At 40.0% G+C, this 72,089-nt stretch overlaps 1 protein-coding gene across 1 annotated transcript; it reads left to right on the top strand.

Annotated features, from left to right (window-relative positions):
* The first annotated feature begins 13,638 nt into the window (after positions 1 to 13,638).
* UBE2QL1 (ubiquitin conjugating enzyme E2 QL1) lies at positions 13,639 to 61,139 on the top strand. The gene is made up of 2 exons (XM_072152799.1): positions 13,639 to 14,774; positions 55,984 to 61,139. The coding sequence occupies exons 1-2, from the start codon at positions 14,013 to 14,015 to the stop codon at positions 56,113 to 56,115; spliced, it is 894 nt and encodes a 297-aa protein (XP_072008900.1). The 5' UTR covers positions 13,639 to 14,012; the 3' UTR covers positions 56,116 to 61,139.
* The last annotated feature ends 10,950 nt before the right edge of the window (positions 61,140 to 72,089 follow it).

Genomic DNA, 72,089 nt, shown 5'->3' with positions numbered 1-72,089 from the left:
GGCAAGGGGTTAAACCAAAAATAATTGCGAATTAGAATAAAATTGTTATTGTTTTGTTTTCACATTATAAATACTGTGTATCTTGCAATACTGTGTAATATTTAATAAAATATACAACTCAAGTGAGAATAGTTTCACTGGAATAGACTTCTTGGGATATAAACTTATGGTGTATACTGCAATATTCAAATTTTCTATTTTCCTAAGCTTGCCTTAAATGTACCCAGGCTAGCTGTATTGCACATTTGGAAAATACCCCTTCACCTATAGATGATGCCCCATTAGATATTATTACAGATTCAGTTATACAAGGTGCTTACAGACCAAAAGCGTTTTTGAATAATTATTACTCATTTCTTTATTCATGAGTGGCCGTTACTACCTAAATATCTTTCTATGAGTACCAAGTAAACTGTCCACACAATAATTATTAGATATGGATCATCAACATCAGAGATAACACTTAAGTTTAAAACTGTCTAAATCTGCCCCATGTTCCAAGGTCCATGTTCAATGTAGTTACATGGTATAAGCTGTAAGCTTCAATGATTAGCCACTTAATAACAATAAGAGCTAAACAAGTGCTTCTCAAATGATCACCAGTGCAAAAGGCTGCATACAAAATGGGATATTTAGCAATTCCATGAAGCTCTTAGAAATTGACCTAATCTATAACTGAGAAGTGTACATACGTCACTTCTTCATGGTGACATTGTTTCAGTTGCTACGGCAATCGCTTGATGACCTGTTCAGTGCGACCTTGAAAAAGTCATTATTTCATATCTATTTGTAGTGTAGAACTGTAAATGAAAGTCATCCCCTTTCTCCATACTATGCTTGTTAATGTGATGCCGCAGTTCTACAAAGATTAGAAGACCTATTTTCTAGGCATTCCCGATCGGATTACTTCCAGGGACACCAGGGCCAAGGCAAGCTACTTTTGAAAGAAAGATAGGAATTTGTATCTATGTTTCTATCTTTTAAATCCAAAAAATAACTGTAGAACTCCAATATAGCGAAAAAATGTTGTGGTGCTTTATTCCCCCACCCTCAACATTTCGTCTGTTTACCAGCCTGTGTTGAGCAATGAAATGATGCAGCAAACATGTATATATAGTAGTTACATAGTGATATCACTACCTCAATTATTACAGTAGGTATGAAATTATAATATGATACAGAAGATATGGACATAATACCATAAGTATAATATCCCAAATATAGTGTTAAATGCATATAATTAAATTCATGGATCTGGGGTAGATAAAGACATGATATGAATACAAGCAAAAATTGATTATTATATTCGGTCACCTTAGTGAGTACCGCCTACGAGCAAGAATAATTATGAGCAGGCTAAATGCCAGAGCAAACACACTTCCAATGGGGTCGCGCTTGCCCAAAGAGTGGAGGTGAGAGCAGAAACTGAACTGAGGATATTGCACATGCAATCCAATTAATCAGGCACTAGACCACTAGACTGCACTATATTGAAAGAGGTAAATCTGAGCACAGTAATGTGTGTGCACTATGGGCTATCAATATACGATATATGAACTCATATACAGGCGGTCCAAAGCTATAACAGTTATCACAGGTGTCTGTAATGAAGCTTTAGTGTTTATCCTGGTTCTGATAACAATCCAACATTTTTCAAATCCAATTGTCACAGAAACCAAAAAAAATTTGGCTGCGGCACACTGAAACAAAGCTAAGACAGTGAAGACAGGAGATGGGAAAAATGGAGGACAAGTGCTCCTCTCTCCAGCGATACCAAACCAAAATGGTGCCGCTGGAGGAAGAGGAAGGAGCTAAAACCATGCTTTTTAACCCAAAAACGCTGCAATTGGCCAGCCAGGATTGACTGGCCAATCACAGCGATCGCCTGGTGGGACCGATCTGATTGGTCAGGTGACGTAGGCAGAAAGGTCTCCTGCCTCAGTCACCAGCGTCCCATCGCGATGTCACCACATCACTTGACATGGTGACATGGAATGGCCCTGGTGCGCTCGTGCCCTACTCATACAGGGCTGAGCGCTTATCGCGGGAGCAAATATTAGAATAATTAAGATTTAATAATTAATAATTAATATTAGAATAATAAAGTATACAGTTCCGATTTACATACAAATTCAACTTAAGAACAAACCTGTATATATATGGACAGAAAAAACAAAGTCACAGAAATTGGGCCATAATAACCACAGGACTAAGGCCCCTTCCACACATGCGTTTCTCACGCGCGTTTTCTGCGCATGCTTTTGACACGCATAACTTGCATTGCACTCTGACCCATTGTAATCAATGGGCTTTTTCACACTTGCATTATTTTTCACGCACACACGCACGTTTTTTTTAACGCACGTTTAAATCTCGGCATGCTCTACTTTTGCAAGTCGCGCGCGTGAAAAACGCACCATACAAGTCTATGGAGTCGCATAAAAAATGCATTGCACTCTGAGACACATGCAAGTCCAACGCAAGTGCAATGTGTTTTTCATGCATCAATTGCCATAGAAAAGATAGACCTCAGTCCTGGGTCCTTTCACGCCCACGAAAAAATGCATTGAAATTGCATTGAAAACGCGCATGAAAAACTGAGACACTGAACAAACTCTGACTGAAAACTGATTGCACTCTGATGCAAAACGTCAGTTTTTCACTGACCAAACCCTGATCGCACCCAAAAACTCTGACGTGATTTGCAACGCAAGTGTGTAAGGGGCCTAAGATCAATAACCTCATGGTACAGTGCCTGCGTCCTCTCAATAACCCTCTAAAAATTCTTTATTATAGGGAAAAACCAAAGATATATAATATATAAAAAGAGTGGAGCAACAGGAGGGGCCCAATGTGGATGGCATCTGTATCTTTACTTCAACATGTGATTATAGTGATCAAAAAAAGACAAATTAATTTTAATATCATATAGTATTTAGGCTGGATATACAACAAAAAGAATAAAGGAGTGGGCTTTTAAACAGAGAAAGGCATTTGCCATATTATATGACAATTTTTAGAGATAATTTTACTACATAATTCTGTGTGTGTAGAAATAAAATGAATACGTTTGGGGACTATTTCCCTGATAATGGGCCTCAGGAGCTCAGGTCTGTACATACTCATGTCCTTCTCTCTATGCTCTTCATTGAGGAACATTGGGAAGCCTCTTTCTCTGAATTTAGAGAGATTATCAAAATTACTTGGAAGGAGGGAATCCTCAGAAACAGTACAAAACAATGTATTATATTACATTTTTACACCTAATGTATTAATTACTGAGGTAGTGAGGTCAATTTGTAGCTACCATATATCCAGTTTGATACAACATTTCTTTACTTAAAAAAGGCAAATAAACAGCTGAAATGCTGCGGGATGTGGAATAAAGTGCCACAACATTTTTTTTTATCTATTTTGGATTGCTACTATGTTTTCTGGATTTACATTTGGTTTCTCTCATATCTCTTCTCTTTGTATTCTATCATAGTATATAAGGCTGGAAAAAGACAAAAGTCCATCAAGTCTGGACTTGTCAAGTCTACCTTTAAGAAGTAAAAAAAGTTTTATTTTTGCTCTCCAGAAAGGCATCCAGGCCCCTCTTGAACATGTACAAGTATAGTCTACATAGGTAGAGGGCTGATAATAGGAGTAATAACAGGGCAGTTGCACCACGAAAATGGGCTAGGAAAAGTACTTAAACTAATATTACATAAAAATAAACAAACAAATAAATCAATAATAAAAAAGAAAGCACTGATTGTGGAAGAGCAGAGAGCTAGAATTACAGTGACTCGAAACTTTAAATTATTGGCCTTTTCAAACCAGTGTGGAGTACTGGAATTCCGTGGGCCATCCACTTGTACCTTCACCAGTTGCGGGCATAGAGTTCCCAGATGTCCAACAACTTGTGTTGGAGGATGAGGATGTGGACAGTGTACCATCGCAGAACACAACTTCTGCAGCGTTCTGTAATGTGGAGACTGACAAGTAGGAAAGGCAAAATATGTATCATGTGCACTTCGTGCTGCCAGTCCCTAAACCAAGCAACAATCTGAGCACCGCATGTATGTCCTAGTCCCCACCAAACAAAACATGAGCAGCAGTGGATGACACACCAAAACAACATGGAAACAGCTGAGGCTCCCTCTGCTGCTTCAGTTGTCTAAGCCTCTACAACTGCTTCAAAAACCGCTACAACAACGAGTGACAAGGCCACTTGTCTCCATGCAAAGGGAGGATTTGACACCAAGACAACTATCACATACCCTACTACATCATCCCATCGTACCTGGTCCTGACAGTGAATGTTGCAAAATTGCTGGCCTTTGAAAAGCTACCATTCCAGACAGCTTTAAAAATCTTACGGCAGTGGCTGTCTGGCCGCATGTCATAACCAGCCGCCACTACTGTTAAAGATCTTTATCTAGGGCTCAAACAGTCCTTCTCAGTTGTAAGGTGACTTCCAGATTAACTGTTATAGCCAAAATGGTACCAGGATGAGAGCAGATACCAAGACACAAACTCCAGTCTCTTGGAAAATGCAGAGTCACAATGTTTATTAGCGTGTGTTATAAAACACAGAAAATGATATGCATAGGAGGGATGACAAGGTGATAAAATACTGCAATGCTATAGGCCAGCTTGAATGTCTCCCCATAATTTCACTTCCCCAAAACACGCAGATGAACTTTACATATTATTTCTCACACAGAGCACTGTCTCCCAGGAGACAGAATGTTTTTACTAAAAGTCATGAGAAGAAGAATCCGATGGCTCCTCGGTGCGGCCAAAACATAAGATAAATAGGTCCTGAAGCAAAAATATAGGACAAGAGTCAAGGACAGAACTGTCTCTCAACAGCATAAACAAAATTTTATTTGAATCATGAGATGAATAGACATTTAACAATATAGCTTCTGAGTGGACAACATGACCCCCCGGACAAGATCGCGTCCGGTTGGACAAAATGGTGTCTGTAGAGAAATATATCTCTCACAACTACTTTTGTAGTAGGCCCTCCCTACCCAGCACCAACATAGTGTGTAAAAAAAAGGTGTGCTCTGTACAATGCCATTAGTTGCAAGGTGCACTTTACAAATGATGTAGAAAGTAAGCATAGGCAGGGACATTACATCGCTTTAACTGCCCACTGGGTTAATGTAGTAGAGGTTGGATCCTAGGCAGGAACCACTGTGGCACAAATATTTTCACCATTGAGGATTGTCAGGCATTTTCACCATTGAGGATTGCCAGTTGCCTCCTCCTCTGGTCAGAATCTGCCTAACATCACTAGCTTCAGAACAGGGAAACGGCAGTAGGTTGTTCTGAAACTCCTTTGTCTATGCAGTTTCTTGCTAGTTAAAACACTAGGCTTTGATTGAGGATGTAATGGTGGCAGAGGAGGAAGAGGCATCAGGCCAGTCCACACCTGGCTCGCAGGGTGGGTTGCGGGTCCAACAGCAGACAGGTACTCCACTGTCCAGCCAGTGGACAGTTTTTGAGGAGGATGAAACACAGAAGGATGAAAACCCAGCACAGCTCATGGGCATAACTAGACCGTGGCTAGGAAGATGTGAAGTGGCACCTCTCAATGAGAACAGCTTGTCCCTGCAGCTGTAGTATGGCAGTATATGGTAGGATCAATCAGACAACCTAGAGTTAAAGTACCCTAGGGGCTCTTAAAAAATAGTAAAAAATAAAAAATAAATGACAGTTATTCCCAGCGTTTACCCCGTAACGGAAAATAGTGCCCAAATGTGTGAAATGCAACATATAAAATTTTATTAAAAAATTATCAAAAGACCCTGCAGTTCTCAAAATGGTAGCAAAGAAAACATCATCTCATCTCACAAAAACTGAAAAGTCGCACAGCTCTGTACTACAGCTTCATACTGAAGTACAAAAAAGTTATTAGCAGCAGAAAATGGAAAAATGAAACCTATATAAATTTAGTATCCCTATGTTCATACAAACCCAAAGAATAAAGTAGACATTTTGTTACACAGAAAACAAGCTGACACATAAATGCATAAATAAAAAACCCTAAAAATTCATATCACCCCCCCCCCCTTTCCCTAGAACTTATATAAAAATAAATAGCAGTAAAAATCATAAACATATTAGGTAGCAGCACGTCCCAAAATGTCAGACTTATCAAAATACAATAACAGTTATTCCCAGCGCTTACCCCGTAACGGAAAATAGTGCCCAAATGTGTGAAATGCAACATATAAAATTTTATTTAAAAAATAATAAAAAGACCCTTTAGTTCTAAAAATGGTAGCAAAGAAAACATCATCTCATCTCACAAAAAATGAAAAGTCGCACAGCTCTGTACTACAGCTTCATACTGAAGTACAAAAAAGTTATTAGCAGCAGAAGATGGAAAAATGAAACCTATATGAATCTAGTATACACATGTTCATACAAACCCAAAGAATAAAGTAGACATTTTGTTACACAGAAAACAAGCTGACACACATCTCTTTACATGGAAAAATTAAAAAGTTATAGATTTTTGAATGAGGGGAGTGAAAAATGGAAATGCTAAATCGAAAAAGGGCATTGGTAGGAAGGGGATTAATCAGTTTTCTCTTTCCTACTCCACTGACAGATAAGGAAACCTGATAAACAACTCTTTTAAGTCTCCCGTGGTTGGTTCATCAACTATAAATATTGTAAAACTATAAATATTAAGATCAGTGGCTTAACTACTGTCCTATGGGCCCAGGGGAAAATTCCTAAGGGGGTCCCACTCTCATTATACCCAAAAAGCATTAACCCCTTATCACCGACACTAGTTTTCATCTCAATGACCAGACTGAATCTTTCAAATCTGCCCTGTGTCACAATAATTGGTTAGAACTTCAGAACACTTTAACATATCCCGGTGATTTGGAGAATTTTTTCTTGTGACGCATTGTACTTCATGTTAGTTGTAAAATTTAAGTGATAAGTTTTGCGTTTCGGTCTGAAAAAAAGTGAACATTTGGCAAAAGTTTGTAAAAATTCTTCATTTTCCAAGTTTGAAATATTCTGCTTTCCAGACAGGAAGTAAAACTACCCAAAAAGTTTGATAATTAACATTTATGGAATGTCTTTATGTTGAGAAGGATATCTTATGCATCCTCAGCTTCCAAGTGACTTTGAAAGGCCTAAATAATAGTTAAACCCCATAAATTACCCCACTGTAAAACAACTTGAGTTTATTCATTGAATTCATTAATTCATTTAGGCCAAAACTGACAGTTTCAGAATAAATTAAATGATGAAACGCTCTGCAACATTTGATGCCCAATTTCTCCCGAGTGTACTGATACCCCACATGTGGTGGTAAACTGCTTTATGGGCGCACAGCTGGGCATAGAATGAAAGCTGCGCCATTCACAGCAGATTTGTATTGTCCCATTGTACAAGCTATAAAATTTTATTTTTTGGGTAATGCAAACATATGAGGGCTTATTATTTGCGGGATGAGATACAATGTATATATTATTTTGGGGGGTCTTAAGCTTATTTGTGAGATTTTATTAACTATTTCAAGGAGGACACAAACTATTCAAATTATCCAAATTATTTGGGATTTTTAGCACTTTTTTTTTTCCCCTACTCATTGTAAAGTAAAAATAATATTTTATCTTTATTCTGTGGTTCACTACGATTACGGTGATACCTCATTTATATAGTTTTTCTTATCTTTGCTTTTTTGTGTTTGATGAAAAATTGTATATTAGGAGAATTTTTTGTGTTTTTTTTTTACGTCGTTCACCAAGCGGGTTCAATATTGATTTAGTTTTATTGTACAGATTAATACAGACGTGGTGATACAAAATATGTACTTTTGTTGTGTTTTACATTATATTGTGTTATACTTTATTTGCATTTTATGTGTAACTGGGGAGATTATAGGACTTTTATTTCAATTATTTATTTAAATACAATTATAAAATGACTTAATCTTTTTTTTTTTTTTTACTTTTCTACATTTTCCACCTTTTGGCTTGAACACGCCATCATCCGATCGCTTGTTCAAGCCTTTACACTGCAATACACTTGTATTGCAGTGTACAGTGTAAGTAACTGAGCATGCTCAATTACATACAGCCAGGTCCTGCCAGGAGGCGGAACCTGGCGGGGAGAGAAGCTGGCAGACTCGGGTCACCCGGGGCTGCTGCAGGAGGGATCGGGTCCTACGGTAAGCACACCGGGGGGGGGGGGGTCCGATCCACGGTGGGGACACTTACGCGCCACGGTCATGATTGACCGCGGCGTGTAAGGGTTTAAACACCCGGGATCAGAGTTTTTCCGATTCCGGGTGTTAGTGCCGGGACTGGGCTGTGATATCACAGCCCGTCACCGGCACTATACTGACCCTATGTACCTAAATCTTCTTCTGACGCGCCGTCGTAGAAAGGCGTCGCGTCAGAAGAAGTACCCTTAATGACCGAAGTAGATTCCCGATAGGGAGGTCATTGAGGAGTTAAACTCTTCTTCTGCCTCCCATATCAGTGTTTTGCAGTGCAATACATTATGGAACCAATCTTTTTACATAGATACAAGAACCAACCAAGACTAGATTAGATTAGAACCAAAATTACTACATGATTACAGTATCATGAGTGAAACAGACAGCATTATTCTGCCGCAGATTTCTCCCAATAGGCCACATTTACTAAGGAATGTGCACCAGTTTTATGTCGGACTTTGCAAGTTCTTTTTTGTGCAAACTGCTTGCACATGTTTTTAAGAAGTGTCTGCGCCACATTTGTGTCCGTGCGTCACATTTAACATGCAAAGTTCAACAGTAAGTACGTTGCACGTTACAGTGCAGGCGACGCCAGATTTATGAAGAACATGCACCAGAATTCATGAATCTAGCACACTGCACACTACACAGGCAAACTGCTGAGCACTAATCTGCTATCCATAAATATTTTATTGAAAAAAACTCTTCAAAAGATATTAAAAATGTGTAGGTCTGATGTTATAAATTGCTCACATGAATACTGAATACTTTCACATCTTAACTTTCCATATCTTAAAAGATAAAGCTAGATAAAGCTAAAAGAAACAAACAAAAATAGTTTAAAACAATGGATTGTGTCCAAATAGATAAAATGTAGTTTAATTACATATCACAGGGTGGGCTTATGGTATCCTGACATTGTAGGGCCCTGATGTCAATTATACCAAATCAAAAATAGATGTAGGGATAGCACAATGTCATCAATAATGCATATTTAGTAATAGTTCTTAATTATAATTTGCTTTATATTACAATATGTCCCAAATATTTTTGTAATATTATATTATTATATTATATTTTTGTAATATAAAACAAACTATAAACAGTGTAGTTTTTTTTTACTATTCTTAGTAAATGTGCTCCAATGTGTGATGCAGGATGATAAATCTGGCGTAGTATAAAACTGTCTCTGTTTAGTTATCCCTCAAAAGAGAGGATTACAGAGAGTTCAGTAGAGAGGAGATTCTGCCAAATTGTGAGCTCATGGGTAGCACCAACACTTACTATAAATCTGGTGAGAGATGATGTCTGATTAGAGGATTTCTCCTTCTCTTCTTCTACTCGCTGGTGCCATCTCAGCTTCTTCAAGCCACAACTCGTCTCTCTGCAGATTTAGCAACAGCAGTTGCCTAATAGGAGGGACTAGAAAGGAGCAGTTTCCCCCCACCCTTGGGAAACATGTGATCTTTTCAACTATATGAATAACTCCCCTCACTTGGGATTGGCTGTAGAGGAGTAGGGGGCGTCGCTAAGCCCAGTGATGGGTGTTTTCATATAGTTGAAAAGGTCACATGGAAAAGCTGTTCCCCAAGGGTGGGCGGGAACTGCTCCTTTCCAGCCCCTCCCATTTGGCAACTGCCTAGTCACACAGTAGATGCTAATGAAAGGTACAATATAACATATCTTTTTTTTTTGTAAAACCAATTTTTAATACAAAAACACTTTGGCAGTGTATGTACTATGCTCTGTGGGGACTGGGGGAGTGCTAAAAATGGGTCTCCTGGTGACAGGTTCCCTTTAACCATATATATGCCGCTTGCAAAGCTGTCAGAGGCATTTAAATCCCAGCGGTGCATATTGGAGCGGTGAGCGGTTGCTATGACTGCCTCAGGTCATATTAAGACCCAAGGCTGCCTGATTTTAACCCATTCATTACAAAGTGCGATTTGCACATTGTAATAAATGATGTGGTAAATCCCCATATACAGTCATACTGTTGTATTGCAGCATACGGTAGGACAACCTAGGGTTAAAGTACCCTAGGGGGGTCTGAAAAAAGTTTAAAAAACCATTGAATTAAAAAAACCTAAAGACTCAAATCACCCCCCTTTACCTACAACTGATATAAATATAAATAAACATATGGTCTACAACCAATTTCCATATTTTTTATAAATACGTGCAAAGAATTCAACTAAAATGTAGCATTAATGTGAAATACACAATGGGGCACATTTACTAAGGGTCCACACACTGCATTTCCGTCGGGTTTCCCGACTATTATTTGTGCCGCATTTAACTGGGGTTTTTGGCGCACGTGATCGGATTTTGGCGCCGACTTTCATGCGACACAAATCGGGGGCGTGGCTGTTTGACAACCCAACTGATTCGGACTAAGCATGGGATTTAAAATTCAAATTGTGTCACAAGACATGCGCTCACATACACCAGGAAGAAGAAGGTGCACTCCGGCGGAACTCAGCGGGGAAGCGACACATGCAGGATATCAGGCGCACGATCTTAGTGAATCACGCCGGACTTCATCCTCGTCGGACAACGCACCTCGGGGATCACAACAGGACTGGGTAAGTAAATGTGCCCCAATGTCTTGAAAAGCAATCTTAAAATAAACTTGCTTCTCAATAAATTAGAATATCAGCATAAAGGTTTTTTTTTCAGTACCGTAATTTCATTCAATGAGTGAAACTCATATATTATATAGAGTCATTACAAACAGAGTGAACTTTTTCAAGTGTTTACTTATCTTAAAGTGTATGATTATGGCTTACAGCCAAGGAAAATACAAAAACGTGAACCGCTCCCAAATAAAAACTCAAAAGGTGACACAATGATGTGGAAGACTGCTGACTTGACAAATCTCCAGAAGGCAGTCATTGACAAACTCCAGCGGAGGGTTAGCCATAAGAGGTAATTGCTATAGAAGGCTATATATGGCGGTTCACTTAATGAGTGAAAGTCGAGTGGAGTGGAAGGAAAGTGTAATAGAAAAAGGTGCACAAACAACAGGGATAATCGCAGCCTGGATAGGATTGTCAAGAAAAGGTCATTAAAAAATTTGGTGGAGATTCACAAATTCTGGACTGTTGATGGAGTCTTTGCTTCAAGAGCCACATACAGATGTATCCAGGACATGGGCTATATATGTCATATTCCATGAGTCAAGCTACTTCTGAACAATAGACAACGCCAAAAAAGTCTTATCTGGGCCGAGGAGAAAGAGAACTGAACTGTTGCTCACTGATTCAAGTAAATTTTGCATTTCATTTGGAAATCAAGGTCCCAGTGGGTGGAGGAAAAGTGGAGAGGCATAATCCAAGCTTCTTGAAGTCTAGCATGAAGTTTCCACAACCAGTGATAGTTAGAGGAACCATGTCATCTGCTGGTGTAAGCCCACTGTGTTTTATCAAGAACAAGTCAGTGCAAACGTCTACCAGGAAGTTTTAGAGTGCTTCATGCTTCTCTCTGCCAACAAGCTTTATGGAGATTAGTTTTTCATTTTTCGGGCAGGACTTTGAATCTGTCCACCCTGCCAAACGTACCAATAGATAGTTTGATAACCACAGTATCACTGTGCTTGATGGCCAGTAAACTCACCTGACCATAACCCCACAGAGAATCTATGCAGATATTGTCAAGAGGAAGATGAGAGTCACCAGCCCAACAATGCAGACGGTTGTTGTCAAAGCAATCTGGGTTTCCATAACACCTCTGCAGTGTCATCAGCAGATCACTTCCATACCACACCACAGTGATGCAGTCATTCATGCAAAAGGAGCCCCAATCAAGTATTTAGTGCATTTACTGTACATACTTTTCAGTTGGTCAACATTTCTTTGTTAAAAAAATGTTCAGAGATAATGGGGCACATTTACTAATGCCAGTTTTCTGGGAGACATTCTTTTCAGTACAAACTTCTGGCAGAGGTATTTAAGAAGTGTCTGAACCACAAGTGTCTGCTCTCTGTAATACGCCACTGTTTTGTGGTGCGGCTGCACTATTCCCAAAGTGACACCAATTTCTGCACTGCAGGGGGTGTTCTGCTACTCAGTCGGACCATGCTCCAAATTTATCATGCACAGAATTGTGTCGGACAGCCCATGTAAAAGGTGCACCAAAAAAAGAGGTGCACTCTGTCAGGGCAGTGAAAGGAGCGCTAGATTCATGATGAACGTGCGACAGAAATCCTGAATCTGGCGCGCGCTGCACACTACACAGGCAAGCTGCATTTAATAAATGTGGGCCAATGACTTTTGGGTTTCTGGGCTGTAAGCCATAATCATCAACATTAACATAAATAAAGACTTGAAAAAGATCATTTTGTTTGTAATGACTCTATATTATACACAAGTTTTATTTTTGAATAGAAAAAAATAACTTTTTGCTGATATTCTAATGTATTGAGGAGCACTTGTATGTACAGTATAAGCATGCTGCGAGCATTGCATTCATCAGCCTGCTGTGTATACAGCGATTGCATTTCCACACTGTGATGTGTGTGCCTGTGCTAGAGAGATAATATCATTGCATTTGCATCTATCAGTTTTGTAAGACATTAAGCAGTGTATCTATATGACTCACTGCATCCCACCACCTCTTGTATTTGTACAGGATTAATTGTCTTATATCATAGGTATAATGTTATGTGAAGAGCTGTGTACTGCTGGGGGAGGTTAATAAATACTTCATTTTCCATATAACATTGTGTGTAATTCATGGTGGTTCATAGACATACAGTAAGGAGACCTAGACGACCTGCCAGTCACTAACTTTTACCATGATGAGTGAATGGGCAGACTGCAGCTGTCTGTGTCTGAACCATAGCTTTGTGGTACCAGGAATAAGTGGGTCAGCAGGAGCAGCCATGGAGTCGTGGTAATCTCTGCAGGGCAGGGAGAGAAGCTCCCCCTCACATGATGCAGAATAGCTGCAGACCCGGCATTTAGGATGCAGCGCAGGTAACTGAGCCCAGGGGCGGGGCCTGGTGACGTGCACATAGGGGGCGGAGGATATAGAATGTATGGGAGCTATGGCCAATGGTGCACATATAGTTCCTATTGTTAGAATGTAAGATTGTTATTTTCTGGATAGTAATGGCCACATCCCCTCTGTATATGTCACAATGTCCACATTTTATTTGTTGTGTATTTTTATTAATGAGAAGATCATAAGGTGTATTTGTCATTTCCTATAGTGTCTTAGTATCAGTGGGGTGATATTTCATGCTGTAGTATCTCGTGGAGGGGGAATAGTGTATGATCTCTGTGTTGGTGCTGATGTGTATTCCTGTGAGGTTTATGTATTGGTGTGTACGGGCTGCCTGCTGCTTCCATGTGAGCTGCAGTGCTCCTTCCCCCTCCTCCTCCCACCTCCAGAGCTGCCCTCCCCCCTCCATTGTGAGGGCTGCAGATAAGAGACAGAAGAGCTAGGACTGGCAGGGATCAGGACTATCTCACTGCAGCACACAGCATGCAGGACGGCTGCTAGGATGAAGGATGCGCAGCGGATGGCAATGACTGCACGTCCACATCTGTAGGGGATTGGACAGACGGCATCTGGACGATCGTGGCACCGGAGCGATGCACAGCGTCCATGCGTCGAGCGCTTGTTGGTGAAGTGTCATTGTAGGTCGCAGGATTATGTGTCACCTGTGATGGTGATCTGATTGTATAGAGAGTGCTATCTGCGGCACCGACTCCTCGCTCCATCACTAGCAGCCTCGCATTGTACATACAAGAGACCTTGGAAAATGGCCACACTGCTGCGGAAAATAGGACTGATACGTCTTCATGACAGGGATACGGAGGACCCCAAGCATCACCACCACCACCGCAACCAGCAGGGCTCCCTGAAGAAGGGCAAGAACAGCAGCAACAAGCAGCAAGGAGGCTCGGCAGGAGGGGGCAGCAGCGGCGGGGGCAGCGGCGGCGGCTGCTGCTGCAGTAATACCTCCACCGAGGCTGAGAGCAAGGGCAAGAAGACCGAACAGTGCCATAAGGACAAGCACGGCCCCGCCAAGGAGACCAGCACTCCCACCATCACACAGCAGGGGGGAGGCAGTGCGGGAGGGGGCAACAAGCAGAGCGGGGGCTCCTCGCTGCAACCCCTCATGCCCCCCAACAGGCAGCACTGCACCCAGGTGAGGAGCCGGCGCCTCATGAAGGAACTCCAAGACATCCGCAAACTGAGCGACCACTTCATCTCCGTGGAGCTGGTGGATGACAGTCTCTTTGACTGGAATGTCAAGCTGCACCAGGTGGACAAGGACTCCACCCTGTGGCAGGACATGAAGGAGACCAACACCGAGTACATCCTGCTCAACCTTACCTTCCCGGACAACTTTCCCTTCTCCCCACCTTTCATGAGGGTGCTGAGCCCCAGGCTGGAGAATGGCTATGTGCTGGATGGGGGAGCTATATGCATGGAGCTTCTCACCCCCAGGGGATGGTCCAGTGCCTACACGGTGGAAGCCGTCATGAGACAGTTTGCGGCCAGCCTAGTTAAAGGGCAGGTAAGTTTGGGAAAGACATCTTCCAAATTCTATAATGGGCACCAACCATAACCCAACTCTACTTCTCCATCTCCATCCCTGCTGCCAAGTGTAACCCAACCTGTGTAATGGGAAGATGCCATACCTAGAGGTTGCCCATCCTTAGTGCCGACCATTGTACACACAGTAGTATAATATGGCCCCTTTACAGGTGACAACCTATGGCTGCTTGTATCTCCATCCTCCATCATCAGAAGGGTAAAGGGGTGAACACAATCAAATGTCTGGGGTGTCATATGATATTGTTCTCATCTCTGGGGGGATTGTCATTAGTCAGTGACCATTTGCTGACCTCAGATTTTAATTCACTTCTTGCCTTTGTCAGTGATTTTCAGATCACATCTGCTGGTGAGGTAGAGGTTATAGTGCCCAGAGGAATATTCATGTCTAGCAAGGGCTGCTGTCCTAAGGCACTTTTACCACTGTCAGAAAGGAGACCAGTGCAGGGTTAACCCTTACAGGCTGTTATTTGTGTGTCTATCACATGTTCTAGTTGATGGCTGATATAAGAGCCCAGGTACTGCTCATTCTCAAGTGCAAGCTTCTAAGTATTAATAATGTATGTCCTTCTCATTACACTGCAAATCTAACACAAACAAGGCCGTGAATGTGTGGGATGGAAATTGTACATTTTAATGGACTTTTCTACAATGAACAATTAAACCATATGAAGGGTGCAGTTACAAAGGATTTATAAAGGGAGAGCAATCACCATAATAGAGATGTATTATGGTTAACCATCATTTTGCTCCTAATATGGGACCACACATAGAACTCCAATCATTGCCTTAGCCAATCCCCTAACTTTAACATTTATGACTAAGCTGAGGATAGAACAGTAGGATACATTATGCAGATACTGCAGTAGATAGTGGCCACATTGTGTATTACCTGATGTCTTTGTTATGTGTGTGGAATACGTCATTGAATGTTTATAGATGCTTCCTCACTACCCCACCTTCTGCTCTTTTACTTCTGCATATGAATTACCGATAGTTTTTACTGGGAATGAATACAGTATAAATTATGTATAATGTTTATTTGAGATCATATATGGTCTATGAGTAAATACTCATGAAGACAGTATTCCTGGGTACTTCTTGCTCATTATGGAGCAGGGACGTTAAGCGACTAAAATTACTGTACATTACGACATCCTATACATACTAGCAATCTTGTTCAATGGGATATACAGTCATATGTAGATAAATATACACCAACTCTTATCTAAAAGGATATACACCATGAACTTATTTATGCTCATGCTCTGGCACAATACCCTCTGATCATTTCAGAAATTAACCTGATACATAAAAAAGATACAGAAATATAGGACAGTAGAAAGTATGTGAAAACAGACAATGCATACTATAGATAATATAATATCTATAATTACATATATATACAATTATATATATATACAAAGTCCAGAGCAGCACTTAATCCTGGGTTCAAGCCAACGTAGTATGGCGATCCTCCTTGTGAATAGATCCAAAGAATGGAGTGCTGCTGATTTCTCTGTATATATATATATATATATATATGTATAATTTTTTTAAAATTTAAAGATACTCATTATTACTTTTGCAGGAAAAAAATACTGTGCATTGAAATCAATAGAAATGCATTGTCTTCAGTGCGAGGACGAGGCTATTATTGATTGGAGGATGGCTCTTTATTTCCTACAAAAGTATGTAGAATCATCTGTACAGACAAATTTTGTTTAAAATTGATCGTATAAAAGCCATATTAATAAACAGTTTAGCCTTAAGCTATCTATTCAGTCACATATACCAGTATTCAATGAGATGTGTAACTCTCATCGATGGCTTTGAACACAGTGATGCTGGCCTCTCCAATTACTTGAGTAGTATCCATCAATAGCTCCTCCTACATGATTCAGTCCCTGGGTCAGCTTATCTAATGGCAGCAATAGCCATCATCAGTCTATCATTCCAGTAGTGGAATATTGATGTTTGTCTTGTATGGTAACAATTGTATTGCCCCAATTAAAAAATTCTGATCCCAGGATCCATCAGTCCTTTTTGACCACATTTATAGAATATCTATTGGATGCTTAGTATTGCGAACATTATATCCTTTAGGTCTCTCTATAATTTTTAAGACCAGCTGAAGCCAGAAGCAACCAGAGTTGTAGTAGGGCTGTACTGTGTACTCTACCTTTCTGAAAAATTCTAGGGATATGCAGCACCAAGAGTAAATACATCCCCTTGCTACTGTTTTGCAAACTATTATTTGTTGAATTAACATAAGTTAATTCTGAAAAGACATCAAAACATATCCTCTCCTGAATATGTATTATGTGGCAGTTTGTGGTATTGCAATTTCATTAATCTCTATACATTTGAGCTGCAATAACAGCACATACTAAGGTCAGTCGTGATGCTCTTTTGGGAAGAAAGAAGCCATGTATTTCCACCTCTAGACAACTCCTTTAAGGCCTCAGAAAATAACGCAAAGAGAAAAAGCTCATTCAGAAAATCTGCATAAAAGTACACCAAATAAATGCACTACTAATTGGACAAAACTGAAAAAAAATCGAAAAACGCACATAAAAATTGTGCATATTGGATGCAGATTTTAATACAGATTTTCCACATGACAATCTGTAACGTGTGCAGATAACCTTAAACTCAGTAAAAGAAATCTATCATGAGATTTACTGATGGTAGACCACTTACAGTGGTATCTCTTAATAGTCTTTCTGTAACAATCCTTTTTATTGCCATGGATCCCTTGTTTTTGTAAAGATATTCAATATTCAAATAAGCCTGAAGGGCTCTGGGGGTGTCATCCGAGACCCTGCAGGCTCTGCCGTAAATTAAGTACACCCGCACCTGGCTCTGTGTCCACCTACCAACATCACCGGATCTCTGCAAATCTTGCACAAGGGGAGACATTAAAGGCAGAAAGTTAATGAAACTGCAATGATATGTCCCTACTAGTATTAAGGAGTGTATAATTATTCTACACTATATGCATCTGATCTAGAATTTATTTTTTTTTGGTGGGGGAGGTGGGTTGAAAAGTGTCTATGGTAAAAAAAAAAAATCTCCTACAGATTGAGTTGCAGTAACTTATCAAGTTTCTTTTTACAAAAACAGCGGGTCCATCACTATTAAAAGGACCATTACAAAAAGGGCATAGAGAGATACACCTGTAACGGTAACTTGTCTACCATCTCTGTATGCCCTTTCCTTTTTATAGCTGTGGATCCCATTTTAGCGAAAAAAGAAGCTTTTAAAAATATTCAATATTCCCCACTCCGCTCTCCCCTATACCTGGCAGAGAGCCAGCAACGTACGTTGGCTCAGTAGCTTGCACAAGATTTGCAGAGAGCCGGCTTACGTCACCAACTCTTTACCTGTGATCAGCAGACATGGAACAGAGTGGGGCGAACATAATTTAGTCACGGCAGACCCCGCAGTGTCTCAGTAGACTCCCTGAGAGCCCTTCAGGCACATTTGAATATTTTTAAAAGCTTCTTATTACAAACACAGGGAATCCATGGCTATATAAATGACCAATCCAGAAAAGGCATAAAAAGAAACACATGTCACTGTAAGTGGTCTACCATCAGTAAATCTCATGGTAGATTTCCTTTAAGATTTAAGCTAGAACCCTTAAATAAATTCTGATCTATAATGTTACTTATACCCTATTCACTAAGATCTAAACTGGGACCCTCAAATAAATTGTTACCAAAACATGAATTATACCCTACTCCAGTAACGGCAAACCTTTTAGACACAGAGTGCCAAACTACAACCAAAACTCACATATTTTTTGCAAAGTGCCAAAGCCACAATTTAAGCAGGAGCTTATTACTCCTTGCTCTGTCACAGGCTTAAATTGTATAGGCACCTGAGGACACCAATTCAGTAGAAAGAAGGAGAAGAAGTTTGGGCTATCATTGTAGCTTCCTTCTAGTGTCCTAGGCTGCCTGTGATTGCAAGAGGCCTTGAGTCCTGTCTGGCAAAACCAGTTCTGGGGTGATGGCAAGGGTGCCCATATAGAGGGCTCTGAGTGCCACCTCTGGCACCAGTGCCATAGGTTCGCCACCACTGCCCTACTCCATTAATTAATGCATCCATACTAGTGACAACCAATAATAAGAATCCTAAAATAAATAAGACTCTGGCCCAAATTTATTAAAGTGTTTGCACCAGTTTTCTGTCTGACTTTACACTAGAAAGAATGTGCAAACTGCTTGCACATGTATTTATAAAGTGTCTGCGCCAGTTTTGTGTCACGGCTGCATTGTGTCTGACATGCGCCAGAAAAAATGTGCACCTAAAGGGGCTTGTTTGTGCTTAGTCAGGCCATGTGCCACAATTTCAGGGATTAAACAATATATGCTTCCGCATAAGTGTAGCTACAGCATTCTCAAGGTATGTTTGCTTCATAATGCCCGAAATAAAATGGTAGATTTTCTTTAATGTCTCAAAATGTTTTCATCTGTTGATGTGCACCGACTTATAACCATGTAATAGAGACTTTCTGAGTCTAGACTAGAGACTAGAGGATTTTTAGGTGTTTATTTATTTAAATTAACCCCATTTCATTGTTGGCAGTGAGTGGTGTCTTTCCATTTCCAGCAATTATCCATTACATTTTGGCACAGGTCCTGGTGCTGTGTTACAATCACTAGAGCATATTACCCCAATTTCTGTTACGCTCTGAGATCAGGTTAAGCATCTGATCTCCAGCAGAGTCACTTTTCATAACCGATGTCATTTACACAATGCTTGTGATAAAATAGCATTTCCACATTCAGGTAATACGTCACTGTCAACTTACTGGAAACCTGACAAAATATAAACAGGGCTTTATTTTCTATAGCCCTTTGTAAACCCTGCTGTTATTTTTATGAGATTTGCCATTGGAATTTTCAGTGCAGAAATAAATGATTTGGTCATTTGTTACTTCACTAGTGAAATATAATGATTATAAATCATGTTGATCCTATTTTATTTTGTGGTTACTTTTATAGGGTTAGATCAAGAATGTAAATTGCTACCAGCAACTTGTTGATTGGTGGGAGCCCTTTTGTATCTTATATGAATGAAGTGCGAGATCTCACAGGCACATTACCATTTATTTCTGGAGTGACTGCTGGAGATATGCGCAGTACTTTGCAAGCCCCCATAGAATTCCCCATAGAATTTATTGCCTGTATAACCTTTTCTTTATTCATATGGGAACAGCTGACACTGTTTCCATTGGAGTGGGAACTATCAGCAATTTATCACTTATAGGGACATACAGTACAGACCAAAACTTTGGACACACCTTCTCATTCAAAGGGTTTTCTGTATTTTCATGACTATGAAAATCTTAGATTCACACTGAAGGCATCAAAACTATGAATTAACACATGTGGAATTATATACTTAACAAAAGTGTGAAACAATTGAAAATACTTAGGTTCTTCAAAGTAACCACCTATTGCTTTGATTACTGCTTTGCACACTCTTGGTATTCTCTTGATGAGCTTCAAGAGGTAGTCACCAGAAAAGTTTTTCACATCTCAGGTGTGTTATGTTTAAGTGGGATTTCTAGCCTTACAAATGGGGTTGGGATCATCAGTTGTGTTGTGCAGAAGGTGCATACACAGCTGATAGTCCTACTGAACAGACTTTGTTAGAATTTGTATAATGGCTAGAAAAAGCAGCTAAGTAAAGAAAAACGAGCGTCCATCCTTTAAGGAATGAAGCTATTGAAAGTACCCCCAAATGCAGTTGTAAAAACCATCAAGCACTACAAAGAAACTGGCTCACATGAGGACCTCCCCAGGAAAGGGAGACCAAGAGTCAACTCTGCTGCTTAGGATAAGGGTTTATTTGAGTTACCAGCCCCAGAAATCGCAGGATAACAGCAGCTCAGATTAGAAACCAGGTCAATGCCACACAGGGTTCTAGCAGCAGACACATCTCTACAACAACTGTTAAAGAGGAGACTGTGTGCAGCAGCCTTCATGCTAAATAGCTGCTAGGAAATTACTGCTAAGGACAGTCAGCAAGCAGAAGAGACTTGTTTGCCCTAAAGAAGACAAGGAATGGACGTAAGACCAGTGGAAATCTGTGCTGTGGTCTGATGAGTCCAAATTTGAGATTTTTGGTTCCAACCACCATGTCTTTGTGAACAAATGGACTCTACATACCTGGCTCCTACTGTGAATCATGGAGGAGGAGTTGTAAGGGGTTGCTTTGCTGGTGACACTGTTGGGGATTTATTCAAAATTGAAGGTATACTGAACCAGCATGGTTAGCACAGCATCTTGCAGCAGCATGCTATTCCATCCGGTTTGCGTTTAGTTGGACCCTCTAGTTGGATCATCTTGCCTCCACAGTCACCAGACCTGAACCCAATCAAGATGGTTTGGGGTGAGCTGGACCGCAGAGTGAAGACAAAAGGGCCAGCAAGTGCTAAGCATCTCTGGGAACTCCTTCAAGACTGTTGGAAGACCATTTGCGGTGACTACCTCTTGAAGCTCATCAAGAGAATGCCAAGAGTGTACAAAGCGGTAATCAAAGCAAAAGGTGGCTACTTTGAAGAACAAAGAATATAAGACTTATTTTCAGTTGTTTCACACTTTTTTGTTAAAGGACACCTGTCTGCAGGTCTCTGTCACTAGTCCTGTCACCACTACATGTTGGAGAAGCTCACACAGATTCCATCCCTGCCAGAGAAGTGTCATTTTTTCTATAAATAAAAATTGTGCAACTATATAAGATAGGTATGTAATTTTTCTTAAACCGACAATTATATAATAACATGATTTTAATATAAGAAGTGGAATTGGATTTTTCATAAATAAATATTGCAGTTGTATTGTGACACTGAGGTACCCCCCCCCCCCTTCAACACTTTCTGTGGAACCTTATGTCAAAATAGTTACATTTATTGTATACCACCTATATAGCTTGTTAACAGTTGGTAAATTATGCCCTAGCACTTGGACAGGTTTTGCCAAGCTGCAAATGCTCTAGGATACCATTAGGTAAACATGTTAGTCTAGCTTTGCAGTAGTTTGGCTTTAACCACCTAATTCATCTGTGTAAGTGTTAAAGGATTCCCAGTATGGAGTTATTACCTTTTCTATAAATTGGTGAGTCCTGAGTCTTCGTACTGCTAGCCAAAATGCCAAAACTTGAAAAGAAAATGCAGATTGAGCAAATTCTGTATTGTTTCTATGTTCAAAGATGCAAGTGCAACGGTCAGCTATCTTACATACTACATCTCATTGCTATGTTCTTGCAGCTGGAGGGAAGGGGCTACATGACCAATATTCTGCCAATCAGTGGTTGATACACCTATACTCACTGTGTTTCCGTGGTACTTCTTTGCACTATCCCAGTCTAGTTTAAAAGCAATAACCGTATGAATACAGCTTTGTCTGTCTAATGAACTACTACAAAGGTTTTGCAGAAATTCTGCAAGCTGCTGCCTATTGTCTTCTACAGTCTCCATTAGCTGAGGTTACTGATTAATCATTAGACATATGTGACCCCCTTTAAGTTCATACAGCTAAGTGGTCACATGAAGATACCTATCATATCCAAGTTCTTCTCTTCATTCTGTATATGTGTGCTTTAGTTCATTTAACAGGAAGCACACTGAGATACCGTAAGTCAAATATTACATCTTCATGATAAAACAATCAAGTCAAGTGGGTAAACATTAAGGAACAAGAATTATTCTAAGTTATGTATTTCAGTACCTGCTTATCAGTTAGACTATTGGTATTATGTAGTGAATTATTAAATGATTCACCTTCAGGCCCTTTCATTGAATACATTATTAATCCTGCTGTCTACCTCCCGTGTTTTCATTAAGGCAGCAGCTTGTTCTCATTGTCTTTGGACAGGATATTAATATGTACACAGCATAGCTATATCTACAATAGGTACAGTAATACAGGTGAATTCCATTATGAAAACGCTAGTAGAGGAAGTGTTTTATGAAGTTAAAACTAGAAGATATGGTCCTGTCCTCTATCATACAAGCAGCATGGTCAAGACATGTTAATACAAGTTGCATTATGACCCTGAAATAATTAAAGTGGTATGGTCAAGCCTCTTTATACAAGTCGCATGATAAGGCTGCAATAATAAGTGTCACTTTTAGGCAAATAAATAAAAAGGACATGTTCAGGCTTTGGCTACAATAAGACAATTGGCATGTTTAAGGTGCAACGATAAATGTGAAATGGTTAGGCTGCTGTAGAGGTAGTGACTTCATCTCCTTGACAGTTCACCTTTACAGACAAAAGGGCATCTACCACCAGGATGAAGGACTGTATGCAAATGAGGCTCCATAAGTGTTAATGAGTCTTTCATCCATAGTCTTTCATCCTGGTGGTAAATGTCTTTCAAAGGGTTATTCCCACAAAGCCAAGATTTTAAATATACTCTGGCTAACAAAATAACAATTTCTTTAATTCAATGATATTAACAAAAATACAGCATTTCATAAACATAATTCCAACTGGTCTCTATCAGTTCTGGTGTTTCAAATTTTGGTTGACCCTTGATCTGACCATAAATCTTCTGACTATGGTCGGCAGATTCCATTCATCCTATCTTGTATTGCAGGAGAAGGGGGAGGGGTAGGAGGCACAGACACAGGCACTTCCTAGTTCAGTCGGGCTAATACACTGTTCTCGGCAGGGTGGAAAGGACACAGCAGCAGATGCTCTACAAACAAGATAAGCTCTGATTCTGCCGGGAGGGTGCATAGCGGTGCTGACTCTGTGTCTTATTGCTTAGATAGCTTTACTCATTGTGTCGTATACAGTGGTGGCCAATAGTATTGGCACCCCTGAAATTCTGTTAGATAATACTCGTTTTCTTCCAGAAAATGATTGCAATCACAAATTCTTTGGTATTAATATCTTCATTTATTTTGCTTGACTCTAGGGGCTGTGTTCTATTCTTTGAAGGCCTCTTTTTTTTCCCTGTAAACTCAATGTTGATGCCTTTTCCCAAAAAGCTCTACTTTTGTCTCATTTGACCAGAGAACATTCTCCCACAACATTTTAGACTTTCTCAGGTAAGTTTTTGCAAACTCCAGGCTGGCTTTTTTATATTTCTGTGTAAGAAGTGGGGTCTTCCTGGGTACCCTACAATACAGTCCCTTTTCATTCATACGCCGATGGCTAGTATATGTTGACACTGTTGTACCCGCAGGGCAGCTTGAACTTGCATGGATGTTAGTCGAGGTTCTTTATCCATCATCCACACAATCTTGTGTTGAAAGACTGGTAAAATCAATAATTAAAATAATGTTAAATCTGCCCCATTATGTTTTTTGGAGACGGACTTGTAGCCTTGAGTTTGCTCATGCTTCCTCACAATTTTTATTCTCAAGTCCTCAGACAGTTCTTTGGTCTTCTTTCTTCTTTTCTCCATGCTCAATGTGGTACACACAAGGACACGGGACAGAGGTTGAGTCAACTTTAATCCATTTCAACTGGCTGCAAGTGTGATTTAGTTATTGCCACCACCTGTGCCATAGGTAAATTACAGGTACTGTTTATTATACAGATTAGAGAAGCACCACATGATTTTTCAAACAGTGTCAATACTTTGATCCACCCCCTTTTTTTATGTTTGGTGTGGAATTATATCCAATCTGGTTTTTGTGGTTTTCCATTGAAGACAAATTAAATGAAAATAATAATACCAAAGAATTTCTGGTTGCCATAATTTATCTGACATAATTTCAGGGGTGCCAATACTTTTGACCACCACTGTATCCATCTCATGGCTCTGATCTGCCTCATCTCTCTCTTTTCATGCGTCCGATACCAGTAGACTGCTAAATTATCCCCTGATAATCAAAGCACATTGTCAGCACACAGCATCTCATAGCACACAGGAATTTTGTGTCTGCTTAGCTGGTGCATGCCAACACTGCTGAATTTTACACTTACTGGGTGATAGGAGTAAAACCAGCAATAAAACTGAGTAAAATGGCACAGTAAGGGGTTAAAAATTATCTTTATTGTGTAAACATGACATGATTAAAATTTGAGCACTTTCTTTCATGGGCAAACCCTTTTAAAGGGAATGCATGCCCTGCTAAGAATGGGTAAGAAATCTGTTTTCCAAGGTGGGAAAAAGGAAAAATATGGCAGCTCCCTATATATCAATGTCTGACTTTCAGGAAGGAAGACATCCTTTTCCCACCATGGAAATATTTGCATGTTCCTTACACTTATAACAAGTGAAAAAGCCACATAACAGTAAGGTGAAATGTTTTTGCTTCCTCCAGGAAAATGAAAGCTTATAAATAATTTACTGCTTTAATATTGCTTCATGGATTTCTGCATTATGGATATGCTTCATTGCCTTCAAGGTTAATATCATACTTATATAGTACTTTGTAAATTATTCCCTAGTACAGTAAAACACAAAAAATAAATTTACCTCTCTATCCATCTTTTGAACCAGCTATCAGACACAGCCATCTGATGTGACACACAATACATTACATGCTAAGTTGTAGCAAGTCATTTAGCATTCATTTTGTTCCTTCCATTTAAAATAGAAAAATGGAAACCAAACCAATCTGTTAAACCTCATTGTGTTGCCTTCCTTTGTTATCTAGCTTGCCTTCTGTTATTCTTCCACAATTTTATCAGAAACAAAGAACAGATTGAATTATATTTTCTGTTTCAAAAAACTGAGGTATAACAGAGAGTAGCCCTGTATTCTTTAATAGAAATAAGTGTATGTTTGGAAATAGAATTCCATTTCATCCATTATGACTTCTCTTTATCATATTTTTTTAATGAGCATAACATTACGTCTATCTATTACAATGGTTGGTATCCTAGATCTTCATCCTTTAGTTACCAATTGTTAACACTCAATGGAGAGTAAGCAACTGTCTTTATTTTGCCATCAGCTTCTAGAACATAGGATGTAGAAATTGCTGTAGTCAGCAGGTTATGGAGGACTCTGGTATCCTACAAACACAAGTAGAGAGTAGAGAGTATAAATAGTAAAAAAAAACCTATAAATTCCCACACACCCAAAAAATTCGAAAAAAAAATGAAAGAACTGTATTTGTCAATACAGCACTGAATAAATATATGTTTAAATGGATCCTCAATATGTAATTTTTACAGTTCACACTCATTAAAATAGACAGGAATTTAAACCTTTTATGTCTTCTGAAAATCTATGATCGACTGCCCCCCCCCCCCATGTAGATATGTATGAAAGCATTTTGTGCAAAGTTCGTAATTCTATATATGCAAAACTACATAAATATGATATGGATTGTTGTAATGATATTTGCTCAGAAACTATCACTATCAAGGAAAACTACCATAAAAATCAAGCTGAATAAATCAGGGTTACTTTCTCATAGAGCCAGGAACCGTCTCTTTGGTAATCTTCTTGTATTTACTATCCATGCACCCCTGGGGGAATTCCTAGAACCCCTCTGTGATGCACCTCCACCGACTGTTACACTGTGCTGTAGCACTTTCCCCTCCCACTGTATACTAAAACTTCCTCTGCTGCTGTGAGATTACAGCAGGTAGAGGGAGGGAGTGATGGGAAAACAGGGGGAGAAGGAGACAGTGAACCTGCTTGTGAAGCTGCAGCATCAAGGGGCTCTGGTAACACCCCACAGAATCCGCCTGGCTCATTAGCATAATAATTAGCATATAATAGCATTATAAGTTGACTTTAGAAGGCAGGAGGCCATGGCCAAGAATAAGAAGATTACCACAGTCACAGTGCCTGGATCCCCGCGTGTCAGTGTCCTTGGTTTATCATGCTTTATTTTGTTGGTAGGTTTTTATCAGGAGATTTTCTCGTGTACTTAAGGTAAAAAGTATATATTGGGTAAAAAATTTATATGTATTTAAATGAAGTGCAAGTGCTTTGGGGAGCATTACCAAAGCCCCTCCAGGGGCTCTGGGTACTGCATGCCCCCTCTGAGCACTTCTACCCCACTTCCCTGGTCCCATGACATTCCTCCCCCTCCCAATCTTGCAGCAGCAGTAAGTAAGCGCTGCCTGTGTTTCTGCAAACAGAGGGAAGGGGAGCACCAATGGAGTAGGGAGACAGATCACTAGTGATTTGTGCTGGTCACAAGTGTCAACACCCCAGAAGCACTTGTGCTTCATTTAACTAAAGATAAAAGTTATTTTTTACCTGTGGTATAGTAGCATCACTCCTAATAAATGTATAGCTGTACGCACCCTGCTTGGAGCTACCTAGCTGCGTTAGTAGTGAATGCTGTTAAAAGGACTGATGGGTTCATTTAAAGGATACCTACCATTTGATTTCATGCATTATAAACCAAACATACCTTGAGAATGCTGTAGCTACACTGATGCAGAAGCATATCTTGTTTAATCCCTGAGCTGAGTTGTTTTGCTGAAAAACAATTCAGGATAATAAGGCTCTGTCACTCTTTTGGCTGGCTAAGTGTTTCTCCTCTCACATTAAGTATTCACTGCTCGAGAGAATGATGTAAGCATTGTGTTGTGCCTGACAGGCAGAAGTAATCAAATCAATCGCTGTACCATCCCCCAGCTTCTGTGTATGAGTGATCGAGCTCAGGTTGATTAGTACTATCTGGAGAGTTCAGGAAGCTCGTGTAAGGTGTGCAGGCTGAATCCAAACAAGCTTTTCCAAGATCCTGAATGTTATAATAGTTTTTTTTTCAGCAAAACCACTTAACTCAGAGATTAAACAAGATATGCTTCTGCTTCAGTGTAGCTTTCTCAAGGTATGTGTGGTTCATTATGCATGAAAACAAATAGTAGATTTTCTTTAAGCTGCAAAGTGAATTGCTCACAAATGTAAGAATGAATAAAAGTCAATAAGGCATATGAAATGTGCCTTTGACCATGGCAACTCGTCCTGAAAACCAAATAATACACTTAAATTGATGGAAAAAAAGAGGAAAAACACAAAAAATGGCTTGTCCGTTAACGGCTACAATGGTCATATAATGGTTAAATACCATACCAATCTATCATTGAGTTACCAGCACTTACACATAAACAAACATATGCCTGGTCTAGTTTAGAAAGTCACAGAGAAAATCCTCGAAATACTGACCAAAACTTCATGATAACAGTTATAGTTGTTGGCTATGATTTGTGCATGTCAACTACAGGAGACAGAAAAACAGTATGAAAAGTCACCATTTATGACTTGCACACAGTGATGGTTCCCTGCTCGGCACTGATAACAATCAAAAGTTATAAACCATCTGCTTTCTGCAATTGAGTGTCTTTTACATCATGAAGACATTTTCTAGATTGGTTCAATCTTAAAGGGAACCTGTCATCAGAAATTGGCCTAATAAACCACTGCCAGTATGTTGTCAAGCAGTTGAAAAGCTTCTAGATCATCCAGAATATCAACTTTTCAAGTTAGATGTATAAAGTCACGCAGGCAGAGAGTTTAACATTGAAGTCAAGCTCTTCCTGCTTCTGAAATTTACTACCATGTGATTGGTGCACCAGACTTCAGGAGATCTAATCAATGCTGTCCCTGGACACAGGACTATCAGGAAAAACTTGTTAAAGTCTCCGCCTCCTTGACTTCATGAAACCAATTTACATCTCACTTAAAAGTTGATTTCCTGGATGATGCCACCACAATGAACAAGTAAGATCATCTAGAAACTTCTCAGCTGCTTGACAACATATTGGTAGTGGTTTATAAGGACAGTTTCTAATGACTGGTTCCCTGTAAGTCCTTTCACAAGGTGCCCTAAAAGCCAGACTACTTCCTATAAAATGACTCAAGAGTTACAGTTCCAGGTTCCAGGTATCCTCTTGAAAGTTAGAAAGTCATGTTATTTCCCTATCCATTCATATAGCGACAGGTCTTATTGACAGATAACTTTTCCTCAGGGAAGTTTACAAGTTCATGACTCATGAAGCCTTTCTCCAGGAATACACAACACTTGTAAACTCTCTTGAGATGGTTAATTATTTGTCAGGCAGACCTGGGAATTATTGCCTTAGCTCATTAGCAATTTCTATATCACCAAAGGTATTGCTTTGGTTAACGTTATGGAAGTAAATAGAAAACAAATTATTTCCACTTGCAAATACAGAGGCACTGTAAAATAAAAATTGTATGTATGTATGTATTTGTAAAGACCCCTTTTTCACCACTGATATGATTATATTTGGCGTTTTTTTTTTTTGCTGAAATAATACATTTGTAAAAGTGTTGGAGGCGCTCAGGATTATGGCCACGCCAAAGCGCCTCTTGGCTTACTCAGATTTTAATATATTCACGCCCCCGCTGCAAGCATCCCCTTGCTCTTGGCCGGCGAACATAGGAGAGAGCACGCGCCCTCGCTCCACACCACGGTCCTCTGACGTCACCAGACGGATCCTAGTTCCACGGCCAGTGGCAGGAGGAGGAGGCTTGCAACGGGGGGGCATAAATATGTTAAAGTATAGGCAAGCCGAGAGGCGCTCGGATGCCGTCAACCTGAGCAGCTCCAGCACTTTTACAAAGTTATTATTTCGGCAATAAAAATGTCACAGGCTTAGCTCTCTTCGCACAGGGCAGGTATGAGCTGTATTATAAAGCCGACACCTTCCTTTGTCAGAATCACAGTTTTTCCCCCATTTTGCCACCTATGAATATCTTAATAAAAAGTGATCAAAGGGTCATATATGTCTTAAAGTGATATAAATGATGTTGGAACGCCGCATGAAAAAAAGGCACCTGACACCAATATTGGAACAGGTTATAAGTGTCAGACTAGGGTGAAAATGCAACATTTTTTTTTCTTCAAAAGATTTGAATTTTTTATATCTACTAAAACATAGTAAAATCTATATAAATTTGGTGTCTCAACAATCATAGCTACCAAAAGAATAAAGTGGATGTGTCATTTGGAGCACACAATGAAATCTGTGAAACAGAGCCCATTAAAAATGGCACAAATGAGTAATGCAGAGACAAAAAAGAAGTTGGCACTCACCCATCCTTGAGACCATGTCTTTATTTAGTCCATCAAATTAAAACAGTGGAGGAGCCAGCTGAAGGCGGGGGCCGTTGTGCGCTATTCAAGCGCTTAATCCTTCATTTGTTGGTCAGCATCCTCACCTGATATTTAATTGAGCAATGCTTAAACAAAGCATCCAATTGGTTGGTACAATTGAGGAAAGGTTTCAAGTCCCGCCTCTAACAATTACCCTGCAATCTCATTATCTCATTATCTATGTCTTGCAGCTTAATTGTTACAGGTGGACTTGGAACCTCACCCCGTCTGAGTTTTCCAAACAATGGGATGCTTTGTTTAAGTGTTGCTTAGTTACAAAGCAATATATTGGTCTGTACAATTATTAAAAACAATAGATTCTGAAGAAAACTGAGAATTACAATGTGGCTGAATATTATGTATGTATGAATATTATTACCTGTTACGTCAATATGGTTTTCAGTTGTCACCGGACTAATAAGTAAATGTATGTGGTTTCCTTTGTGATTGCTAATTGTGGGCTTTGGAATACTGTTTTGGAAGTTGGTTGTACCCTGCAGACCACGAGGGCACATAGTATTTCTCAGTTTTCCTTTCTTCAGAATCTAACGTTTTTAATAATGTATAGTTACCTGTGAAGAAGTCCATTAGGGCGTTACCTCTGTCTTGCAGCATAATTGTTAGAGGCCGGACTTGGAACCTCCCCCCGCCCAATTGTACCAAACAATGGCATGCTTTGTTTAAGTGTTGCTTAGTTATGTTGGCCATCACACTCAATTAAATATCACATGTGTTAGCATCAAGTTTAGATTGTGTTTTGTAAAAACAAATGTTAACAGTAATATAATTTTGCAAATCACTTCTCCTCAGGTGTTGTAATGCATTTTTAAACACAATAGAAATGCAACCAAAACACAATGTGTGACCGCACCCTTACTCAATGTATTACAATTTGCGATTTGCACATCGTAATACATGTGCAGTATATGGTAGGATCAATCAGACAAACTAGTGTTATAGAGTAACTGTAAAGGTTTGTGGAGGTCATGTGACACTGTATGTAGCAGTGCTGGATGTGTATGCAGATGTCTCCTGCACAGAATAGTGAAGTACAAGATCTCTCTGTTCCCTATCAGTCTGTCCTTCTGTAATTCTACAGAACTTTCTCTGTCTCTCTCTGCTCTTCATGCTTCTCCCTTCCCCCACCTTAGCACTATCAGCTCTGTGCAGATAAGCTATTAACCCTTAGTGCTCACACAGCACAGGCTATAGACTTCATGTACTAATGATTTATTTAACTTATTACATGTTCCCTGCTCCTCCATGTGATGGAAGATCTATACATGCTGTATGTGCACTGTGCAGTGTTCAGTTGATTTACTTGTGGGAAACTAAATGGATTAAATGCTAAATTACTTTGAGAGAGAATACAAGACATCATGGGATGTGTGGGCAAGCTAGCTGGCCTCAGCCTAAGGGCATAGACTGACACTAATTAGTCTCCGCCCACTTCACCGGAACAGAAAATGCCATAACTTTGGAAAGAAAAGGGCGAGCAATACAAAGTAGGCATCATTCTGTTTGTTTTCAAAGAGGGAATCACGTAATCTGTGCACTTTGTAAATAAAGGAATTATATTATTATAATTCAGTAAATTTTCTAAAATCACTATAACTTTACAGTTACGTTTTAAAGTACCCTAGTGGGTCTGTAAAATAGTTTAAAAAAAAGTTAAAGAAATAAAAGTAAAAAAAATTAAAATTCATATCACCCTTTTTCCCTAGAACTTATATAAATATAAATAAACAGTAAAAATCATAAACATGTTAGGTATCACCATGTCACAAAATGTCCGATCTATCAACAAATATGTTATTCCTGGCGTTTAACTCTGTAACGTAAAACAATGCCCAATGTCTTGCCATTTTGCAAAATATAAAAAATTCTATAAAAAGTGATCAAAGACTGTACAGTCCTAAAAATGATAGCATTGAAAACGTAATCAAAAGTCACAAAAAATGACACCAAACACACCAAACCGTACACTGAAGTATGAAAAAGTTATAACCGCCAGAACATGGCAAAATGAAGATTTTTTTATTTTTTGTACATGAGGTTTTCATTTTTGTAAATGTATGAAAACATTATAAAACCTATCCAATTTTTTTATCCAGATGATCATACCGACCCAAAGACTGAAGTAGACATGTCATTTGGGGCGCTCAGTGAAAGCCGTAAAATCCAAACCCACAAGAAAATGTTGCAAATTATGATTTTTCACCAATCATACTACATTTGGATTTTTTTTCCCGCTTCCCAGTATATGGCATGGAATATTAAATATTTTCACTATGAATTGCAATTTGATACACAAAAAACAAGCCCTCATACAGATTGTTACTTGGAAAAATAAAAAAAGTTTTGGATTTTTGGAGGTGGGGAGTCAAAATGAAAATGCAAAAACCAAAAAGGGCCAGATCATTAAGGGGTTAAAGCTATCTGCGCACTCTGTGAGATTTTGATACAGAAAATATTGAGGATAATACAGTAGCATTAAAGTGAATGTGATTTAGAAAAATGTATCTGCCGTGTGGAATACATTTGTAAGAAAGCAGGAACAGAATTGCCCATATGGGCATTAGATACCAAAATACAATGTGGTAAAAGCACAAGGAGGATGGAATGGACATACAACATTTGATTAGAGGCAAAGACAAGTACACTAATCGCGTCTATTTTATCATTTAGAAATTTGACTATTTTACCTCTATTGGCACATGCACACGTTGTGGATTTCACAACCCCTTCCATGAGCTGACTGCACAAGCTGCTAACGATAGAGCAGGTCCTATTCTTAAAGTTATATAGTATGTCCTGTGTATGATGAATAATTGAGCAAATGGCATTAGGAGAGGAAGCTAATGCCCTCCTATTTCTTCTGTGTCCAAGGTTCTCCTCGCTTGCTCATGCACAAATGATAAATCAGATTCTTGAGGGTTTTTTTTTAAACATCACACATATAAACAAGACGGATTCCCCAAAGGAGTTCACTTAGGCCCCTTCTACACTTGCGTTTTTTCATGCGCGTGTTCTGTGCGTGCTTTTGACGTGCATTGCACTCTGACCCATTGTAATCAATGGGCTTTTTCAGACTTTTTTTTATGCACACACGTACGTTTTTTTTTTCAATACGTTTAAATCTCGGCATTCTCTACTTTTGCAAGTTCCGTGCATGAAAAACGCACCATATAAGTCTATAGAGATGCATCAATTGCCGTAGAAAAGATAGAGCTCAGTCCTGAGTCGCATTGAAATTGTATTGAGAACGAACATGAAAAACTGAGACACTAAACAAACTAACTAAAAACTGATTGAACTCTGATGCAAAAGGTCAGTTTTTCACTGACCAAACCCTAATGTCAGTTTTTCGCACCCTGAGCAGACTCTGATGTGACCTCTAATGCAAGTGTGGAAGGGGCCTCATTTCACAAACACTGCTTTTAGCTTTAGTTTAATTTAATGTTGATTTCTATGTTACTAGTTGATTCTGTACTTCCTGATGATTTCCTACCATCCAAAAAAAGTTTTATTTTCCGTTAATAAATGCAAACCTTTATAATTACAGTATTTTTATCGGACTATAAGGCGCACCATCAATAAATGCCTGCTAAAATGTCTAGGTTCATATATAAGGCGCACCAGATTATAAGGATGAATGACCAGCAGGTGGCAGACCTGTGCACAGTTCAAGGCAGCTGTTGTGTGTAAGTACGGTTCATATATAATGCGCACTGGACTATAAGGCGCACCTTTGATTTCTGAGAAAATCAAAGGATTTTTTGTGCGCCTTATAGTCCAAAAAATACATGAGGCTTTTTTTTTCTTTGTCGCAGTCCTTGTTCCAGTTTTCCGCTTTTCTGTCCGACATACTGTATGCTATCTATAGTAAAGTCACTTCAGAAGGACAAAAATGATCATTACAGTCGTGGGACTTATTGTCTAAAAACCAAATTCTAGAGTTTATTGTAACAGAATATGAGCAGGGTTTTAACTCTAGCTGGTTGGTTTTATCTTTCTTGTTGTAGATAGTGTTCTCTGGAAATCTGTAATGGAGTTCTGTGAAATAATTTTGTGCACCTTTGTGAACCTGTAAAATATTTTTTCACTTTAATTCTCCAGTCTCTGATGTAAATGACTAGGATTTCTTCCATCAGGTGAGTAAGGTCTATCAGTACTTCACTAATCCAGCATTGCCTGTGTGTAATTAAGCTGGGATTAATGAATGTTTGATCCGTTCTATCACACTAGGATTGACCTGTACTTGCCATTCACCTCGTCCTAAGGGTGAAGACACACGTGGCGTTTTTAGGCTGTTTTTGTCCGTTTTTAATTGCGCAAATTCTGAAAAATGGACAAAAAACGCAATCAATATTCAAAAAACGCATGCGTTTTGTTTATTCCATACACATGTTTTTCCATACACTTTATAGCTGCCTCCAATCGAAGTTATGGCTTACGAAATGGCTACACCAGGATTGCACACATACACCAAGATACACACACCTCTCGGTAGCGGCCAGTTCACCTTGACACTTACTGCTTATAGAAACTGCTCGCACACTTAGGCCTCTTTCACACTTGCGTTGCAGATCTCGTCAGGGTGCGATCAGGGTTTGGTCATTGAAAACTGACATTTTGCATCAGAGTTCATTCAGTTTTCAGTCAGAGTTTGATCAGTGTCACAGTTTTCAATGCAATTTCAATGCGTTTTTCATGCGCAGATAATGCATGTGAAAAGGACTCAGGTCTGAGCTCTATCTTTTCTATGGCAATTAATGTGTAAAAAACTCATTGCACTTGCATTGGACTTGCGTCTGTCTGAGTGCAATGCGTTTTTGATGCGTCTCCATAGACTTGTATGGTGCGTTTTTCACGTGCGTGACTTGCAAAAGTAGAGCATGCTGAGTTTTAAATGCGCGTTAAAAAAACGTGCGTGTGTGCGTGAAAAAAATGCAAGTCTGAAAAAGCCTGTTGATTACAATGGGTCAGAGTGCAATGCAAGTTCTGCACGTCAAAAGCATGCAGAGTACACGCACGTGAAAAATGCAAGTTTGAAAGGGGCCTTATAGGGTAACACAGCTTAGAGGTAATTAAAGGGGTTGTAGACATTGCCCCCCACTTTCTAAATAACCTATAAACACTGACTACACTAATTCAATGTTATTAACGATTCTTGGGGGTTTTACAGATAATTAAATTGCAAGTTAGAAGGTCAGCAGTGTTTTCTACTTACCCATCTCCAGGGATACGACAGGTACACATTCTGCAGCGCTGGCCGCGCATGCGTGGTCCACACTCAGCAATCCGCGGCCACTTACAAGTGCCAGCCTCCTGTATGCGCGCACATGTGCCACACACAATGTAATGCTAGTAGATGGCTGCATTACATATATGGAGCCACATTGAGCCAGGGGAACTTGCAGAGCGTGCACGGCGGTTGTGCACACTCCACAATACTGTGCACATTATACCATTCTGTGCACAAGCACACTGCTCCGTCGGAGCGGAGTATCATGGGACTTAGAAGTCCCCATGCGGAGTGCTGCGGCCATCTTGATTCATCGATCCTGGCATTCAGGAATAAAAAGGTAAACCATTGTAAAAATAATGATTTCCACATGATTTAAGTGGAAAACATTGTATTGGTATGAGTAGGGGGTGTATTTATCACACCCAGGACTTTTTTTGGTTTGGGGACCGTATAACCCCTTCAACTTTTCCAAAGGTATAGGAACATAAATAGCAGCAAGGATCACACTTTTTAAAGGACCATTTTATACGCAAAAGGCAAAATAGATTACACAAATTATTACATAAGCATACATAAAAGCAAAACAGTGAAATAAAAAGGGTAAAAATAAAAAAAAATAGACCTCTTAGTAAGTAGATGAGTAGATAGTGGCAAAGAGAACCAAAGAAATCCTGGACAGCTCTACAAAACTTAGTTGCATTTCCTTGAAACTGACCGAGTCAGTGTTGGTAAGATCTTTTTGAATAACCACCTAATCTGCCCCCTTTGTCATGTGTGATTGACGGGGCTATACCAGGATCATGGTGGCATGTTGGGGACATATTTCCTAATTATATCATATCATCTTACAGGGGTCTCCTGAGAAGAAGATATTCCAGCACCTTCCCCAGTATGAAATTACCAACCTAGCCATACCAAACACCACTATGAAATAGCCTAATATATATGTTGTTGACTTTCCAACCCCAAAATCCTTGGTTCTCGACACCCTAGTAATATCAGAGAAAGCTGATCATATACATGAGTTAGACTAGGCTGACTTTTAAGTTTACTCATGCATATTCAAAGCCACCAGTTTATAGACATGGAATACACACACATGGGACATGGTGTTGCTGCATCTACATCAATTACATTTTTCTATTCAAGGGACAGAGCAAACAAAGAGGTGGCAAAGGAAACATTTTGCCTGGTGGATTGGTGTTAGTTCCATTATCTTATAGCCGAGGTGGTTTTAGCTGGGGGAGGGGGAGCGCATAATTACCCATAGCTTATTATACCAGGTATACTATCCAAGGAATAGGGTATGAATGGGCCTGCTGCCTAACTACCAACAAGATCTTATACCACCATATCTAATAAAGAATATATGTACATGTTCTGTAAATCTATATATAGGGTCATTTGCTGTAGTCACATATATTACCTCTGACTATCATGATTACATTGATGTTTTGGGAGAGATGGAAATTATGGATTTTAACACTGGTGATTCTTTGTAATTGTGCCTCTACCAAACGATTAAAAGGATTATTTACATCTTCTCACTGAAAAATAAACATGCATGCTCAGCCAAGTAGAGTATTTTTGTGGTGGAGTTTGGAGGATTAATTTTTGGAAGAATAAGTATTTAGATAACAACATATACATTTCCATGTAAGTGTTCAGGAAAACATGAATTTAATATCTAAGATTTGGCCCTGGAATGTAAATTACAGAGAAGAGTAAATGAAGTTACTATATAATACCCAGTTAATATAGTTTTTACATATTACATATACATTTGACACATGGATTCCTTTAGTGCAGTTAACTGTGGAACTTTCCCTGGCTGGCTAATATTTTTCAATTCACTTATATGGTAATTATTTTAAATATATTTAAACATATACCAGTGCCTCAAAATTCATCAGTTCTTTTAAATTTACCCATTTGAAAGCTGTGATCAATACCATTCCTTCCGGGGCAGAACACGTGCGTTTTTAGTATGACTTTGTGCGTATATACAATAAAAATATTTCCCTTTACCTTGGTGATCTGCACTATCTACCGGTTGCCCCCATAATAGGATTAGAAGTGGGCCATGGACACTGAAGTAAAACGGGGTTGACCCTGAGACACAGTGGAGTGCAGCGGAGGGGGATGCGAGGAACCAAGGAAAATCTTCTATTTTAACCTAAGAAGAGGTGGTGAGATTGATCATCGATTGCTACTAATATGGAGTAGAGTTTTTGCCTGGTCATTGGCTCCTCAAATAACTTTTTAACTCCTTGTTCCAGTTATCAAGCCTTTATTGTATTAAACAATGACGGCAAGCAGAGATCTAGAAAACCATGAGGAATTGATACAAAAAGTATATTGGACAATTTTATAATTTTTCATATACTTTGTTCAGTTTTAGTATCTTTAGCATCTTTATAATCTGCTGTTTTATTTTATACTTAATCACTCTACTTTATCCTCTATAGTACTAAATCGAAATTACAGCTGCCTATAGATATACCAATAAAAGACTTTGTTTGTATCACATTTTTAGCCTACATTGTATTTATATATTAGGTAGATGTTATGACATATTCCCCAAATCAAAGCCTGCAACAAATTTCACTTCATAGAAAACCTATGAAGGCTACCTTATTGTATACAGTTAAAAAGGTATTCCAACACATGCTGGTCTAGCATAATCCAAAATTACACTCCTTTGGCATTTGCTAGGTGTATGAAGGCCCATGGAAATATCTGAGGTATGCCTGGGAATACTAGGAATGCATACCTCCGATGTGTAGAAAACATAAAATATCCAAGGGGTCTAATCTGTGTCCCCTGCTGTCAATGAAAACAAACTCCAAACATTTTAAAATATCCCAAGAAGACATGTGTTACTAGAAATGTCATAAATGCACTTGTTTGATACAGGGCTTTTTTTAGACAAGCCAGCAACTGGTCTAAACAGAACTCGAAACATAGTTGAAAGACTGAACCACTTGCCCTGTCTTAAAGAAAATCTACCACCAGGATCAAGCATTGTAAATCAAGCACATTGACATACTGGTGTGCGATCCTTCTGGCAGGATCCACTATTCTTTTTGATTCTTATGCCCTTGTTTTTTTGTTTTTTTTTTAAAAAGGCTTTAAAAATTATACAAATGGGCCTGAGGGCCGCTGGGCTCCATAGTTGTTCAGGCGAATGTGCATAGTGTTTTACCCCATAGCAGAATAAGACGTATCCTTACGTCTTGTTGCGCAGGGGGAGTATGAAGCGGGCTCACGGGTTGGAGCCCTCTTCATACTCACCGGGCATTTGCTTCACAATGAAGCAAATGCCGGTCGCTAATACCTGCGCTCTGTGCTAGCACCGATAGCAGGTGCAAACCCTTTGATCGCCACCTGCAAAGCTGCCGGCAGCTTGGGAGCGGCGATCCGTTGCCATGACTTCCTCGGGTCACACAAAGATCCAAGGCTATCATGATCTAGGCTATCTATTAAAATGAGCGATTTGCACAGTATAACAGATGGTGTACAAAATCCCCATATACTGCCATACTGCCATACCCCAGACAACCTAGGGGTAAAGTACCCTAGGGAGTACCGTATTTTTCGGACTATAAGGCGCACTAAAAATCCTTTGATTTTCTCAGAAATCAAAGATGCGCCTTATAATCCAGTGCGCCTTATATATGAACTGTAGTTACAGACAACAGCTGCCTTGAACTGTGCACATGTCTGCCACCTGCTGGTCATTCATCCTTATAATCAGGTGCGCCTTATAATCCGGTGCGCCTTATATATGAACCTAGACATTTTAGCAGGCATTTATTGATGGTGCGCCTTATACTCAGGTGCGCCTTATAGTCTGAAAAATACTGTATGAAAAATAGTAAAAAATAAAATTTAAAAAAGTAAAAAAAAAATTATATTAAAAAAACCTAAAAAATCAAGTCACCGCCCTTTCCCTAGAAGTCATATAAATATAAATAAACAGTAAAAATCATAAACACATTCGGTATCGCCGTGTCCAAAAATTCCTGATCTATCAAAATATAATAACTGTTTATCACTGTGTTTAACTCCATAGCGGAAAATAGTGGCCAAAGTCACAAATGCCATTTTTTTGACCATTTTGAAAAATATAAAAAAAATCAATAAAAAGTGATCAAAAGGTCGTACAGTCCTAACAATAAAAGCATTGAAAACGTCATCAAAAGTTGCAAAAAATGACACCACCCACAGCTCCGTACACTGAAGTATGAAAAAGTTATTAGCACAAGAATGTGGCAAAATTAAGAATTTTTTTTGTACAGGAGGTTTAAATTTTTGTAAATGTATGACAACTTTATAAAACCTACACAAATTTGGTATCCCCGTGATCGTACGGACCCAATGAATGAAGTGCACCTGTCATTTGGGGTGCAAGAAATGGCGCAAATGTGTTTTTTAATAATTTTTACTGGATTCAGAATTTTATTCTCGCTTCCCAGTATACGGCATAGAATATTAAATACCATCATTATGAAGTGCAATTTGTTACGCAGAAAACAAGCCAAGATTTTTGAAGGGGGGTATTGATAAATAAAGACGCAAAAATGAAAAAGGGCCTGGTCCTTAAGGGGTTAAAGTCTAATTTTGTAATAATAATACAAAACAGCCCAACCAAAGATTGGGCATATTTATTACTACATCATAAGTAAAGATCCAAAATCAATATGGTCACTGAGCAGAATTTTAGCAGCAAGTTTCAATAGTTCAATTCATATGCCCTAATCACAACTTGGTAGGCCAAAATAACCCTGCCTGTCTAGAGAATGGCCCTTGTAAATCACTAGGCTAACAGAAAGGGAGTCTAGCAGCTCCCAAATTAAGCCATAAGTAAAAACAGCACTGTGTAGGACTCTTTATAAGCTTTCCAATGATAGCTTTTCTGTTTCCAAGTGATCTGTTATTAGAAAGAATACTCAGCTGTGGTGAGTGCTCAACAGGTCTGTCTGTTAGTGCACCTGTCTTACTCCTTCCTATGCTGCCCAGTATTACACACAACTGCACCTTTATATAATAAATGGCATATGTGAAATAGATGTGGACCATTATTTTAGATAGACACCAAACTTAAATAATGGAGCAATAGAAGAAGGTTCTATACATATCCTATGTATAGCTGGATGCGTGTCCATCACTCTTCAATAGTAGATATGGCTCTAGATGCACTGTTTGATGAGGACAGTTTGATTCTCTAATAAAGCTTGGATTTAATATTCAGTCTCTAGAAAAACTTGCCCTATCCATGTTATACTACCATATGACACCTTCTGACTTTTAGAGATCATGCCATGGCAGGTCCAGACAAAGCAACCTACATGTTATATGTCAGGTAGCTTTAATATTCAGGCTGATCGTGCTAAATAATCCCGTTGGCAATGTGACTATGGTCTTTTTGATGGCGACCACTCACTGGGATAACTGTGCTTTGTTGCTTTATCTGAAACTATTATTGAGTGACACATACTGATTTCGGCAGGAAGCTAAGCTTCACTTCATTACATTTGTGAGATAAAGCAGATGAAGGTTACTCATTCTGTAGGTGAAGCTGGGAGGCATTCTCCACTACTTCTCTTCTAGTTAGAGTCTTTCAGGTATTGTTAGTCCTGTTGATAATGTGGCTTTGAAATACAGCATTCATATCTAATGGAACCCTGGCGGACTCGAGACAATTAACCCTTTTATCAATAAAAGGCAGGCTTCTGCACAGGCAGTGACATTCAGAAATGTGCACAGTGATCGATTTTTTTTTTTGCTGTGATTTTTATTTTGTTTGTGTAGAATCTATTATTATTCTTTCTGTAACACAAGAAATTGTTATCCTCCCACCGGAAACCCTTTTTACCATTGTATGAGTTTTGACATAACTGTGATTCAAATTGACCCATATACTATGTAATCTAGGGCATCTGCTTATCTTGGAAAGAATATATGATTTAATTGTATATTTTTATTGTCTTGTTCTAGATAATTAAAGCCATGTTCAATATTTATGGCAACGTATTGTACAGTACATCTCTATTGTGTATACACTCACCGGCCACTTTATTAGGTACACCATGCTAGTAACGGGTTGGACCCCCTTTTGCCTTCAGAACTGCCTCAATTCTTCGTGGCATAGATTCAACAAGGTGCTGAAAGCATTCCTCAGAGATTTTGGTCCATATTGACATGGTGGCATCACACAGTTGCCGCAGATTTGTCGGCTGCACATCCATGATGCGAATCTCCCGTTCCACCACATCCCAAAGATGCTCTATTGGATTGAGATCTGGTGACTGTGAAGGCCATTTGAGTACAGTGAACTCATTGTCATGTTCAAGAGACCAGTCAGATGATTCCAGCTTTATGACATGGCGGATTATCCTGCTGAAAGTAGCCATCAGATGTTGTGTACAATGTGGTCATAAAGGGATGGACATGGTCAGCAACAATACTCAGGTAGGCTGTGGCGTTGCAACGATGCTCAATTGGTACCAAGGGGCCCAAAGAGTGCCAAGAAAATATTCCCCACATCATGACACCACCACCACCAGCCTGAACCGTTGATACAATTCAGGATGGATCCATGCTTTCATGTTGTTGACGCCAAATTCTGACCCTACCATCCGAATGTCGCAGCAGAAATCGAGACTCATCAGACCAGGCAACGTTTTTCCAATCTTCTACTGTCCAATTTCGATGAGCTTGTGCAAATTGTAGCCTCAGTTTCCTGTTCTTAGCTGAAAGGAGTAGCACCCGGTGTGGTGCTGCTGCTTCTGCTGCTGTAGCCCATCTGCCTCAAAGTTCGACGTACTGTGCGTTCAGAGATGCTCTTCTGCCTACCTTGGTTGTAACGGGTGGCGATTTGAGTCACTTTTGCCTTTCTATCAGCTCGAACCAGTCTGCCCATTCTCCTCTGGCATCAACAAGGCATTTCCGCCCACAGAACTGCCGCTCACTGGATGTTTTTTCTTTTTCGGACCATTCTCTGTAAACCCTAGAGATGGTTGTGCGTGAAAATCCCAATAGATCAGCAGTTTCTGAAATACTCAGACCAGCCCTTCTGGCACCAACAACCATGCCATGTTCAAAGGCACTCAAATCACCTTTCTTCCCCATACTGATGCTCGGTTTGAACTGCAGGAGATTGTCTTGACCATGTCTATGTGCCTAAATGCACTGAGTTGCCGCCATGTGATTGGCTGATTAGAAATTAAGTGTTAACGAGCAGTTGGACAGGTGTACCTAATAAAGTGGCTGGTGAGTGTAGATTTACAAAGATCAGTATGTTTGGGTAATATCAGCCTTAGAGTAAAGAAAGCTGTGAGTTGTCCATTTGTTTAACCCCTTATCACCGACACTAGTTTTCAGCTCAATGACCAGACTCGATTTTTCAAATCTGACATGTCTCACGATAATTGGTTATAACTTCGGAACGCTTTAACATATCCGGGTGATTTTGAGAATGTTTTCTCGTGACACATTGTACTTCATGTTAGTTATAAAATTTAAGTGATAAGTTTTGCGTTTCGTTCTGAAAAAAAGTGAAAATTTGGCAAAAGTTTGTAAAAATTCTTCATTTTCCAAGTTTGAAATGTTCTGGTTTCCAGACAGGAAGTAAAACTACCCAAAAAGTTTGATAATTAACATTTACAGAATATCTAATTTATGTTGGGATGATATTTTATGCTTCCGGTCATTTTTCTAGGATGTTATGAGGCGCAGAACTTTAGGTGCGATTTTTCTTATTTTCATGAAAATTGCCATAACTCACATTTTGAGGGACAACTCGGCTTCCAAGTGACTTTGAGAGGCCTAAATAATAGTAAAACCTCATAAATTACCCCACTATAGAAACTTCACCCCTCAACATATGTAAAACAACTTCTATTAAGTTCATTAACCCTTTAAGTGTTTCACATGGGTTAAAAAATATGGACCTGCGATTTAGAAACTATGGAATTTTTTTGGAAATACATTCATTTAGGCCAAAACTGACATTTTCAGAATAAATTAAATGATGAAACGCACTGCAACGCTTGATGCCCAATTCCTCCCGAGTTTACTGATACCCCATATGTGGTGGTAAACTGCTGTACGGGCGCACGGCCGAGCATAGAATGAATGGAGGCGCCGTCCACAGCAGATTTGTATTGTCACATTGTACGACCTATAAATTTTTATTTTTTTTGATAATGCGATCATATGAGGGCTTATTTTTTATGGGATGAGATACAATGTATAAATAATTTATTTTGGGAGTCTAAAGCTTATTCATGAGATTTTATTAACTATTTCAAGGGGGACACAAACAAAATCATCAATTTTTATTTTGGATTGTGAGCATCCCCCCCCCCCCCGCTCACCGTAACGTAAAAATAATATTTTATCTTTATTCTCTGGTTCACTACGATTGCGGTGATACCTCATTTATATAGTTTTTCTTATTTTGCTCAATTTTCCTGAGCAAAACCAATATTGGAGAAAATCGCATTGTTTTTACTATTGACAAGTTTTCAGGGCCATAACTTCTGTATTTTTCTGTTGTCAGGTCTGGTTGAGGGCTTATTTTTTGCGAAAACAGTTGTTCTTTTCAGTCGTATCATATTAGGTACCGTAACTTTTTTTGATCACTTTTTAGAACATTTTTTGTGATGGTGTTTGATGAAAAATTGTATATTATGGGAAGTTTTTCGAGTTTTTTTTTTACGTAGTTCACCGAGCGGGTTCAATATTGATTTAGATATATTGTACAGATTAATACGGACGCGGTGATACCTCATTTATATAGTTTTTCTTATTTTGCTCAATTTTCCTGAGCAAAACCAATATTGGAGAAAATCGCATTGTTTTTACTATTGACAACTTTTCAGGGCCATAACTTCTGTATTTTTCTGTTGTCAGATCTGGTTGAGGGCTTATTTTTTGCGAAAACAGTTGTTCTTTTCAGTCGTATCATATTAGGTACCGTAACTTTTTTTGATCACTTTTTAGAACATTTTTTGTGATGGTGTTTGATGAAAAATTGTATATTATGGGAAGTTTTTCGAGTTTTTTTTTTACGTAGTTCACCGAGCGGGTTCAATATTGATTTAGATATATTGTACAGATTAATACGGACGCGGTGATACCAAATATGTACGTGTTTTGTGTTTTATATACTTTATTTGCATTTTATGTGTTACTGGGGAGATTATGGGACTTTTATTTTATTTATTTATTTAATTATATTATAAAAAGATTTAATTTTTTTTTTTTACTTTTTTACATTTTCTACTTCTTGGCTTGAATAAGCGATCATCCGATCGCTTATTCAAGCCTTTACACTGCAATACACTTGTATTGCAGTGTATAGTGTAAGTAACTGAGCATGCCGCGCATGCTCAGTTACTTACAGCCGGGTCCTGCCAGGAAGGCAGGACCCGGTGAGAAGAGGAGCCGACAGCCCCGGGTCACTCGTCGGAACCCGGGGCAGCGGCAGGAGGGATCGGATCCCCCGGTAAGCACACCGGGGGGGTCCGATCCACGGGGGACACACTTGCACGCCGCGGTCATGCTTGACCGCGGCGTGCAAGGGGTTAAACACCCGGGATCGGAGTTTTTCCGATCCCGGGTGTTAGTGCCGGGTCTGGGCTGTGATATCACAGCCCGACACCGGCACTATAATAACCCGGTGTCCCGAAATCTTCTTCTGATGCGCCGCCGTAGAAAGGCGTCGCATCAGAAGAAGTACCCTTAATGACCGCCGTAGAATCCCGATAGGGCGGTCATTAAGGGGTTAATGTCTGGCACACAGTTACATTGAATTCATATATGGGCCGATTGGCTGCTGCCAAGACATGGAACTGCTTATTTCTGTTTTTTCTATTTCTATCTTATCATATGATAAGCCTGGTTTGCATCCCAGAATACCTCTGAATTGTAGGTGTTTTCCAGATTATGTGTATTCCAGTCCTCTTATCACATTCTTTTATACCACTAGTATAAACTATACTCTAATCTATATACTATATACTAATCAACACAATTCTACTGTCTTATTGTGTCTTTTCAAAGAAGGTTTTCTCTTTTCTAAAACTAAGTGAATTTCATGCTCTGTGATCAATTAAGCCTTTATAATATAGTTTGGTTATTTCTTTTCCTGAATTTATTCATTATTTTTGCTGTTGTGTTATAGTATTTTTGTTGTAGCTTTGCTTTGCCATTTGATTATGGTTTGTATAAATGTGTAGTCTAAGGGTGAAGACACACATGGCGTTTTTGGGCCGTTTTGGGGCCGTTTTTACTAAGTGCGTTTTCAGATCGTTAAAAACGCATGCGTTAAAAAACGCATCCGTTTTTTTAAAAACGCGTGCGTTTTTTGAAAACGCATGCGTTTTTGTCCGTTTTTCATTGCGCAATTTCGGAAAAACGGACAAAAACATGCGTTTTTAACAATCTGAAAACGCACTTAGTAAAAACGGCCCAAAAACGCCATGTGTGTCTTTACCCTTAGGATACATGTGTGCTTTTCACAGGCTGCTCATTATGGTCCTGCATCAGGTGAGCTCTGATCAGGTGCCAATGATAATAGAAAAAGATTGCCCTTGTTGCAATCTTTGGGTGAAGACACACATGGCGTTTTTGGGCCGTTTTTGGGCCGTTTTTACTAAGTGCGTTTTCAGATCGTTAAAAACGCATGCGTTAAAAAACGCATCCGTTTTTTTAAAACTCATCCGTTTTTTGAAAACGCATGCGTTTTTGTCCGTTTTTCCGAAATTGCGCAATGAAAAACGGACAAAAACGCATGCGTTTTCAAAAAACGGATGAGTTTTTAAAAAACGGATGCGTTTTTTAACACATGCGTTTTTAACGATCTGAAAACGCACTTAGTAAAAACGGCCCAAAAACGGCCCAAAAACGCCATGTGTGTCTTCACCCTTTGGCTGGAATAGGACCTGCTCCAATAATTTTTGTCCAAGGCAGTCAAGGCAGCCATGGAAACCCCAGCCATGTATGTGATTCCATAGAAAGATATGGGGATGTGTTTTAGCTATTGAATCAACGGCTACCACACTTCAAAACTGCATATTTTTGTGCATGGAACCTGAGATGCAGATTTTAACAGAGCCTTACACATGAACTTTCAAACTAAGTTAAAGCACAACTTTAAAGATTTTTTTCCACAAATAACTAGCTCTTGTGATGTAGAACAACTTATTATGCCTATTATCCTTATTATTTATACCCAACAGTTCATTTGCTATCCTCTTGAGTTTAGCCTGGTTCTTGCATTAGGTCTTCTCTGCTTTGCTGTTCTCTCTTATGAACTGTACATTTGCAAACAAGATGGGAGTGAAAGAAGGGAGGTGCTGCTCCTCCCTGCTCACAGAGGACAATGTCATGTGGCAGTGCTCCCTGTGTATGTTGCAGGGATGAGTGTGTTCTACACAGTATGGGGATGTTCAAGTTCTCTCCTGTTCCATATATATCCCTCCGTTCCAGTCTGTGAACCCCCACCTTGTACTCAGCTCTATAAGCTCTGTGCAGAGAGGCCATTAACCCTTAGTGGTCACACAGCACAGACTATGCACTTCATGTAACTGTTTTACTTATAATCTCTACTACTTCTTACATGTCCCATGCTCCTCCATATGATAAAAGCTGCCAGGGTAGACACCATATACATCTGATAAATTATGTAATGAGAGACACAATATATCATGGAATCTGTGGAAAGAGTGAATTGGCTTTAGGGCAGATACTGGAAGAGTTTATTCTCCACCCACTTCACCAGTGGTGAGAAAGATTTTTGCCAAACACTTTCAGAACAAAATAGTTTTTTTTTAAAGGGGAAATCACATGTGAGAATTTGGTAAAATCATTATAACTTAGGAGTTATGCTTTAATGCATAACTCTTTAGTTACCTGGGCAAAAATAGTTTAAGGCTCTCTACAGCTGTACTATGACAACAATTCCAACGATAACTATATCAAGCTGCTGGCTTCTTCCTAGCCCGAGATCCAGCCTTATATTTCTATTAGCACTACTTGTAAAATCCCCTCCATCTTCTCCTGAAATGGGTGGGCATTTACTGGTTGTGACATCAGCTAAGGACACTGAGGTCAGAGCAGCTTTCTCTCACTACCCATAATGCTGAGCTCTCACATGCACTAGCAGCCCAGCCAATCAGGACACATAATCCTTCAGACTGAAGTCTATACTCAGTATTACTGATGCACAACATAAATATGACCCAAATCTGAAAGGTAAATTCAATTTCAGTCTTACCCATGCTAACATGCATTACAGTTATAGTAACCTATACACACAGATTATTACACACACAGACACATACACTGTGTTATGGGGTCATTATCTTTTTTAAAGGGAACCTGTCACCAGGAGACCCATTTTTAGTACTCCCCCAGTCCCCACAGAGCACAGTACACACACAGTGTTTTTGTATAAAAAATAGGTTTTACAGAAAAAAAGATATTTTATATTGTAACTTTCATTAGCATCTGCTGTGTGACTAGGCAGTTGCCAATTGGGAGGGGCTGGAAAGGAGCAGTTCCCCTCACCCTTGGGAAACATGTGACCTTTTCAAATATATGAATAACTCCCAACACTCGGGATTGGCTGTAGAGGAGCAGAGGGCGTCGCTAAGCCAAGTGATATTTTCATATATTTGAAAACGTCACATGTTTCCCAAGGGTGAGGGGAACTGCTCCTTTCCAGCCCCTCCCAATTGGCAACTGCCTAGTCACACAGCAGATGCTAATGAAAGTTACAATATAACATATCTTTTTTTCTGTAAAACCTATTTTTTTACAAAAACACTTTGGCAGTGTGTGTACTATGCTCTGTGGGGACTGGGGGAGTACTAAAAATGGGTCTCCCGGTGACAGGTTCCCTTTAAGAGAATACTGTTTATTGTATCAAAACTGTATCAGAGTTTTGTTCACATGATATTGAATTAAAAATAATAAAGATTTATTTGACAATTGCAGACACTCCCTAGGTTATGAACAAGATGACTGACAATCTTGTTTTATCAGGGTACAGATTTATCTACACATTTATTTAGCTTCTTAACATTCACTAGTATTTGACACATAGAAAAAGAGAGATGAGACAGATTAGAGGTGAGAGATGAGGGGATCCATGAGATGCATATTACACATGGCTACTATTGCATCCATAACTTGCACAGCTCTGCTATTATCTCACCTATAGCACTGCTGTCAGATTTGCTGTGCCTCCCCTGGATAAAGATCTTATCTGTCTGTAGCTTTACTCTCCTCACAAGATACTCTACCGCACTGCTAATTCAGCTATGTCACATACACAGTTGCCACTGCTACATGCCTCTTACCCCTGATTTAAAAAATCTTATCTTTTCTGTAGGTTGTAGATTAACTCTCCTCATGCTGCTGTTTGGCATGTAAGTCTGTGTGAGTGTGTGACCTCGTCTTGGAATGCAGGTGGGAGGGGCCGATGCCAAGACACTGCAGTGTGAGAAGATTTTCATGAGAAGAATCTGTCCTGCCCGACCCTAAAATCAGAAGATTTATGGTTGGATCTTGGGCAACCAAAATTGTGTATACCAGGACTGATTGAGACAAGTTGGAATCATATCTGTGAAATGCTGTATTTTTGTTAATAACAGTAAATTGGAGAATGTGTTATTTTGTTATCCTAAGTATATTTAAGAATCTTAAGTTTCCCCTTGTGGGACAAGGAAATATAAAACATGTATAAAAAAATTAAAATGTAAAAACAATAAAGTATAAAACATTTTTTACAAAAACACCCACACACAGAAATCCCACATGTACCTCCACACCTGTACCAACTCAGGCTTCAATACAATAATAGTATTCATCCCTTATGACAAAGTACTTTAAAGAAAGAAATAAAAAAGACACACATTACTATAAGATACACCCCATATGTAGTATCAACAAAAAGAAAAATGTATTTTACACGAATTAAGAAACATGTCACACACAAGCACATCACACTGCTACATACATACACTCAACCCTGCTTCCTGTATTCATTCACACACACACACACTCAGCACTGCTATACATACACACACACAAACAAACTCAACCTGGCACTGCTATACACACACACCCAGCCCACCTATACATACACAGCAACATACCCAGCACTACTATACAAACACAGCAACACACCCAGAAGACCCAGGAGGGTATGGCTTTGCGGGATCCTCCTGACCTTGGAACTATAAGATGCAGGAACTTTTTAGCAATTAATTTTCTTGCTAAAAAGTGCATCTTACACTCCGAAACAAAATACATTGCAAACAAAAAGCATTATGAACCTCAAGTGTGTACAAAAAAAATCTACAGCTTTTTCGCAAAATAAAATGTGCCACACAGCCACATTGACAGAAAATAGAAGCTTGGAGGGTGGAAAAAAGGTAATTTTGCCAAGGAACATTATTTAAAAAAAAAGAGAGATATGGAGCCCAAAGATTGAACTTGCTCTTTTGAACCTAAATATGATGTAATACTGCTAGAATTTAGACAGTCTGTTGCAAGAATGTTAGTGGTTATAAGAAAGGCTATAGCACTCCACTGAAAAGATCGTATTTGCCCAGATGTGAAAGTGATCCGGAAGAATTTCAAGCAAGTGTATCAATCTGAGAAAATCTTGAATGATAAGGTTACCCTTAACAGAATTGATGTTGGCAAATGGGAAAAATGGGTAGTATATGCATTAAACAATGACATACTCATATAAAACAAAAAGTTCCCTGCTTAAGCTGTTTTTTGGCATGGGATGTTCAGGCACACCATGCCCATGCATAAACAGGGAATAGACATATTTATGTCTCTAAAGATCTGCTAGTTGGAACAGTGTATAAATTGTATACAAGACCTCGAACTTCTATCATGTTGTTACTCTTTATCTTATATGATATAACATATGTTTAATTGTAAAATTCTAATAAAAATAATTATATATATTTGGTATCATTGTATACGTATTGACCCAGGGAAAATAAACTGATGTTACCTATGTTCAACAATGAAGGCAGAACATTTTTAAATTATTAAAGAGTTAAACCAGTAGGATATATGAAACCCAAAACTATATTTCTTCTCGAAAAAAAACCAAGACCCCATACAATTTGTATGAAATGTGGAACAGGTATGTTTATGTGACAATGGAAATAACGTTTCATTACAGACATATTTGATAATTCTCACGGTTGATTATTGCAGCCTGCGAATAAACTTTAAAGTTTTTAAGTTATCAACATCCAGAGAGCTTCATCAGAAGTCACAGTGGCAGAGAAGTCTGTCTGTAACCAGGAGTTGTCTGGATGTTCTTAAGTCAGGAGCTGCCTGTGCAGTAGCTTACAACTAAGAAAAACAGACTACTAGTAATAAAGATCCCAATATCTTGACAAACATTTAGATCTCATACTCATGCTGTAGTTAAGAGCAGCATGCAAGCACTACAGTATTTTGACATAAAAATGCTGCATTGAGACAATGGTTAAAATTGCCCACTAAGTGTTTTTTTAGAGTATTTTCTGTCCTCTAGATCCATCTTAAAAAAATCCTCTGTGGAATCAGTGGCGGAAAACACTTTTAAGCTACATTCACATGAACATATGGGGGAAGTATATGTGGCCGGTGTATAGACAGCGTATATACGTCCCCCATACATCGCAATAGCCTCACGGCGCCGTACGGGAGCAGTACGGTATGGCACCATGCCGATCCATACCCCGTAGAAAGATAGGACATGTGCTGTCTTTCTACGGAATACGGCGCCGGGCTCTATGTTAGGCTATGGAGAGGGGCAGGGGTGAGCGGCACTGCCGTAGTGTGAATGTAGCCTCACCAACATTTCTGACACAGCTTTGCGTGCAAACTAGCCTATGACCAGTATGCATTGTGAGAGATCAACTCAAATGGTCACTTCAGAAACAGTGCAGGTAACTGCTTTATTTCTTCCCAAAACAGTTTAACACAACAAAATAGCTTGCTTCAGCATATAACAGAAAAAACGGTCCATGTAAACGGGCTTGATTCGGAGTCCTCTGACTGAAATTGTTTGAAAAGTTTGAATGTTAACAATATAACATAATTTTATTGGATTGTTCTGTATGTATCTGAGCTAGCGCACAGATACATACAGAGGGAAAACAAGAGATCTGGTGATCTGGTGACTGTGGAGGCCATTTGAGTACAGTGAACTCATTGTCATGTTCAAGAAACCAGTCTGAGATGATTCCAGCTTTATGACATGGCGCATTATCCTGCTAAAAGTAGCCATCAGATGTTGTGTACATTGTGGTCATAAAGGGATGGACATGGTCAGTAACAATACTCAGGTAGGCTGTGGCGTTGCAACGATGCTCAATTGGTACCTAGAGGCCCAAAGAGTGCCAAGAAAATATTCCCCACACCATGACACCACCACCACCAGCCTGAACCGTTGATACAAGGCAGGATGGATCCATGCTTTCATGTTGTTGACGCCAAATTCTGACCCTACCATCCGAATGTCGCAGCAGAAATCGAGACTGATCAGACCAGGCAACGTTTTTCCAATCTTCTACTGTCCAATTTTGATGAGCTTGTGCAAATTGTAGCCTCAGTTTCCTGTTCTTAGCTGAAAGGAGTGGCACCCGGTGTGGTCTTCTGCTGCTGTAGCCCATCTGCCTCAAAGTTTGACATACTGTGCATTCAGAGATGCTCTTCTGCCTACCGTGGTTGTAACGGGTGGCGATTTGAGTCACTGTTGCCTTTCTATCAGCTTGAACCAGTCTGCCCATTCTCCTCTGGCATCAACAAGGCATTTCCGCCAACAGAACTGCCGCTCACTGGATGTTTTTTCTTTTTTGGACCATTCTCTGTAAACCCTAGAGATGGTTGTGCATGAAAATCCCAGTAGATCAGCAGTTTCTGAAATACTCAGACCAGCCCTTCTGGCACCAACAACCATGCCATGTTCAAAGGCACTCAAATCACCTTTCTTCCCCATACTGATGCTCGGTTTGAACTGCAGGAGATTTTCTTGACCATGTCTACATGCCTAAATGCACTGAGTTGCCGCCATGTGATTGGCTGATTAGAAATTAAGTGTTAACGAGCAGTTGGACAGGTGTACCTAATAAAGTGGCCGGTGAGTGTAAATTGTTAATTCCCAAATGAGAATATCCCTCTAACAGTCTTTGTCTTTATTTACTACTAAAATAGGATTAAAGCTTGGAACTTGTTCAAAAAAGAGTAATGCCACTAGAAATTACTTCCAGTGCCTCGTTTTGCAAATGAAATAGTTTCCTACTTAGAACTAAAGATAACACTAAAGTCAAAAGTTGGATAGTACAGCGTAATTTGAGGTAGTCATTAAAAATGCATTACTGTAACATGTTAGAGGATTTGTAGTGATACTTACCAAATATACTTTGTGATGAATTTCTTCCTTAAGGCAATTATTTCTTAAAGAGTAGTGATCATTTTAGAATAGGTTTAAGTTTAGTGATTTCATCTGTAATTGCTTTATAAGTGACACATAGATAGTGATGCTAGTAAAATAGGAGTTATTAATTACCAGGAACCATGAGGCCAATATGATTAAAATTATCTGTAACATTTTGGTTATTTTCTTATGATGTCTGAACAGGTTTCCACGGCCTTGACAATAAAGACATGGGGGAGATTTATCACTGCATTTCTGACGTACAGGTAGTGAAAGAATCACTGGGGTCTCATGATGTATCCACAAGACGCGGGTTGGGGGGCATGGCCACTATGATAAATCTCCCCATATTGTAAATACATCTATCAGAATTATGTCTCTCTGTAGGACGCTTGCCATGGCAGAGATAATAAAATTGGAGGGTTTATAGAGAGACGGGAACAGCTGGGATTTATAGCGTGGCATAGCTGTATTCTGATGCCCGCATAAAGGATACCTATAGCTTAAGCATGTGTTGGAGGCACATGGCAGAGAGTCTTATTCAGTAAAAAATCGGAGTGTACATTGCAGATAGCAGGTCGTCTGCTATCTGCAATCTACACTCCGATTTTTATGGATATGGAATAAAGCCTTGAGTTTTAAAGCAATTTTTGAGAGCCGGTCATACTCTACTTTTCTTGGATATTTAAACTGGTCTCCGACAAGCCGTCTTGGACTCGAGCACCGGGACTATGCAGAAACTCCTATCCTCTTTCTAAGAGCGGCACACGTGAGTGAGCGGACAGCTCTGTAAACCTTTTTGTTTTACACATGTAGCAATGTACACCTTGGTGTATGGTGGTTACTTAATTCTAGTCACACTAAATTCCCTTTTGGTATCAGGTCTAAGTGGGAGGGTGATGTTCACCCTCTCCAAGCTGAACAATTTTCTAATTGTTTGGTCTAGGCACCTGCAAGTACTATTTGGGAGGCTAGGACAACAATATATATGCAGCTAAAACTCTGCTTAGATTGCAGGGGTTGGAAATATATAGTCTATAAAACGTATATATGGCTTTTAATTACTACTTGTTATATTATGTGATTTCCTCTAGGAACCCGCTGGCAGATATATTTTGTTAGCTAGAGTTCGCATAGCATGGAATTATAATATATAGGCATTCAATTTCCAGTTGTATAGAATATTTGTGAAAGTTAAAGGGAACCTACCACCACGAAACTACCTATAAAGGTAGATGGGTGGTAGGTGGATCAATAGGACGTGAGGATAGCCCTTTTAATGGCTAATCCTCACGTCCCCACAATGTTTTGAAAAGTTTTATTGCCCCAATATTCAAATTTCCTTATTCTGCTACTGGGGCGTGAAGTAGCCACATCTGAGGTTACATGGGGCGGCTACTCCACGCCCCGGTAGCCTCTTTTCTCCTCCTACCGAAAATCTTCGGCACGCAGCTATGAGGAGCTGCGCACCCTCGTCCGACGAATCTGCTGTCTACACATGCGCAGAACAGCAGGACCGCGCCTGCGCAGTCACTGCTCCGAAGCCGGAGCTGCACAGGCACATGCGCAGACAGCAGATTTGTCGGACAAGGGTGCGCAGCTCCTCGTAGCTGTGCGGCATAGATTTTCGTCAGTAGGAGAAATGAGGCTACCGGGGCGTGGAGTAGCCGCCCCGTGTAACCTCAGATGCGGCTACTCCACGCCCCAGTAGGCACATAAGGAAATTTGAATATTGGGGCAATAAAACTTTTCAAAAAATTGCGGGGACGTGAGGAATAGCCCTTAAAAGGGCTATCCTCACGTCCTATTGATCCACCTACCACCCGATCTACCTTTATGGGTAGATTCGTGGTGGTAGGTTCCCTTTAAAGTGTTTCATCCATACCTATTGCTATTACCTATTACCAAAAGTATTTTTATGAATCATAGCTATATAGAAAATGTACTGTAAACATTGCATTAGTTTCATAACCAGTACCTTATCTTATGGAATCCTTGCCCCATTATTACAGGACAATATATGAGTAGCTCACTATGATCTAACTTTGCAATTCGTACTAGTTGGCTTACCTACTTGTGGTCTACAGTGTTGAAAACTTAAGCCATGCTTCCATTTGTCCAAGGCTATGCCCCTTTAGAGCTAAGCCACACCCATTTCTCAATACAAGTCATAAACATAAATATGGCACAAGGCTAATGCAAAACTTTGAAACTTTAATATCATTTCTAATGAGTAAAGAAAGTGTAACTTTCCATAGATTTCTGGTTCAAAGAAACCTAGAATCACTTTCAGAGAAACATGACTCTTCTATTCAGAATTGACTCTTTGTCTAATAAGAGAAATGACTGTAATTAAGGTACACAGCCTCAGTGACAGATCATTTTAGGTGATATGCCGAGGAATTTTAACCCTTCACTAGCAAGTATTACTGTTGTGAGTGGTAAAATTCTAGTGACAGGTCTTCTTTAAGCTAAAGAAAGAATGTATAATTGACATCCAGGCAGAATAAATAGATATAACCACATGGTGTAGTTTACTTGATCTTAATTTAAGCAGGCTTAATACTAAATACATGGGCATTTAGAATTATAAGTCTTGCATTTATATTAAAGTAATGTAAATACAGTGGCCTTTCTGCTTTATGTTTTTGTCAAATGATACTAAATAAAGTCCTGTAACCAGCAAGAGAAGTCCAAAATCCCTGCAACTTATATCTAGCAAAGGACACTGATTACACTTTATAACTTTATTGGCTAGTTGGTCTTTTTTTATTGTAATATGTTTAGCAATATAGCTTAGGGTTGTAGCAGTTACATTTTTCCAAACTTGAAATCTATTCCAAATCCAGACATAAATCCCTGCTACTTTAACAATGTTTCATTTTATATATTGCAAAAACATTTGGCTAACCTTAGAACAGTGGTGGTGAACCTATGGCACTGGTGCCAGAAGCGGCACTCGGAGCCCTCTCTGTGGGCACCCAGGCCATCACCCCAGCATGAAGTTCACCAGACAGAAATCTTCCTATAGAATCTTCCTACAATGATAGGCGAATTTGCCCTCTTCCTTTCAACTGCGTTGGTGTCTCTAGGAAGCTGAAGGTTTGAAAGTTGTCAAAGAACAAGGAGAAATAAATTACTGCTTAAATTGCTGCGCTGGCACTTTGCAATAAATAAGTGGCTTTTGGTTGAAGTTTGGGCACTCAGGCTCTAAAAGGTTCGCCATCACTGCCTTAGAATATGTGTAGTGTTTTTCATCTTTAAATTGGCTAATTTAAATACTTAGACACAATACCATAGTAAAAATTAAACACTGTAAATTGTAATGGTAACTAAAACAATGTAAAGGTCATTGATGGTGTTCTGTGTTTTTGTTCCCATAGGGTCGTATCTGCAGGAAAGCTGGAAAATCTAAAAAGGCCTTTAGCCGCAAAGAGGCAGAAGCAACATTTAAAAGTTTGGTGAAGACCCACGAGAAATATGGTTGGGTTACTCCACCAGTGTCTGATGGTTGACATATATCAATCCTGATGAATAGACTTCAAGGCAAGGGGAAGGAAACCATCTCACGGAGAGATAAATTATATATATTTAAGAAATGAATCACTATGCCATCTCCTCAGTGCTGTACATCATACATCATCCATCTGTCTTTTTCTACTTCAGCTTCCGTTTAAGAATGTGATTGACAGGGAGACTTATTTATTTATGTTCAGAAGTATTTACAAAAGAAGACATGGAAAAAGAAAAGTGTACGGCACAGACTGTTGTGTTAAAGTCATGCTTCAAGTGCGATGATCAAACGTCTTCAGGTCACTGTAGAGAGGAATTTGGGGGTGCTTCATTGTCCATCCTAGACGCATGGTTTTTCGGCTTCTTCCATTGACAGAAACGCCAAAAAGTAGCAGTGGAAGTTGTAGCCACTGCTGCTTAATTTATGTAAATGTACATGAAGCCGTTAACATTTAATAGGCAAGCGGTGCATTGCAGGTACATGTTTGCTGTGCTGTTTATCTTTGTCTTTTTTCCTGGCAGGTCAACACAACATTGAAGATTTGTCTTTATGTGGAGCTGTGGTCCGCTGTGACTCAAATTTTTAGACCTCATTTGTGTTCGATGTGATCTGTGTTGGATAACTGACGAAATATAACAGTGGAAAAAAATAATAAAAAGTTATAGTGTGGAACTATTGTAAAATAAAACCATTTCAAACTGCGTGGGCAGGTTCATTTTGAATGTACACATCAGTAATGAGTAGTAGCCAGGAGATCTGGGTCCAAGATTTTATGTCATTAAACTGATTAGATGTTCCCTGACATTTCTTTTGGCTGATAATGGAAGGTGCGTCCATATAATGTAGCGTGTATTTGTTTCTTGTATGTCACAATGTGTTTCCATTACCCTGTCCAGTATCTTTTGTGTGTTTACAGCTAGAATAAATGGTTGGTTTTCATTTTTCTCATAGCAAAGTAACACATATTAAAATTACGAGTAAAGTGCAACTATTATGGACATGTCAAATCCTTTAAAGGTTTAGTAGAAAATCCATTGCTGGTAGTCTGAGGCCTCATGAGTGTGACTGTGGTTTTATGCTGTATACTATCACATGGTGCCATGTCTTTCTATGGGCTCATGTGTATGGCTGTGATTTCCAAAGCCCAGTGCTTGAGCCACCTGCACGGGCTGCAAATAGAATAGGCCCTAGTTCTGCTCAGTTATGCTCAAGTAGTCTCTTCTTCAGTCACTGGCACATGAGCCTCACAAGCTAATGACAGACAAGCCCCTTTTTTGGTCTGAAAGCATACCTTAATAGTGTACAAGGGGCCTTATACAGTACATGAATTGTTCCTGTAACTAATGTCTAGAATGTTACTGCAGGAAATAAAGTAAAGTAAATTATAGCACCAATCTACCAAATGTTCATTGTATTGGCTTTCATAATTTAAACTTTAAAAGAAATCTACTTTAAAGGAAATCAGGAAGATAGCAGACAGTAGGTTCCCAAAATATAACTTATCCCTATACACTTTTTACTTTCTAAAATGTACCCTGTTTTAATACTGCATTTTATTTGTATGCTAATAAGCTGCAGAGGCTACTTTGGGCTTGGAGTAGCCTCTGTGAGCTCCAGGGCTAAGGCTACTCCACGCCCCGCAGATCTGCTTTTCTGCACGTCGATGCCACCTGTGAACATGGCAGAGCAGCCCGTCCAGGCACAGTGGCTCCTGGCGCATCAGCAGCTAAGTGAAGATGTCAGGGGACCAGACCATGCTGCTGCCTTCACAGGTGGCTTGAACATGCAGGGAGGTAGATCTGCTGGGCTACTCAGGCCATGGAGTAACCTTAGCCCTAAGTACTCACAGAGGCTGCTCCACGCCTGGAGGAGCCTCTGCAGCCAATTATCATTTAAATAAAATAGATTCTTATAACAGGCTATGTTTTAGAAAATAGTAAAAGGTGGATGAGTTAGGAGGGATGAGTTAGATTTAGGCAATCTACTGTCTGGACTTACTAAGTAAGCAGATTTCTGATGGTATATTTCCTTTAAAACACAAAATTTGAGAAGTATCAGCACCCTGTTTAAGGCTTATTATAGTCACCTGAAGCTTTAAGAGAAGCAAATGTTGTAAGAAAAAAGGATCAGGAATATTGAATTTCTCGGGGCCTAACAGATTTGTAGCTCCCAATGCTATCTCTGGTTTGCCTTATAAGCAATAGTGGTGCTTAGTTACTTAGATTATACTGCTTTCTTACAGTACTTTAGAAAAATATAACAATTTGTAGTAAACCTCAATCTCTGAAAATCACCACTGCTATACAGTGACACTCACATACTGTCAGCAGCTAAAGCATATATAAAGTGTTAGTCCAGGAATGTGGAGAAATAGACATTTAAAATCCCTGTACACGGCAGCCCTGAGCACCAAATGGAGGCGGAGAACAGATCGGGCACTCCCTATATGCATAATTATGCATGCCTCTTGCTGCTCGAGCGGTCAGAGAAGTGTGCATAATTATTCATATTTGGAAACCATAAGATCTGAAACCATCTTAGGGAAGCTCATGTACATATTTGTACTCCTTATCCTTGTCTCCACCTGGCTACAATGTGTGGGCAAAGGCTATAATTCAAAGGCAACAGGCACGAAGTTAAACTTTATGCAAAGTAAATGCGTTGCACTGGATGAGTCAGATGGTTATCACACCAGATACTTGTCCACTCTATGTGCAGTTTGCTTGTGAGGTGTGTAGAGTGCACTAATCTGGCACCCCTTGCACTTCTCTGGAGGTGTGGACCATTTTTCTTTGGTGCACTTTGTTCATGCTGCAGAATTGTGGCGTAAATACTAGCCAAGCAGTAACAAGCCTCTTTAGGTGCACATTTTTCGGTCTTGTCGGACACTGCGCAGCCACGATACAAAACTGGCGCAGACGCTTTATAAATACATGTGCAAGCAGTTTGCACGTTATTTTCAGTGCAGATTCAGACACAAAACTGGCGCAAACGATTTAATACATGTGAGCTGCTGACTGGTTTTCTAACTCTGCCCTTGCACAATTTAGAGTGCCCCCTTTTATTGTGGCCAGCCTAAAGGCTCTTTCACATTGGCGTTGATGTTCAGCTTCAGTTGTGCATTCATTCTGTTTTGTCTCTGTGATGCATCAGTATTGTCTCCGTGTCCGCAAAAAAAAATTAACATTTGCTTTGAAAACATCACACCTGGTTTTTCAGCCTCATCAGTAAAAAAGATGGATATTCCATCATTTTTTTGCGGACCCATAGACTTCTATTGCCTTCCGTGATCCAATGTGAAAACACCCATATAGATAAATGGCTTTGTAAGGCATCCATGGAAATCACAGAACCATGAACGTGAAAATAACGCCAACGTGAAAGAGCCATCTTGAAATGCCACACCGGCGAAAAAGAAGTGCTCACAAAGGGTGCTGTCACGAGTAGCGCATTCACTCTGTTTTGAAATGGAATCACGAAGCATACTATGGCCCGATCGCAAATGCACTTCAAATGGAAATGCATTAAACCGGTAACCAGCACCTGGTGTCTTGCATTTCCATAGAAACACATATGCGATCGGGTCGTGGCCCGCCCCTTTCCATTTTCATTCCGTTTCAAAGCAGAGTCAAAGCCTAAGTGTGACAGCACTCTAAGGGCTCTTTCAAATTGGTGTTGTTTTGAAAATATGTGGTTCAGTGAGTTACACGGATGCCTCACTGAGCCATTGATTCCTACTGGTGTTTTCACATTTGCTTTTGAAACCTGTCCATTGATTTTCATTGAGGCGTATCATGGAAGTCAATAGAAGTCTATGGGTCTGCAAAAAAACTGATATCAAGTCAGAGAAACCAGGTGTTATGTTTTCAAAGCAATGTTAAACCTTCAGTTTTTTTTGCAGATGAAGAAACAAAACAGAAGCAAAACGGAGACTCAACAGAGAAAAAACGCAACAGATGCGCAACGGAAGCTGAGCACACACACCAATATGAGACCACCCTAACACAGACAAATTTGTGAACAATATTTTAGAGAAAAAGTTCTTTTTTGTACATAGAAAGGGTTTTAGAACTTTGATTTCAGCTAATGAAAAATGTATTGCATTTACATCAGAAATTACTATAGTGCACACATAATATACATATAGCAGTAATAAATGTATTGCACAAAAGTTCAGAAGAGGTTGCAGTAGAGTGTGCAACCTTTGTGCAACTTTTTAAATAAAAACTCAAAAAGACCTCACCGACAGCTGCCTAATATAGTAACCTCTAAGATAAATAAAACAAGTCCAGAACCCAGAAAAGGGAAAGAAAGACACGCACAAATGTCCAGACAAATTATAAATGACCCCTAGGACTTACAGTATAGTCCATCCTGAATAATATAGACCTTTTAAAACACAACTGCCAGTGCTGAGCTCCTTTACTGCAGCTACAAATTGATATATTTCTCAGTATGTGTAATATGATTAAACAGATCCCTAGGGCTACTACCTAACAGTGTTTGAAGCTTTGTAAGTACAAACTGTTTTATAAGTGAAAATGATAATTGGTGATTAAAGGTAAGAAAAGGATGGCAAGACTGAAGCTTATAGCAGGCCAGTACTATCGGACAGTACTATCAAACATTACATTGTTGGTATGCAAAACAAGTAAAAAAAATTGTAGAACAATAAACCATGGATGGCATTTAGCAAAAGAATAACACATGATATTTTACACATAAACAAAGAGGAAGAAGCTACAGATTCAGTGGACAATGGTTCCCTAGATGTGTTGAACACAAGAATACTGTTTCCTGGTTGGGTAAATATTGATTCCTGTTGCATGGATCCAGAATGCTTTACATTAATGATTTATGCTGGCGGTGGTGTAATGATCTGGAACTAATGAGATTCTTTATTTTGAACTGAGTATTGCTTAAATGCCAAAGTACTGCATAATGTTACTATGTGTATCCCCTAAAGGTAATGTGTTACCCATATTTTTGTTTGCTAACTAAAACCAAATACTGAATTATTCATCATTTTGTTTTCGAATCTGTTTTTATTTTATATTCTGTTTTCCTTACAAGGATGTTGTGGATACTGTTGTGGCACTGCTGCTAATTAAGGCAACAGGTCATGAGGATTTAGATCCATGAACCGCTACCAACCTGTTATCCCAGACTGTAAAAGAATAATGTAATTTTATATTCTGGGAGATTCAGCACTATGCACAAAACACAGTATTCAAGTAACCTGGAGTCAGAGAAGAATCACACTGGGATCGTGTTAAGTAACCTTTGTGGGGTTACGGAGTAGATTCCCTGTTGGAAATGGTGAGATCATGTGTTATTGATACATAGATGACCACATAGAAAGTATCTCTCTGAGAAGGCCAGGAAAATTGGTGGCACTCAAGAATGTAGGGGAAAAGATCATAGAAATACAGCTAGTCATGTTGACACATGATTCTTGTGAATGGTTACTATTTACAGCAGCATCTCCAAAAAGGCCCTGCAACATACTATTTGGAAGCAATCCATCCTTTATGTTAATAAGGCCACCCTATTGTCCAGTGTCGGACTGGCCCACCAGAGTACCAGAGGATCCTCCGGTGGGCCCTGGCTCAACCCAATACTGAACCCAGAAGTCCATCAGAAAACAACACAATTTAAAGGCTGCTAGAGTATATTTCCTGGGGGATGATGAAGAGTGGGCCCTCAGATTGATCTTCACTGGTGGGCCTAAGGTAAACCCAGTCCGACACTGCTATTGTCCCTTAAATGCTCAACTGCTTTGGAAGCCCTTTAATACTTGTCACGTCTAGCAAATAACCAGGTTAGCTCTGTATCTTTATATTACTTTTCTTTCTATTAGGTTTGCTATGTATACCCCAGATGTATTCTGCTTACATTCAGATTTAATTTTACCAAAATTTCACCATATTCATAACTTAAAGGGAACCTGTCACCACATTTGCACATATACAGCATATGACAGGTTCCTGTAGAGCCATATTAACTGACTGACACCCTTCTTTTAGATAAAAATTGTTTGGCTTAAATCCACATAAATCAACATTTATCTTATATTCCTTTGCATCAGAGTAGGGTGTGTCCTGCTCAGCCAGCCCCTCCCATCTACTACTCCCCATGCCTTATGCCTACTTACTGGTCATGTTACCAGAGTGACAGAGTGACATTATCAGGTCCTTTAGCGTCGTAATAGCAAACTGTACCCCATGCATGTATCTGATCATATGAAGTCACAGCTGCCTGCAGGGACTTCTACTCCTCTCCATCCTCCATAGAGGCTGCTGTGATTTCATGTAATCACATTCATGGTGTACAGTGTGCTATTCTTAGAAGACTGAGAGACCTGCGATGATGTCACTGATCACATGTCATGAATGTAACACAAGGCACCATGTAAAATTATTGACACAATATTTCCCATCGGTACATATAGCTTTATATGTCTGTATTTGAATAATGTTAGTCAGGGGTGTCAAAATATGAAGACAGGTCCTCTTTAAAGAACACCTGTCATCAGGTCTCTGTAACTAACTCTGATTCCATCCCAGCCTTTATGTAGTTATTTCATACATTAATCATTCTAAAATCATATTTTCTTTATTATGTAAATGCGTCTAGGCACATGGGGAGAGAAAGTGTTCACCCCTGTAACCCCTTCCCTCTCCTCCCCCTGCTCATGTCTGTGTGTAATGTATAGTAAAGCAATTCCAGTGTTTGTGTGAGAGACACAGATATCAGCTACACAAGTGGTGTATATGAGTAACAGCATGTCAGGCTGTTACAACTGCTACAGGATGGAGCCATGTGTATAGGAGTATCTCATACACATAGGGCCAGATTACAGGATAGCTCCTGGGCCATGAACCGCTTTAGAGATAGGGGGGTTCCACGAGCATACCTCCCAACATTTGGGAGAGAGAAAGAGGGACAAAAGCCCCTCCCGCTTTTTTCTAATCTGCACCCATTGTCCCACCCACAAGTATAGTATTATATTAACCTTGATGATCCCTACATGGTACAATGCCAACCCTCCCCCCTCCTGGACCTGTATAATACCCCCTAAAGCAACTCTGCAACATATAATACATATAAAACCCCTCTTTAATTTTATCCTCCCTTGTAGTGGTTTTCCACTATTATTTATCTCCCCAAACTTACACATATTACTATTGTACTCCAACCCCTACCCCTCCTCACATGGTGTGATGCCTGTTCTCTATCCTCCTCATACTGTGGCATCCTGTCCTCCATCCTCCTCCTGTAGCCTCCTGTCCTCCAGCCTCCTCCTGTGGCCTCCTGTCCTCCAGCCTCCTCCTGTGGCCTCTTGTCCTCCAGCCTCCTGTACCCTCCTGTCCGCCATCCTCCTCCTGTCCTCCAGCCTTACTCTGTGGCCCACTGCCCTCTATCCTTCTGTGGCCTCCTGTCCTCCAACCTCCTCATCCTATGTCCTCCAACCTCCCCCTGTCATCCAGCCTTCTACTCTAGATCTTTTTCTCCAGCCTCCTCCTGCCCTCCACCCTCCTCCTGTAGCCTCCTGCCCTCCACCCTCCTCCTGTAGCCTCCTGTCCTTCAGCCTCCCCCTGGAACCATACTGTCATCCAGCCTCCCCCTGTAGCCCTCTGTCCTCCAGCTTCCTCATGTGGTCTTCTGTCCTCCAGCCTCCTTATGTGGCCTCCTGTCCTCCAGCCTCCACCTCATGTGGCCCCTGTCCTCCAGCCTCCACCTTCTCTTCTTGTCCCCCAGCCTGCTCCATCATCCTCATGTCCTCCAGCCTCCTCCTCCTGTCCTCCAGCAGCCTCTTCCTGTACTCCAGCCCCCTGTCCTCTATCCTCCTCCTGTCCCTCAGCCTCATCTTGTCCTCTACGCTCCTTCTGTCCTCCAGCAGCCTCCTCCTGTCCCCCTGTCCTCTATCCTCCTCCAGTTGCCCAGCCTCCAACTGTACTCCAGCCCCCCTGTCCTCTATCCTCCTCCTTCATCCAGCCACCCCTGTCCTCTATTTTCCAAGCCACCCGAGATAATGGGACAGTCCAGGTTTTTGGGCTCTCATCCAGGGTGCTTGGAAGGTATGCCCACCAGACCTGTAGGTTTGGAATAATTCTGCAAAACCTGCAGCAGTTAGGGACCTGCACCTGGTATTGTCCCTAATATAGCAGAACACAGCAGGTGATTACAGTCTGCATTGTTATTTGTATGTAGGTTCTGAGGAAAAAGTTGCAGCTGACCAATAATATCAATACAGGCGGTCCCCTACTTAAGAACACCCGACTTACAGACGACCCCTAGTTACAAACGGACCACTGGATATTAATAATTTACTGTACTTTAGCCCTAGGGCTACAATAAACAGCTATAATAGTTATTAAATGTGTCTTTGATTAAGCTCTATTATTAATCCTGGTTCCTATGACAACCCAACATTCTTAAAATCCAATTGTCACAGAGACCCCAAAAAAATTCTGGCTGGGGCTACAATTATAAAATATACAGTTCCAACTTACATACAAATTCAACTTAAGAACAAACCTACAGACCCTATCGTGTACGTAACCCGGGGACTGCCTGTAATTACCTCCCCTCTATTTTGGAGGAGAGATAATTATTACATCCAGTAGGTGGCAGCATCACTCAGTGATTCTACTTCCTGCTAGTTATGGGCAATCCGTCTCTTTTCAGTGAGCTGGATCATTAGGCTCCGTTCACTGAAAAGAGCTGGCCCTCTTAAGGAGTCTCCATTCAGGGGCAGAGTCAGCCAGTAAGGATCGGGGTTTACTAAGCGACCGGCTCCCTGCCCAGAAATAGACAAATGGAAAGGTCTGGTACAGGAGGAGAGACCCCAATAAACATCAAATGTCCTGTCCTCCTGCCTGGCCCGACCCTCTTCACTATAATTCGATAGAAATGGCTCACTGGATCAGCTCTCAGGAGGAAGGCGGCTCACTAAAAAGCGCTAACGACCCATGACTTCCTGCTTGGACTGGAGAGCGTCAACAGCATGACAACCCTGGATGGAGCTTGAGAGGAGGAGGCTGAGGAGAGAAAGCAGCAGTACTCCTCACCCTGCCATGAAATAGAGAAAAGACAACGGCTAAACACCCACTTTTACATCAGCCATGTAAACTGTTTTCTCACATCCCATCTAACCTTCCCTCCACCGGGACAGTAAAGTGACCATTAAAACACAGCGTAATCCCTCGTCTGTCATCAGTGTCATTCCAAAATTACTGCTTGAGCCTAAAAAATGGTCAAAAGAACCTGAGACTTACCATATCCATTATAAAACATATAAGCAGGAGATTCAAGGCAGCACAACCTATGCAGCCGGGTGCAGGATCCGCGATCCGTGGCAAGGATTCTTGATATATTAAAAGAGAAGCAGCAGCACTCCGATGGTGAATCAAAGCTGGGTGATCTTTATTTCAAGGGTGAAATAAAGATCACCCAGCTTTGATTCACCATCGGAGTGCTGCTGCTTCTCTTTTAATACATTATAAAAAATATCCATTTATTAATATCTCATTAAAATCAAATCAACAAAATGGCAGCATAGAAGAAAATGGTGCTGGGCAGCAGGGCCATATAATTGATACATAGTATAGACTAGTAGTCATAAGCAAAAGTACACACCAAAAATATTCATAAAGTGGAAGTCCAAGTGAAACAATGGACCAGCGCAGTCATCCCTATTGTCGATTTCTTTCATTTTAATGAGATATTAATAATTTATATTATATTAATTTATATGTTTCATTATGGATATGGCAAGTCTCATGTTCTTTTAAATTCTATTTTGGTAGTTGTATGATATATTTGGGAAGCCACTGCACATTGAGAGCAGTCTATTTGCACTATTATGTGCATTTTTTCATACTGGTACTATCTATACTGCTAATCTCAAAAATGGTCAGGAATAGGACAGGCTGTATAACTTGTGTTCCAGGCAGTTGGCTCATAAACAACCTTGTGTTAACTGCAACAATATATTTCCATGAGATCCTGGGGTCTGCATGGGACTCTAGTGCTCTCGTCATTCGGCGAGTTCTGTACCAGAGTGCCACAAATTAAAAATATTCAAAAAGACACCAAAAGACACTATATATTTATATACTACAGACCAAAAGTTTGGACACACTTTCTCAATCATAGAGTTTTCATAGACTATGAAAAATTGTAAATTCACACTGAAGGCATGAAAACTATGAATTAACATACAGGAATTATATGTGTAACAAAAAAGTGTGAAACAACTGAAAATATATCTTATATTCTAGATTCTTCAAAGTAGCCACCTTTTGCTTTGATTACTGCTTTGCACACGCTTGGAATTCTCCTGATGAGCTTCAAGAGGTAGTCACCTGAAATGGTCTTCCAACAGTCTTGAAGGAGTCCCCAGAGATGCTTAGCACTTGTTGGCCCTTTTGCCTTCACTCTGCGGTGCAGCTCACCCCAAACCATCTAGATTAGGTTCAGGTGTGGTGACTGTGGAGGCCAGGTTATCTGGTGTAGCACCCCATATCTCTCCTTCTTGGTCAAATAGCTCTTACACAACTTGGAGTTGTGTTTGAGGTCAATGTCCTGTTTAAAAATAAATGATGGTCCAACTAAATGCAAAGGACTTGGAGTAGTTTTGCTTAAAAACCTTCCTAACCAGGAACATCCCTTGCTCTCCTATCTGCCGACGACAGTGCCCCTCTACCCCTACATAACATGGAGGTGGTATATTGCAAGTTCTCTCAGTCCTTCAACGCCAGAAAACTGAAGTTCTGATAAAACTCCCCCTGTGTATTTTTACATTTAAAGTACCGGTAAAGTTTTTTTTTTTATATAAATCGATAGAGCTTGGGATGTAAAACAACTTTGCATTATATCTTTGTTACCTAAATCCAGCAGTTTCTTTGCTATACCCCTCCGAACATCTGAGTGTTGCAGTGGCTGCTTCGTCTCCGTGTGATGACAAGCCCTGGAGTGCGTAGTATAAACAAACTCTACGGACTTCTGGGAGGGCAGAGGCTGCTTCGCCCTGCTCTCAGAGAGGAGGGGATCATGTGACAGAGCTCTCTCTGTGTATGTAGCAGGGCTGGATGTGTTCAGGACAGTAGATACAGATGTTTCCTGCACAGAATAGTGAGGTACAAGATGTCCCCTGTTCCCTATCAGTTCCTCCATCCCAGTCTCTGAATATACAGAACTTTCTCTGCCTCTCTCTACACCTGATGCTGCAGCCTTTCTTCCAACTTGTCATCGGCACACAGAGCACAGGCTATAGAATTCATGTAACTGTTACTTATGATTTCTTCACCATATACATCCTGTATGTGTGCTGTGCAGTGTTAAGTGGATTTACTTTTTGGAAACTAAATAGATTTAAAGGACACCTGTCATCAGGTCTGTGTCACTTGTCCTGTCACTACAACCTGTTGGAGCACAAGGATCCCATCACAGCCTTTATCTAGTCAATTCATATATTAATCATTGAAAAATTCACATGGTCAGAGGCAGTGATGTCACACCTGTTACCCCTTCCCTCTCCTCCCCCTGCTCATGTCTGTGTGTAATGTATAGTAAAGCATTGCTAGTGTGTGTGCTGCATCTGCTGACATGCTGCATCCTCCCATACATATGTGATATCAGACATCAGCTACACAAGAGCAACATCCCCCACCGTGGCCCAGCCTTTTCTTGGGGCCTGGAGTCAGCGGGGGCCTGCAGTACCAGAGTGGCCGGCGGTTGCGGCCTAGGCACGCTATTGTCACGGTGCTTGGTATGGAGAACCGGAGGGCTGTCCTACAGCCTGGCAGGTCTCCAGCAGGGTGGTGTTGGCAAGAAATGATGAAGGAGAGGCTGCTATAGCAGTTCTCCCTGGGGCAACCCTTTGGGGTCTGGAGTATGAGTCCCTGTGTGGTGGATAGGGTGCCCGGGATGGTGACAGCTGTAGTAGCAGGGACCAGACGAAGGCAGACGTTGAACAAAAATAACTTACAGTTCTTTATTGGAACCGGCAGGAACAGTAGCAATGTGCCTTAACAAATGGTAGAATGCTAGAGATGTAGTTGGAGGGAGCCACAGGAATGGATCATCAGCCTGGATGCAATGGCAGGCTGGGAGATAGCTGTGTCCTAGCAGGATGCTTCAGCTTGTTCTGGGTTGCTTCAGATATCACCCTTAAAGGTAGGATGATATCCCTTTCTCTCACTGACTAACTCACTACACTCTTCAGGCAGGGAGCTGAGCTCTCCTGCTCTGGTCTGGTGTGCTGGCTGCACTGACTCTTCAGAGTCTGATCTGGTCTGTCTGACTGAGCTTGTCTCAGCTAACTGAACTCTCCTTCTGAGCTCTAGAAGTTTCCTGACCAGGGGTTTTATTACTCCCACTGGTCAGGTGGTGGCTACTCCTCCAATTACATCGCAGCTCACAGATACAAGATTATAACATATGTGATTGTCTGACACATATTACATCACATTTAATACTTAAAGGGGTATTCCAGGAATCAGCATAATTCATATGCAAATGGGCACTCAAAATATAAGATAATGTGTAATTAGTTGTTATTTAAAATTTTGCTCCCCTTAGCAGAAAATGCTGTTGACATAGACTGTAATGAAGAATTAAAATACTACTGGCCCTTTAATCAGTCCGTTACTTTACTCCGCGCGGTCCGTTGCAGGACAGAAGATGGCTGCTGGTCACATGTCCACATCACATGTCCTGCACCTGCCTAGGCAGGTCATGTGATCACCACTACGTTTGGCTGTTGCCGGTTGGTTGAAGTGCATCCAGTAGGGCCAGAGTTGTGGTGATGGCAGTTACACATCATTACTATGGTAATGAAAGTCTGTTATATCATCACTGTTAGCAGAGCATAAGTGGTAGGAGGAGTTACTGAGAACTAAAGGATCATGGAACTTGTAGTTTCCAGTGGCGGCCATCTTAGTGATAACTCCACCTACTTTAGAGAGGCCATTAACTTTGTAAATCATAAAATCAAATTATTTAAGCTTTGTTTTGTGACTAATGACATTGAGTATTGTTGTATTCATTTAGTTATATCATCATGAGTTTTTGTGTCAGACGTTCATATTCCCGGAATACCCCTTTAACTCCTGCCTTACCAGGCAGACTCTACCGCTGCAGTGCTCATCTGTGTTATCTAGTTTGTTATGTAGTGACATGCTGTGGGGTTGATCAGACCCTTCACAGGCTGCAAGCTACATGATGGGACGTATTCGCAACAACCCCTCTGCCTTACATCGGCAAGGGCTGCCTGGAGCTGTTGTATCTCTCCTATACACACACAGGCTGCAGGGGGGCCAGCACCAGGAAGCATATGGAGCAGCCATTACAGCATTATACAGCCTCACATCATTACACAGGCTGTCAGTCAAGCACTGGGGGTGTGGCTGTGCCTCCCACTCATGAATAAGCTGGACAGCTTGAATATGCTAATGACTCTTTGGACATTTCTTAGGTCATTTGCATACAGCTTTAGGACCTCATACTTGGGTTTACAGGCATGTAGAGGGACAATGAAGGGATAGAGGCAATGCTTTCTAATGGCAGTTTATGAAAATATATTTAGTTTAGGGGGTTATTTTGCCTGACGGGTTCTCTTTAATGCTAAATTACTTTGAGTGAGAACACAAGGCATCATGGGATCTGTGGGCAAGCTAACAGGCCTCAGCTTGAGGGCATAGACAAATAGATATTAGTTTCCACCCACTTCACCTATGGTAATAAAGATTTTTGTGAAACACTTTTAGAACAGAAAGGACAAGCAACACTAAGTAGGAAATGTTCTCTTTGTTTATAACGGGGGAATCACATATATTAATTGGGTAAAATCATTAATATAGCCCAGTGATAGTTACTGAGGTCTGACTGGTGGTATATTTTAACTTAACTGCTTATTTTGGCCATATTATAAACTATAGTTATCGTCCCAGCTTTGCATCTGAGGATAATAGTTTAAGATAGACATGCAGTGTAGGGAAGCTTTTCCCTCTGCATCAACGTCTTTCAGGTATTCAATGTAGATGTGGGACAGTACCTTAAATCTGGTAAGCGATGTAATAACAAGGTAAGATCATCAGGTTCTCCATGTGTCACTGGCTCTGCGATGTTCACGTGGATCCCATGTTTCCACTTGCGGTGTGCAGCGGGCGGCTGTGTGAGTTACTATTTCCTCCAGATGGAAACTCGATCGCAGCGCTTTTGGTTCCGCTTTACTTCGTAGTGGTCCGTATAGGAAAGAAAGGGATACGGAAAAAATAGAGCAGCAGAGCTTCTATTTAGTGAATAAAATGTTTTACTATTATACTCACAAAAGTAGATTAAAAAACAGGCCTTAAAAATAGATTGTGGTGCACGTTCGGCGTCAATACCCGTATGTGACGCTGGAGTATCGCATCATAATACAGGTTTATACCTGTACGTTATTATACTGGGGGTGTGGCTGTGCCTCCCACTCATGAAAAACCTTGACTGCTGAATATGAAAATGGCTCATTGGACCCATCTCAGTTCATTTTCAAAGAGCTTTAGGACCTGATTGTTAAGTTTACAGGCATGTAGAAGGACAATGTAGGGATAGGGGCAATGCTGTTTAATGGCCTTTTATGAAAATATATATTTGCTTTTCGGGTATAATATGCCTGACAGGTTCTCTTTAAGGAAAGCCCTAGATTCCCTGCTATATTTCAAATATTTATAATTATACCACTTTATTAACCTCTGCTAGAAAATACAGTGATGATATACCAACTCTTTTCCTTCCTGATTGCTCGTAACTTAGATATTTTATATAAATGTAAGAGGCTCTTTGTAAAATAATCCTGATGTTTGTAGGTAATGAATCACTTTATCCCAACATAAACTATAAAAGTAGGTGACCTATTTTGTTTAAATGGATCAGAGACATATCAAAGCATTGAAGGTAAGTTTTGACCAATAGGATGTTAAGAGAATGGTTTACGCAAAATATTTTGATGTTCTGGACAAAATAGTTTAGAGACAAATTAATTTACTTAGGAATTTACCAGATATGTTTCACTGGTGTATAGCAAGTTGTACCAATATAGAAACTACAGACCTGTGAGTCTAAAGAGTAACTTTTGTTTTAAACTTTTTTTGTAAATAAATACAAGGGCGATCAAGGACCAAAATGCTTGTCCCAATTAGCAGGCCATTGCATTAGGACAAGTATTCTTAGGGCACATTCACATGGCCGTCTGCGGGGACGTACATGTGGCCGCAAATTTGCGGCCACATGTACGTCCCCATAGACGACAATAGCGGCGCGGCGCAGATACGGTGCCACACATGTGGGGCACCGATCCGGCCCGCACACCACAAAAAGATAGAGCATGCTCTATCTTTTGCGCGTGTATGCGGCCGTGCGCCGCTATTCTCTATGGAGGGAGGAGGGGCCGCCTCCTGCTCCTCTCCAGCACACGGCGGTATGCCCGCACGGCGGGCATACCGCTGTGTGAATGTACCCTTATCCTGATGATCAGCAGCAAGAGAGCAGCTGATATGTCATGCAATTTAACCCTTAGCTTGATTGCAGCAGATAAGGAAAGAGACTGCCAAGACTGCAGTGTATGGAGGCCTATCATGTCCAGTCTGATACATAAACCAAGAACAAAGCCAGTGTGTCATAAGGCAAAGTGTAGTACGAAAGATAGAAAAATCTTTATTGAGTTACACATAAGACATACAAGGAAAACTCAAAATTAAAATCAATTAAAAAGTACCAAGTACATATATGAAATGCAATGTTGGTTACACAGGTAAGTATAGACAAACAACAACCCCTCACACAATGAATAAAGTACTTCCAAAATACCTACTGTAAGACAGTGTCTTACATTCTTTTTACCCCCAAAAGTCCCACTATGTCTTACTTTCGGGGTATGTCTTAAATTGGAAAAAAATTGTAAATTTTTGTTTTAACCATAAAATT

The sequence above is a fragment of the Engystomops pustulosus genome, chromosome 5 (assembly GCF_040894005.1).
Source record: "Engystomops pustulosus chromosome 5, aEngPut4.maternal, whole genome shotgun sequence".
Taxonomy (NCBI): domain Eukaryota; kingdom Metazoa; phylum Chordata; class Amphibia; order Anura; family Leptodactylidae; genus Engystomops; species Engystomops pustulosus.
The sequence above is the reverse complement of the archived record's forward strand: the minus strand, read 5'-3'. Positions and strand labels throughout refer to the sequence as shown.

Excerpts from the sequence above, each read along its gene's own strand:
- UBE2QL1 (XM_072152799.1), top strand. The coding sequence starts at position 14,013 with ATGGCCACACTGCTGCGGAAAATAGGACTGATACGTCTTCATGACAGG. Across the intron at positions 14,775-55,983 it reads CCAGCCTAGTTAAAGGGCAG|GGTCGTATCTGCAGGAAAGC; the intron begins GTAAGTTTGGGA and ends TTGTTCCCATAG.